Source organism: Symsagittifera roscoffensis, chromosome 3 (genome assembly GCF_963678635.1).
Source record: "Symsagittifera roscoffensis chromosome 3, txSymRosc1.1, whole genome shotgun sequence".
NCBI lineage: Eukaryota > Metazoa > Xenacoelomorpha > Acoela > Convolutidae > Symsagittifera > Symsagittifera roscoffensis.
The window spans coordinates 14139194-14211282 of NC_087064.1; the positions used below are offsets into that span (position 1 = coordinate 14139194).

Genomic DNA, 72089 nt, shown 5'->3' on the forward strand with positions numbered 1-72089 from the left:
ACAATTAAAATTCGTAGGTCAACAAAAGACCATTGATGTGGCAATTAGGCTGGCAAAAATTACGCATACAAATGAACATCCGACGATTTAAAATTTCCCGAACAAACAAAATTTCAATTGCATATATAATGAAAAAAAGCAAGTCCGGCCGAGACTCGAACCCCAGATATTAGGGTGCAAAAATGGCGTTAACCCTCGAAAATCAGGAAGCCAAAAATTAATCGAAAAATATTGATCGTCATTTCTGCAATGGTTAGAAGCTTAGAAAAGTGGATTAACTCTAGATCTTTTGAAAAAAGAACGGAAATTTAGCCGTCAACAATTGAGACGAACAAACAGAAACGAAGTAAACAGAAAAAAAAATGGAATTATTTTTTTTTTCGAAAAAATCTCAACTTTCAAAAATCAAAGAAAAAATTTAGACGACCTTAAGGCTCTTTGAATTTTTAGGACACTTTATGATTGACACTTTTTTGATAAAAATAACCTAATTTGAGAAAGGTGGACCAACAGGTAATCTCGCCGTGAAATGCGATAATTGAATTCCTCATTCGAAACTATAAGTCGATGACCTTTTTCGTGACTTTTACATTCTCGCTGTTCGATAGTGGAGTTTGCCTTCGTGTTAACAAAGAAATTGAACTGAACTTGAAAAGAAATCAAAAGTCAAACCGCAAAAAAGTAATTTGAGCAATAAATTTTAAGACTTTCCTGCTAAAAAAAAACGAAAAAAGAAAATAATAATAATCGCGACCTTTATAAGAGATTAGATTGAACTAATTCATCGATTTTTAAACAGGCATTTTATCACAATGACAAAAACTTCTGTTTCATAATAAAAAATAATAGTCTTACAGATTTGTAAGAAAAGTTGTTTACCGCGAGTTTACCACGAAAAAACCTGGTTCCTGATGAAAAAGAGTAAAAGCAACGAATTGAAAAAGGGGTGAGCTTTCAAGCCGTTGTAGTTGCTCATTAAAGATTTCTTTGAGAATTTCTTGAGAGCTAGTTTTAACTAATTATGAGCTATATTATTAAGGACTGCATATCGAATGCAGCGATAAAGAGCAAAGAGAACGCCTGGATAAATAATTGAATCCCGCTCCATGCTACAAATTACCTAGAACAGTTCAAAGACTATTAATGGAAATTCTAGAGCGAAGAACAAATTTATAGCGAAGGAACGAGTTTTTTGAGAAGGACTGATTTTTCTGATCAGCGCAGAATATTCTATTTCATATTGTAGAACACGGTGATATAAAAGCAGGTGAATGCACGTTGGTAGTAGTGAAGTGGAACCGGTTGATAAAAATAGACTTGAATAAAATGGTAACTGAATTAAATAGTTTTTGTGCAATTAACAGACGAGTCGGAAATTCGAAAGAACAATTCGCCTAACAGCATTAACGAAATGACACATTTTGATGATGATATCTAATTGTATTTAGAAAAAAATAAGGCAAAATAATTCCGGCACAGTAATGATTTAGTCATAACAAAAATCGATTAACAAAATTATTTTTTTATAATAAGCAAAATATCGATTCAAAGATACACCTTTCACGCCTCTGAACTTAATGCTGCGCTTACACGCAGCGATCCAATCTAAAATGGAAACAATTTCAGTGAAAATAATAAGTGGTATGAAAAAAAGATACGCTAGATGAAAAGATGAAAAAAGAGATATGATTAAGAAGAAGCTGCAGCGCAATGATCCCGCAGTGCAATGAATGGTGGCAGTGTGATGAGATAACACAACTGAGTTCAATTAGGAGTACGATTCTTACGTAGTAGACAAAACAGAATGCCACAAAACATAAACAGATGAATCGCTACCGTCTTCAAATCGATACCAATTGTTCTCTTTGATACAGGAAAAACAACTGAAGAAGACAAAAGAGGCCTACTCTTGTATCTTATAAACTACCATTTGTGTGATGTCTCAGGTGCGACGCTTATTTAAACTAATTTTATTCTAATTTGACAGAAATGCCAGTAACATCAAAAGAAAAGCTGGCAGCCGTTTTGAAGAAAAAAACTGATTCTCCCAATATTATCCTAATAAGCATTGATAAAATTGAGCTGTCTAACCAGCAAAGGATAAAACCAGCGCGTTAGTTTATAGTAAACACAGAAAACACTTCGAAAAAATTATGCGCATGATCAAAGAATGTAGCCGGCCGTGTCTGAGTCTTTGAAGAGTAAGAGATCTGCGATAGAGTCAGGGCGGATATGAAGGGAGGAAATGGAGATGACTTCTTCCATCTATCAAGAATTTTTCTTGAGGTGCCTTAAGGAGCGCGCGCCGCAAAAGAGCGTGTTACAATTCCTTTCGGAAGAGAAGTTTAGGACTCAATTGGGTTCTTTTTAGCATTCCAAGAGAGCTCGATACATCGTTTTGATCGAACTCCAAATAAACCCTAATTGAGAACATCACTGCTTTGTTCAGTGTTATCGAACAACCAGTTTGGTGACTTGCGTCAAAACTGTTAAAATAATTGAATAAAGTGAATAGACGGAGGGTAATTTGGCGAGACTGCGCCGGGTCATTCGACTGGGTAGGAGCTTACTTGGGGAGAATAGTGACTGATTGAGTATTTATAGTTTCGGGACGATTTCAGTGTAGTTCGGAACAAGTCATGCGTAAAAAACTTCGTGGATTTGGGTTTTGATTTCTTCACCGATGTACTCAAGGGGGTCAAATGGTCCTCAATGTGAATTCAGAAGGATGATTTTGTCTCTGAGAGGGTCAGCGATTTAATTATTTTTCTTTGCGAAGGGTTTTTTGCTTTTCCCTTGCACAGAACTGTTTCTTTAGGTTATCCCAGTTGGTTCCGGCATGGGCTTTCAGCTGCTTTCTTTTAGTTGCTTCGGTTTCACAATGAGTACTTCAGTGTATAAAGTGTAGTTCAGCGTAAACTTCAAGTACTTCACAAAGCTAAATAGAACTGTTCTGGTGTCTCTAAATCGATGAAAGGCTTGACTGCATGCACCATTACACTCATACCGAAAAACTCAACAAAAGCAAACTGCCAGATCCAATCAGCCTCTGCCTTAGCATCTACTTGGGCGGTAGACAACCCATACAGTTTTTGAAACCCATGTCTCTAAAGCAAGCAGTCCACAGCAGGGTCCCTCACCGCTCGGTTATCTCACTTAACCCATACAACTACAAAATCAGCAATCTCACTTTTCCGCCAGAAAACTTTTTATCGTGATTTCTTATGCTGCCATTTTCAAATTCAATGTCTACATTTTACTAAAGCTGCCAATTTCAATGTCTACAAGGCAAAACAACTTTTCTATCTCTCCACCTACCAAATATCCAGCAGCCTTTTACTATTCTGACTAAACGCATCCTAAGGTTATAATTCCGAGCATTCTTCTATACCTGGAAGACAAAACTAAATCCTAGGACCCATTCTTAGACCCATTCCTGAAGCACACACTGAAGTGCACATTGTACACTCTAAAATGCACGCTATCAAACCCAAGCAACTAAAAAAAGGCGCTGAAAAAAGGAGCCGAAAAAAACTGGACATTAGGTATATTCGACAGTCATAGTAAAATAAGCAAATTGAAAAAGTTTGTAAAAAGTTACTTGAAAAATGAAAAAAAAAAATTAATATATTTTTTTCAAGTTTTGCAGTATTTTGAATTTTTGAAAATTTCGATTCCAAAAAGGCGCTACAATACTCAAAAAAACTAACTTTACTCAAGTAAAACCAAGATTTTAAGTTTTAAATTAAGCTATTGTAAGCTTTTAAGCAGTTACAAGAAGACTGCTCGCTCGCTTTATTCGCTCGAAAGAAGACGAAAAATCAAAAATTTCAAACAGGTTATTCTCGACACTGAGAAATTTGTTTGTGTTCGAATCACGACTGCAAAGGCTTTAATATGATATAACACTCATCATCATCATCATCATTGATGACTCAATCCAGCCCAATGATTATTTGTGGTAGCTGATTTTGCGTGGAAACCGAAAAAAAAACTAAAACACACCCGAATATAAAGTTTCTCCCCATTATCAATAGTCGGAACAAAAAAGCTTTATTCGCTTATAAAAGAATGGAAAGATCTGTTCTCGATGACGCAGCCCTAGCGTGCTGATAGATAAGCTGCCACCACCTGGTCACTCCCAAGACTACATACTGTACAAAAATTGAACAAAAATTGTATAAATAAGGTTGAAAAATGAGCGTGAACAAATTTATGATATCTATCTCTTCAAAAATGCACCGACTTATGAGAAAACTCTTACCACTCATTAAGACTTAGAGTAGTGAAATTGAATAGATTTCACAAAATCAACACACACGGATGGTATTCACACAGTTCGCCCCTCACACGTTTCGCCCCTATTAAATCTAGCTGCACGTTTCGCCCCTCACACATTTCGCCTCTCACACATTTCGCCCCTCACACATTTCGCCCCCTCATAAATTACTGGTACATTTCGCGCCTAAAGTGTACATTAAGAAAGCGGCGTTAATTAACTGTGTAATAATTTAGGGGCAAAACGTGCGAGGACGAAATGTGTGAAAAAATTAGGGGCGAAATGTGCCACTAGATTTAAGAGGGGCGAAATGTGCGTGGGGCGAAACGTGGGACATTCCACACGGATTACGATGAACGGATGTATTGAATAAATTTGAAATCAAATCTACAAAACAAAGCTACCAAAATATGTTCATATCATGAATGATCTAGAATCAAGATCAATTTAGAAGAAACATATAAAAAGAACAATATGAAGCCTTATCCTAGCATTAAACAATATATTATCCACATTCACCAAGCCGAAAATACTTGGTTACACAACGTTTGCGCCGAAAAAAAAAGTTGTGTCCTAAAAACCTGAACATAAAAAAATTATGTCCAAATACTCAAACTTGGCCTCCCCTGCGTATAACTTCTTTTCAACCAACTGACGAACTATGCGGCTGCTAAGTCGATACAACATACACCAAAAAATGGTTTTAAATCAAAAAAGTCAAAAAGGGAAATTATAAAAATAGGAGTTTGTAATTGCACAATCACGATAAAATTTCGAAATGAACGGGTATTTGAAAATAAAGGACGCTCGAAATATGTCTGTTGGTCAACAAGTCTGTAAGAAATCGAACCAAAGTCAGGGCTGTAGCTCTCTATTTCACGAAGAGATGAGCCCCGGTATCAAAATTGTTCACGGGAAAAAGTCTAGAACACAATTGCAATACACTTACTCTCGCAAATGTAGAAATATAACTAGCAGAAAAAGTAATAAATATACACTGTCTTGACTTCTTCAACGAAATGGGCACGGCCAGCTGTAGAAAGGGTGACCTACTTCAGTAATTGAAAGCGAGTGTGGAAATTGCCAAAATTAGAGTTTGAACGAGAAGGCAGCAAGTTGCCGCAAAACAAGCTGTTTGGCAGAGGTTTCTGGTAAATCTTTCTTCGCAGCTACGCCCCAGGCTATTTTGAGGCCGTCAAATAAACAATTAAACAAAATAAGCGCAAAAATTTTGGCTTCAAATTGGCAATAACCTTCAAGGCAATTACACCTTATTTAGCTCCAGGGGTTGCCTTTAACTAGAAATTAAATATTTTGAAAATAACTCAATCAAGAAATTAATAGAATGCGGAAAACAAACCAACTAATGTTATTCTGTCAGCTAAAGGGCCCTTTCAATTTCAGAGTTTTGAAACTTTAAGAAAAGTTGGAATTCCTAGGGGGACGAAATGAATGGCATGCTGGTAGTAAATGAGTTCAACCTTGTTTTAACATAGAAGTGACTCGATATAATATCAGCTGTCATAAAAACACGAACGGCAAATGAACAGTTACTAGATCGGTATTTGAAGATCAAATAATTAGTTGGTACAAATAGTCTGCTGAACAATCAATCTGCAATCTTCAACCAAAGTTACTGCAGAATTCAGGTCACCACAAATGATAACACAATACTGCCGTATGTAGATACGGTAATATCCACCTAATTTCCGAATTCTGTCTTATGAGAGCCTGGATACTCCTTAATTTCTGGTTGCACACAAGGCATCAAGACAACTGGCAGATCCATTGTATCAACTAATATAACTCAAAAACGTCAATCAAATTTTGTTACAGAGCCACATCCTTATAATAATCGAATAAAGTCGCCAAGAAACTAAATCATATTATGGTCTTCTAAAATAGTTTAAATGTGCGCAATAATCTCGAATTACCATGTAATAACAACTAGTCCCCTAGAGAAAGGAACACAAAGTTTGTTCAGCTCATTAGGGCCCACTACTGAGCCACTTGGCCACGGCCGCTCCACTATTGCGCCCCTAATTAAGTCTTTAATGTCTTTTTGTGTTAACTTTTTATTATGATGTGCCTCGAACTAACTGTAGACTGAATTGCAATTCAACTAACGTCCTTCAGATTGACAGGAGACCCTTGGCCACATCCATACCCTCCCCTAGAAAGTATTGATTAACTTGAGCAGAGATTTACATGAAATCGATGAAAAAATTGAACTCGCTTCATAGAGCGGAGATGAAAAATTTGAAAATTAGCTTAACTTAGAGCAAAGATATCGGATGTAAGCACACAGAACAACAAGAGCTAAAAACCGGGAAAAAAATGAGCTCGTTTAGAAAGTGCTTGTAACAGGATGTGGACAATCACAACGTAACAGGATGTGGACAATCACAACCATATTTCAAAAAAACTTGCGTACCAGCAATAGGTGTATAATCAACCGCAATGATTATGATAATGACCAATAACTAACCCTAATTTCAACTAAAAGGAGAGCAATTAATTCAATATATTCAGACTGAATCAAAAAAGAAGCTTCAAAAATTACTTCAACAAATAACGAAATTGAAACAAAAACAAATCTTCGTCCACAGTGCTAGTCAAGATAGACTAAAAAAAACTTAGTCATCATCGCTATCCGAACTTGTTTCCTTCACGCGACACAGTAGCATTTTCTTTTCAGGTGATTCATTCCTATCGTCACATTCTTGTACTTCTTGAAGCCCCAGACTTTTGAGACCCTGCATCAACATCTGTTCTGATTCTTCAGCACCTGTCCCGTTAACTGACATCACCATATCATACATGGGCAACATATCTGCGTTAACTTTGATGTGTTTTAGATCTTCCCCTATCGCACGCAGAACTCTTTGGTCGGCATTGACGTGTAGCCAAGAGATACATGGACGCATGAACAGTTCATTAATAAGATACCAGGCCTCACCGCTATTACTGCCCATACATGTGTACACGTCCAAAATTATAGATAGCAATGCCTCGTGATTGACAGTCGAAGGAGATGGTAATAGAGTCGAGTCAGAGTAGTTGGAGTTCAGAAGAAGTTGAGAGACGTCCTAAAAGGTCTGCATAATACAAAAACTTACATTTTTTTTTACTTCGATGAGTTTATTTCTTGCATGTTTGAAACTCAGCTATTTTATTAGCGCTGAACAATTTACGATAGTCCGTATGTTTTTTTTCAGCTGACTATCGCTGGACCCGGAAGCAGTTTATTTGGCACATTGAACTTTTCGAAATCTAATCAAAATTGCTTAAAATGAAACAGTTGTTTTCTACTTCATCATTCACGTGTTAGGGAAACACAGTGCTAATTTAAAGATTTCAAGACTATTTGCCCCACTGCAAATGGCCCCATGCCAACTTTTCCACTAATAACTTGCCATACATGGTAAATTTTCCTATGCCAACATAACATTTTGTCCTATGGCGTTCTGCCCCATACTGAACACTTTTATTTGATTCTTTGATGATGAGATTGAGGACTATCAAATGCTAAAGTAGACTCGACTCGTTTTTGTATACGAAAGGACTAATCGAAAATAACTTGAGCTGACCCTAAAAACTCTTCATCTCTCAAAATGAGTTAACTCTCAAACTTTTTGTTTTTTGGCCCATCAAAAGATACGCCAGAACCACCAGATCAACTGCTCACAGAATTATACCAAAGTGAACCTAAGTTTAAGAAGGAATATTCAAAGAAGGATATTATCTTCTCAACTTTGTTGACGTACGAAAAAAAATTTTCGGTTGATTGCCAAAAAATTTCATTTTTACTTTATGAATACCATTTTTACAGAGGCGATTGTACGTATTTGAAATTTTTGAATTTGTTGTACTGATGCGTGATGAAATGCGTTATTTCCAAAATTGGACTTAGTCCAGAGCCCTAGTTGTTTCCCTACTAATATAAGTAGAAATGAAATGGTTTGAGATAATGGAATATTCTCAAAAACATAAGATTTATCTTACAAAAATATAAGGAATCACCATTCCTGCACGAAAATTTTTCGAAACTAGTTGCTTGGACTGAATTCTCGATTTCAGCTTCGGTAGGGTAGTTTTTAAGGAAAATCAAACGCATCCAAGAAAACGTCACCAAAAAATCATATTCGACTTTTTCGAAGGCCATAAGCCTTTAAAAAAAACAAATACGAAAGCCACAACTATTTTCCTCTCAAAACAAGGGCGACACCCTATTCTAACATAACCTTTTCTTTCGATGAAGGCCTTGATATCAGAATTTGCAGGATAGTTATCGAGAAGTCATAAGGTTTACAAAAAACTGTCAACAAATCCAGCCAAAAAAAAAGACTAGGTGAAAAAAAATTGTGCGTAGCCCCTTTTGCAAAAAGATTAATGCAACCTGTAATTTGAACCAAAGACACTCCGATTTGGGAAGAAACTTAATGAGAAAAATCAAAATGTTTCAAAGTACCGAGTACAATAATTTTTTTTGAAAAACAAAGAATTGGCAAAGAGAATGGTCAATATACAGGGGTGCTTCACAAAACCTGTTAATTCGATTGAATTCAACATTAGAGTGCAAAGGCAACCGCGTTACCTCTCAGCCAAGTGGTGAGGAACCTGTTCAGGTTCAATAATAAACCAAATTCAATTTCTTGTAAAAGTTGTTTACGCAAAAAAAGTCTAATTACCGATTACTAGAAACTTGTTCTCGCAAAAAAAAAATTTAGAACGTTTTACATCGATTTTTGGTCACCTATATCAATCTTAAACTTAGTTGTGCTACACAAGAGGCTCACTTTGATATACTTTGATCTGGTAGTTCTGGCTTAAATTTTGGTTGGCTAAAAAGTCAAGTGATCGTTTTGGGATGAAATTTTGTGCCCGAACTTAGCAAAAACATACTTTCACCATATTATTTGTATAAACTCTAAGCAAGATTTGCCTTCAACATTTTTTTTTCTAAAACTAAACACAATTTGAGAAAAATGCGAGTTTTCTTTGTTTTGTGCGGATAATTTAATACATAGCCGACTGACAATTGAAAAAGAGTGATCAACGCAAGGAAACAACAAAAAACTAACTTGTTTTTTTTCGCAAGAATCTCAACTTTCCAATTTGAAAGAAAAACAGATGGCCTTAAAACGCTTTGAATTTGTAGAACATTTTATGGTTGACAATTTTTTCATAAAATTAACTGAATTTGAGAAAAACTGGATAATTCGCTGGAAAATTTGATAATTAAACTCCACGTTCGAAAGTAGAAATCGATCACAATTTTTGTGACATTTACACACTTGTTGTTCAATAGTGGATTTTGCTTTCCTGTTAACCATGAAATTGGACTAAAATTGAAAAAAAATAACAAGCCAAACCGCGAAAAATCACAATTAAGCGTGAACAAATTGAAAGAATTTTTTGTCTTTTGTCAAGACCTACAAAAACCCTCAAGACCTACAAAAGTATTCACTGCGTTCATTACTCTTAATCAACACTGTATTAGGTATCGTTGGTTTCATTTATGCTGTTTGTTTAAAATCAAGGCCTTGAACTGAAATAGAAAACCAAGAACTTTGATAACGTTTGAGCTATTTTGTTTACCTGTATACATGCATTAGCAACTGTCAAACTTCTGCAAAGCGGATACAGTATCACCCTCTGAGCAAATGCCTCACAACACTGTGTCAAAGACGGTACTGAAGATAAACTTTCATTATGAGGCAGAAGACAAGAGATTGTGGGACTGAGACGGACAATGTTCCAGCAGGACTCCGAGTGTCTTTCGCCTCCGGAGACTCGCCTGTCGTAAGCCCAGCCGAGCAAAATTTCAAGCAGGGTAATATAGCACAGTTTAGACTGACTACCTTCCAACAACAGCTTCCTGAACGAATAGAAAAATCACTGCTTGAAATAACTTAATAACTCGCTATGATACTCAAAAGACAAAAAGAACTTACCTGAATCGGAAGTCCTTCAAAATGTCTTTGTGCTCTCTTGTCAGCTGAATTTTATCCAATTCAAGAGAAATTCCGAGACACTGCTTCTCCAAAGGGTCCTCGCCCAGCATATCAGCCGCGTTCCGCACTTCTTCTTAGCAATAAAATAATACCCAATTACTGAGGAGTAGCAAAAACATCCAAACCAACCAGTATTAAAAACCAGTAATTGTCGGCAAGAAAAAAACCTCGTCATATCGACCAAGAGATAACCCTTGACGATATGGAGATGAAAAATAACTGGCCCACCGAACCCGCAGCCCGTAATTTTGAATATCTTTCTTTTGATTGCGGGGAAAAAAAGACCACAGCTAATTACCATTTGTGGTGACATAAAATGGGGAAGACATGAAGAATGAGCGGCCAGGTGCCCGGCAAATAAGACGACAGCTGTTAAGATGACAACCGCTTTTGGCTGGACTTTAAGACGACGCCCCAAAAATTCTCCATCAGCATTTCTGAGAAATATAGGATCAATTAATATTGGGGTGGGGGTGGGAGCTTATGTTAACTTGGTCCGAAATATAGTTCACTTTAATACGAACTGTTAAATTTACATGTTTTAACTCTCATTTGTCGTCTTAATGCCAGGTTGTCTAAATGTCCTGTCGCCTTATTTACCTAGCACCGACCGGCCTAGTAGGTACGATACGTCGCTTTCAATGCGAAGACCGCGTATTTGAATCCCACTTCGGTCACTAGAGGAAGACCACAGTGTCATGCACTTCCTCAAGGTGGGACTGACTACGGCAAATTGGATGACATTGATTTTCTCGCGAAAGCACGGCTCGAGACAGTAAGGAGGAACTAGAGCCGATGGCAAATAAAAAAGAATTGATGTTCGGATCGGCAGATATCAATTTTTAAGTGGCTGCAACAAAAATTTATCAATCATAGTACCTATGGAATTGCACCACTAGCTTCAAAAACATTCTATTCGGTACTTAGTCTCTTAAATAGCTAGAATTTATGCCTTATTTGCCTAAGAGGACTTATGATAGTTTCTGACGTCTCTGAGCGAATTGATCACGAACTGGGAAAAATTGAGAAAATTGACAGGACCAAACAGCGATTTTTAGTGTCCACATCTCGAGGGAATCAGAAGGGCTGCAGCAGCAAGCAGTCTTGCCGGAACCACTGAAAGTGAAAGGGTGACCAAGTTAGCAGTCTCATTTTAGCGTTTGCATCACTGAACAATGGCCCTCTTGACGATACATGGTACTGTACTCTTTCATAATGGAACTTTAAGACTACTCCATTAGCATTTCAGAGAAATATAGGATCAAGTTAACATCCTCCAAAATTTGACAGAGTCAAAATTGGAGAACCCCATCAACTGAAGAACCCCCAAAGCTACTATTTGTTCCGACCATTGTGAGTTTTAGATTTTTTCTTTTTTCAATATTTTTTTTCACGCAAAATCAGGTGTCACAAATATTCATCAGAATGGCTGAGTGATATATCATATAAAGTCCCTTTTAGTCGTGATTCGAAAATCAATTTTAAAAACCATAAGTTGTCCCAGTGTCGAGACAGACCGATTTGAAAAATTTTAGTAAGGAAGTCAAAACTTTCAGTGGCTGAAATATTGTAAAATCGTTATAATCGTATTTTTAGATATTCACTAATGATTAATGAGCCTGATATCTGATTTGAAAAATTTCGTTTTCGGAGAAAAAAATCTGGATTGAGGAAATCTACATGACTATGCTTCTTACCGTCCAAAAAGCTTTTTCGGAGATGATTGGCATTATCTGCTATTCGGACATTTTCTATTTCTCGTCTCCTTAGAGTTCGATGCTCTGGTAGCAAAAGAGGAGACAATTCGAACACACCCGATGCCACTTCGTCTATTGAGTCAAGTTTCCCAGTGAGAGCTGGAAAAACATGAAGTTGTCTCTAATTAACGCACAAAACTTCCCGTAACTGACATAATAAAAAGATAATGCAAATTACCGTTAGAATTATCGATCATTTACTGTAAATTATTAGCGTGCTTCAATTTTCTTAATTCATTACAAAGGTGTTACGGCGCGATACGGTAGTAGCAACATCATAAAGATTCTCGAGTATATTGCGCAAACGATGAATCCATCTGGCCAGTTAGGGTTCTGTGCACTTTTCAACTTACTATTTCCGAATCCATATCCAGCCTGACACTTCAAAGACGCATCCGCGTTGTTTTGATCTTCATCAGATTCTGAAGACGTTTCATCTGAACTGATTGAATCTCCTTCTAGCTCAACGCACGCTTTCTCAAAGATCAAATCTTCTTTTTTGGACAGTCTGTTGCCTGCATTTTCCTTTTTCAAGCTGTTTGGTAAATTTTCTGGGCCAGCACCAGACGTATCCGGTACTTGTAGTTTGTATTCTGTTCCGGGAAATGTTTTAGCTAGAGAGAACGAGTACACGCCAAGGTCCACGTCATAGCTGGATAAGATTCAAATATTTTAGATGGTTCGCTTTTGGGAAATATCGAAATTTTAAAAGTTTTAAAACTTTTAGAGCGTTATTTACATCTCTCATTTTTGACTATCAGAATTTTGATCTGATCGTCAAAACTGATCCTTAGAAAAGTAAAACATAGCCAAAAGACAGTTGGAAAAGTGTCAATGAACGCAAGTAACCAGAAAAAAAAAATGAATTGTTTTTTTTGAAAAAAATGCATTTTCGAAATTAAAAAATGGATAGCTTAAAACACTTTGACACTTTTTTTAATGAAACCAATTTGAGAACACTAGATCAATTAAAAAAAATTCGCTGGGAAATCTGAAAATTAAATTCCACTTTCGAAACTAATGGATCACGTTTTACATGGCCATTACACTTTTGCTGTTCGACAGTGGAGTTTATCTTCCTTTTAACTAAGGAAAAGAACTGTACTTAGAAAAAAAGTGCAGTCAAACCGCGAAAAAAAATCAGTCTCAATAAATTTGAAGACTTTTCCTAAAAAAAAAATCAAAAAAAAAATTCATCGCCACCTATATAGGAGTCAGAAGTACGTTCATCTAGTACGGTTTGTTGACTTTATATTCACCATTTCATATTTGGAACGAACTTTGATGCACAATTTAATTTTGATGTATCATTTATCATGCCTCTTTCTTTTAAGATTTTATTAATTCCGGGATCCATCTCTACTACTTGTACCTAGACTTGGATCCAATCTGGTCGAAATCAGTCCCGAAGTCTAGCCTGAGAAAGTATGGCTGACAGTGGAATAGAAACACTCCACCTTCAGTATCCCAATCCGCTTCTGTGAAGTTCGAATAAGGGGCACGCACTTTCACACAAACAGAGGAACTACTCTGCGACAAGTCGTACTGCGGAATTATCATCTTGAAGGAGTTTTATTTCCGTTTTCAGAACAAACTCAGCTATTGCATCACGCAGCAAAACTTCTCAAATACTCAAACGCATACCAAATTCTGAAATATTAAATTCCACCATTTCACACAGGCGAAGTTGCACTTCGAATACACAAGCAAAAACATGACCGATAACGCTACTGGGGAAAAATGAAAGAGTAAAACTTAGAGTCTACAAAGTTTCTTAAGTGACGCACGCCAATTATGAGGCATTAGCAGTCAATTTGAAAAAAAAAAACATTTACCAACTAACATGCCTCAATTTATTGAGCGGATGCATTTTAAGTAGTATGCATGAACGTAGATGAACGAAAAAGTAGAATGAAAACATCTTAACCTGCCCAGGTTCGAATCCTCTTATTTTGTCTCCTTCCCTACCTTTACGCTACAGATCCATGATACCTTGAAGCTAAAGAGCTATTTGTAATATAATAATCTGTCTTAATATCCTTAATAATCTGTCTTAGAATTGGATGTACTTAATAGCTGGTTAATGATCAAAATGAACACTAATATTTGCGACTTAGGTTGGAAAAAAGGATAGTTCATACTATCACACAAGCTTTGCTTGTGAAAAAAGAGGAGAAAAACAGTTTGATATTCTTCATTTTTGGTTAAATTTGCATCTTTAAACTGAAACCTTTTAAGATTTGTTCATGGGTTACTACTGCAAAGGCTCAATTGAGTGTCTGCTGCCTCTAAACGCTTTTCAATATTCGAATTTCGAAGAATAAAATATAGCACTTTAACATGTCTTTCAATTTCAAAAACTTTTTTATCATTTGCAAGTTTTCTGCATGTTATCCACTTAGAGAAAACTGAATCAATCGGTAATTTATTTAATCCGCGAAGAATTCAGAAAGCTAAAGTTCATTTTTGAAACTAGAAGTTATTCACGTTAGAGAAAAATCTTTCTATAAATAGTCTTAACTTTTAACAAACTGAGAATTTTCTTCAACTGGCAAACCTAAGAATTTAAATCTACTTTGGAAACTACAAGTTGATCATGATTTTCGTGACATTTGCAATTCGCACTTTTGCTCTTCAATCGTGCAGTTTGCCTTCCTTTTAAGGGAGGAAATGAAGCGAACTTAAAAACAAATCAGAAATCAAACAGGGAAAATGAAATTTGAACTTTAACAAATTTTAGTTTTCAGTGGAAAACAAAACAAAACGGAAAATTTTGTCTACCTTTTGTAGGCCGACCAATTAATTTTCTGAGCGCTCCGCTGGTAAATTTGTGAAAAATACCATTTTTGGGCTTTTTTTTTACCAGAAGTGCGCTCCCTTCAAAATTAATATAAATTGGCGCCAAGGGCGCTTTTCAAAAATTTTAGGGTTAGTCGCCAAAAATGGATGTAATAAAATAATACCAAAGGGGGGAGGAGATCGAATCCCTGGCGAGGCGATCGAATCTCTGAGGTAGGGGGGGGGGGGGTGGGCGTCTGCCTCTTCCCCCTTAATTCGTCACTGGTTCAAGGCTAGCAGAATTAACCTGCAAGTAACCAGCCTGAAATCAAACTATTCAGATCAGTTTTTATCGAAAGGTCTTTGTTCAGTTAATTCTGAAGCTTCTTAGATATTTTCGAAATCCGAACATCGACCTAGGGCCTTTTATATTCTACGGCACTGAACCACCAGAACATTCGAGGTACAGCTTCAAAAGTTTGGAATCAAAAAATGAAAATACAGACGACTGACGTTTGAAAAAGTATAAAAACACAAAAAACCGGAAAAAAAATGATTGAAATCATTCACGCTTTTCGTCACATTTACAGTTTTACTGTTCGACAAAGAAGCTTCCTTCTTTTTAACAAAAGATGGGATCATGTTAACCAAAAACAATCGTGACATATATAACAAAATCAAGACAAGCGAAATTTCATTTCGATTTCTTTACACCCTTCGTTTTCTATAATGGGCCTTTCAAAACATGACTTCATACAGATTCTACCGTAAATTAGTTATCTTCAATACTGCTCCTATTGTAGCTTAGAAGGTTCAAAAACTAATTGAGACAATTATTATTAAATTCTGAAATATGACCAAAATTTTATTCTAAAAGGCAACTATAAGATTTTAAAGAATTGAAACAAATGTGAAGTCTGAAGTAACATTGAGGAAAATATCAAGATAATTGGAAAAAATTAAATGAAACTTTAAGGAATACAGCAGCATTTGTGGCATATCACCATTATTTTGCAGAAAAGTTATATAGATTATTTTGACATTTTTTCGCACCATAGCTTATTCGATTGCACAAATATCGACACTACTTCACTTGGCCAACTCTTTTTGTCATTCCTCAATTCTTATTGGCTCAGCTACTACTCACGTAGGCGCTTGTCATTTTGTCCATATATGGAAATAAAAACGCATCTCTTCAATCCGATTGGCTATTCTCGCTGGGATTTATTTCCCTAATTGGAATTCAGTGCATCTTCTGTGCTATGAGTTAAAACCTAACCCAGTTCCTCTCTGCGTATGTGTCTGTAGTCTGGCAACTGCGTATTGCTGGTCAAGTTTGCGGAACAGTTCGTCCTGCTTCTGTGCCAGTTTGCTCGCTTCTCCGGGGCCACTGGAGGTGCCGTTGTTGCCACTGGCCGAACCTCCTTCTGCTTTAGACGCACCATCACTCTCTCCTTCTTTGATTCCCATTAGTCTAAAATATTCATTTCAATTGAATGTATTTTGTAATCAGTATTAAAATCAGTTCGTATTAAATATCCAAACAATTATCGGTCTTGTTGGTATTTTAATTGCACGTATTTCGTAACCAGCATTAAAAAAACAGTTCGCATTAAATATCCAAACAATTATCGGTCTTGCTGACAAGTAGTCTAAATTCAAAAATAACTATCAAAAACTTAAGAAACCAGTCACTTTCACATTAAAGCAGACCCCATCAAATTATAAAACCCCTCGCCATAATTTCAAAATCACAGCGTGAAGGTCAAAGCATTATTGAGGAACTAGGCTGGGTGACGAAGATCCAGAAACCAGTTTTCCGAGAAAATTAATTTCCAAAAAACGGGTCTTCAAATTTCCATTCTTTGAAAGCGCTGTTAAGAACTGATAGGCCAGCTGGTTTAGAGGACCTCAATCGCAAAAAAAGTTACGCCTAGTGCGACAAAAGTTCCAATTTTTCAAACGATTTCTTATTATAGTTTTGGCTTAATGACCTTCGAAACTTCTGATTACTCGTGTCGTCCTGAAAAGAAGTCGCTTCCCAAATAGATGCTGTTTTAGAAGCTGACACTCCAGTGTCTTTGTCTTTGGTTTTATTTCCCCATAGCAGCTTGCGCTTCCGCTCCTGCTCAGCGAAGTGTTCAGGATTTATCGCAGATGCTTTGTAGTATTCTGGAACAGCTATCCCCGTCTCTCTTTTGACCTAAAACAAACACCAAAAATGAAGATGTTAAAATAAAAGCTAATATAAAAGGGCTCTCTGCTGTTTCGTTTTATATATTGCGGTTAACTGCAAATAAGTTAGGTTAAAAAACGAAAAAAAAATAATGATAAAACAAAAGCTCTTCTAGCAATCCAGTTATTTGGTAGAAATGAAATTCACGAAAAAAAAACTAATATCTGGGAAAAATTTTGGATTCAAAACTTAACTACCTTACGATTAGTCAAACTTTGGATCTAATATTGATTACGGTATCCAGATATATGGTTGTGTACGCTACAATTCCCTTTTAGTCATTGTTCATCTACAGAGGAAAAATTGTACTAATTTTCTCTTAAAAAATCAGGCAAGTGTTGCGGCTTCATTAGACAAAAAAAGAATTTTGACTGTTCATGAGCTATATGCTAGAGATTTATCAAAATTGCTAATTCGATCCTGAGCCAAATTGCATACGAGTGAGCATTCGAGAATATTATTTGAATTTAATGTAAAAAAAAAACTGCTATATGTATATATACTAAATGAACAACGAAAAGTCTCCTGAAATTACTTCTTGCCAAAATAAAATGCAAAAATTCTCAAGTCGAGGAGAAGGACCTAAGCTTCTCAATCTGCTGCAAGAACATAAATTGCTCTAATTAAAAATTCAGAACTTGAAGAAAGCAGTTTTTTTTAAATTGTACGTAATTGATGTGGATCTGAGATGACCTCATTACTTAAACTATCTACTCTTATACAAGCAAAAATATGACCAATAACGCTACTGGGAAAAACTGAATGAGTAAAACTTTGAGTCTACAAAGTTTCTTAAGTGACGCACGCCAATTATGACGCATTAGCAGTCAATTTAAAAAAAAAAGACATTTACCAACTAACATGCCTCAATTTATAGAGCGGATGCATTTTAACTAGTATACAAAAAAGTTGAATAAAAACATCCGACCCTACCCAGGTTTGAACCCTCTTATTTTGTTGCGGGTCTCCTTCCCTACCTCTAAGCTACAGATCCATGATACCTTGAAGCTAAAGTGCTATTTGTTATATAATAACCTGTGTTAATATCCTTAGCATTGGCTGTACTTAATAGCTGGTTATTGTTCAAAATGAACACTTTCAACATGAACACTAATAATTGCGACTTAGGTTGGAAAAAAAGAGTTCAAGCTATCACACAAGCTTTGCTTGTGAAAAAAAGAGAAAAACAGTTTGATATTCTTCATTTTTGGTTAAGTTTGCATCTTAAAAACTGAACCCTTCTGAGATTTTTTCATGGGTTACTACTGCAAAGACTCAATTGGGTGTCTGCTGTCTCAAAAGCATCTGCCCTCCTCTGAGGATGCCATGGAAGTTTTACAACATGGTACAATAAGAAAAGGCTGAAACCAAAGAAAGAACAAGCTCAAGGAATTTAAAAAAAAAACGGGTATGATGGCTTAAGACCAGCGAGTGCGCGTGCGTCCCAAATGCGTTCGTTGGCTCTGCTGTTAGGGGTAAGTGAACAAAAAATCCTGTGTAAAGCGTTTAACCACATATCTCTTTTTAATGAAAAACCTTCTGATCACGAATATTGCAGAAATCACGCAATGTTGTCGAACTGGTGTTTTTCAGGACCACTTAATTTCTTGAAACTCTTACGGCTCTTTCATCTTTACCCACCCCATCACCATCGATATTCATGATATCCCACTTTCAACATAGACAAAGCTGGGCGTCTCATCACTTGCGATATAACGCAAGCGTAGCATTGCAAGCTAGCGAATAGAAAATTAAGTCGAAAAAAATTTCTTAGAAAACTTCCAGGCTCCAAATTCACAAAAATAGCAGAAAAATACAACCATCAGAATTGAAAACGCTTTTAGTATTTACCGAAGAGCCATAGCAACAATAGGTAGTTAGATGCCCATAGAGACGAAAACAAAAAAGATGCTATAAAAAATTATTGTCTTCAAAAAAATGGAGCGATCAAGTTTAAAAAATTTGAACTGTTACACAAACTGACCTGAACTATTTTTTATAAAAATTAATCAATTTGTGCCCTTTAAAGGACACAAAATAAGCTGAAAAACCCAACAAAACATAAACACCAACTACTTTGCTTGAATAAATCTTTCAAGCAAAAAAAGGCACAAAAGAAATCATACAGAAATCATACAGTTTATAAATTTATTAACTAAACAAGTAAATCGACAATACTTGCAAATAGAAGGAAAATTGCTTGCAACAAACAAATTGGTGATGTGGAAACTAGACCGACAAAACATCAGCAGACAAAGAATCAATTTTTGCCACAAAACGTTTTTTTAATTTCATACATACTGAAAAAACAAGATCCGTAAGTGCAAAGACAACCGAGTTTCCACTGAATTAAAAGGAAAAGAACCTGAAAGTTGGGGTTCAAAAATAAAGCAAGTTCAAATTCTAACAGATTCTACTTACAAAATTCTACTTCCCTACTACAAGACACTTGCGTTCGGAAGTGTAAACACATATTTAGCAGTTGAACATAATTCAAATACATTGAGCACTTTCAAGCACATTGAGTCTTCATAAAGAACCTTGTAAAATGATTTTATGTTGAAACCCAGCCAAGAAAGTTGGAAAAGAGTCAATAAACTGAAGGAAACAAGAAAAATTATGTCCAATTTTTCTTGTTTCACTGCGTTTATTGACTCGTTTCCAACTTTGCTGGCTACGTTTCAACGTAGTACCATTTACAAGGTTCTTTAAGAAGACTCAATGTGCTTGAAAGTAAGTATTTGAATTATGTTCAACTGCTAAATATGTGTTTACACTTGCTAACGCAAGTATCTCAATTGAGAAGCAAAATTTTGTAAGTGTAAGAATTGAACTTGCTTCATTTTTTATCCTTAACTTCCAGGCTCTTTCTCACTTAGTTCAGTGGTAACGCGGTTGTCTTTGCACCTTACGGATCTTGTTTTTTGAGTATGATTTGAAATTAAAAAAACGTTTTCTGGCAAAAATTGAATACTCAATTTCAGAAATTATCAAAAGATATATGGATCAAAACATAAACCACATTATAGCTCTTTGAATTTCAACAATCTTTGATTAATAAATGAAACTTGAAAAAACGAAAACTTAGCCAACTGACATTTGGAAAAAAAATGAATGAACGCAAGTAAACATAATAAAAAATACTGCCGTGCTTCTTGCGAAAATCTCAACTCCGGAAATATAAAAAAAAACCTGTTTGATTTTCTAGAAAAACGTATGATCGAAAATTTCAAGATAAAATTTAAAGATAAAACAAAACTGGATCTATATGTACAGTTTTTTGCTGAGAAAAAAAATCTGGTTATTAAATTATATTTGCGAAATAGGAAGTCGAAAAAGTTTTTAATGATGCTTATACGCTGTTCGATAGTGGAGTTTTCCTTCCTTTTAACAAAGTAAATGAACTGAACTTAATAAGAAATCATAAGTCAAACCGTGAAAATTTTAATTTGAGCCTGGACAAATTTTAAGACTTTCATATAAAAAACATAATTTCATCACTACGAGTAAAATTCTCAGCTACGTTCATCGACTTTTAATTTTAAAAAATTTTTTCATGAACGGAACATATCAGAGAAAATTGGATCAATAGGTCATTTTGTTATTTAGCTGAGAAAACTGAAAATTAAAACCCACTTTCGGAATTAAAGTCGATCACATTTTTCGTGGCTTTTTGACTTTTTCTGTTCGATAGTGGAGTTTGCCCTACTTTTAACAAAAAAATGAACTGAACTTGAAGAAATCAAAAGTCAAATCACCATAATCAAATTTTTAGCGTGACAACAAATCATCACAACATATAAAAAGTCTTCACTAAGCTGATAGAAATGCTGTTTTGTCGTTAAGGGTGCGTATTCATAGGTTCCAAAATAAAAAACCAGTCCCATAGGTTCCAAAATAAAAAAGCAGTCGCATAAGGTCCAAATCTTTTCATTTGGTCAAAAGACTAAATTAGCCGAGTCTCGGTTTAAGGTCGCCGGTGGGCGCACTACGCGCGCGTCGCGGCGATAACCTTCTCTAAATTTCGTATACAGTCCTACCCTTTGGTGGCAAGCTCGCAACACGTTGGCGCGGCTGCGGCGGTCACTATTCTACAGCTTGAGTTTATGCTGGTTGAACAGTAAACAATCAATCCATAAATTTGTTGGCTCAAATTTCAACCAATCAGAATTCAACAAGATAAATTTTGGAACTTATGCGACTGATTTTTCATTTTGGAACCTATGATTATTGGAACCTATGGGAATTCACCGTCGTTAAGTTAGAGAAGCATGGTTGGTGGTCAAACTAATTGTGAATATAAATGTTTTATATTTATATTTTACAGTTTTCACTCACCCTATCTCTGTTCATATCATCCTTCTTCTGCTGTCTCTCTTTCCATTCCTCCCTCTCCCTCTCCCTATTTCTTCTCCCTCCGCCTCCACCACCCTTGCCACGCCCTCCTCTGCTGTAGTCCCTACCCGGTCTGAATCTGCCATAGGCTTCTGGGTTAACACAAAAACTGAACATAAGCGGAGAAAAAATTAATATTTAACGACTAAATACTAGAATTAGCACAAAAAAGTAGAAAATAATCATAATAATACAGAGGCGAAGCGGAGCTTCGCACCACGTTTAATACAACACAATCATGAAAGTATAATTCCAAAAAAAAGCATGCAAAATGTTTTAAAAAGTAGGTGAACCAAAATTTTATTTTTTGTCGATGAATGATACCTAGGGCCCAGCTACAGCAGGGGGTGCGACTTTGATGTTTTTTAAATTTGCTATACTGATGCTGGACATGCGTAGTTTCAAAAATTGGACTTTGCCCAAAACCTTAGTTGTTTCTCTACTAAAATAATTGAGCAGAGTGAAAACTTTTGGGGGTTTGGAATTTTCGCAAAGTCATAACTTCTCTTACAAAGGAATAACCACTTTTGCAGAAAAAATCGCGCAACTGCTTCTTTCGATTGAAATTTTTCTTAGATGTTGATAGGGTTGTTTTTAAGAAAAAAACTTCCAAAGAGCGGTGAAAGTTCCAAAACCTTCACTAGTTAGAGACCATATTTATTTCTAAAAATCTGGGTGTAGTAAATTATACACGTAAGCTTTCAACAATATGTTGTGTCGATTAAACCTATGATAGCAGATTTGGCAGGACAGTTATCGAGAAAAGTCCAAAAAACGGTCAATAAATCAGAAAGTTGACATTTCCGAGAAGCATAGCTTCGTTTTTTTTTAAATGGGCGTAGCCGATTATGCATAAGAAACTCATCCAAAGTAAAATTTCGATTGAATCCAAAAACCCAGGTTTGGCAGGGTAGTTTGAGAAAAGTCAAAAAATTCCAAAAGATGGCCAAAAAATCAAACTTTGACTTTTCCGATGGCCATAACTTTTAGGTCAAAAAAATTTTGGTGCAGTAGCATACTCAAAGGCGCTTAATACAACCAGTTCTTTGAGTTCTATCTCAGATATGGGAGGGTATTTTCCGGTGAAATTCATTCAAAAAACGCTCAAAAAATTGACTTTTCCGAGGAAGATAATTTTTTTGTAAAAAATTGTGAGAGGCCGCTAATGCATGGGGAGCTTCCCTCTACCCGTTATCTCAACTGAACCGATAACCTCATGTTTAGGAGGTTAGTTTAAGAGAAAAAATGGAAAAGACTAAAAAAATGGTCAAAAAGATCAAAAATTTGACTATTCCGAGGGACATAACTTTATGTCTAAAAAAGGTTAGGCGAAGCCACTAGTGAAGGGAAGATTTTCAAGTCCGTTCTATTTATTGAAATTAAACTTTCAGATTTGATAAGTTAGTTTATGAGAAAATTTAAAAGATAAAAAATCAAAATAATGGGTCAAACATTCCCCTACAGATTTCGAAGGCTGTAGTGTAGACTAAGGTGTGAAGCAAAAAGAAACCAGCGGAGTATAAAGGCACACAATAATGTGGGCGGTCTTTCTGTGGATACCCTTTTATGAAAATCGATAAAATTTTTCAAAGAGTCAATAAAAAACGAATCCCATGACTTTCATAATACCTGTATTTATCAAACAAGAATTCTAGGCAAACACGCTTATCAAGACTTTTGAAATTCAAATTAGTAACTGAACAAAACTTACGATGCGGAAACAAGGCCGACAATCTTTGAGCAGACACCAGTTGAGCCGAAAAAAAAACTTTCAAAAAAAACTGTTTAAAAAAAAACTTTCAAAAGTTTCAAGTCCCCATAAAACTACCCTACAGTAGCTAGTTATTAGGTACTTGTTACCTCTGTGCCAGGTTTGCCGGAGATTGAGCTTGACAGCACGTGAGTGGAGAGAGTGCACGTGAATGCAGTCTAGTAATTCACGTGATTTTGTTAAATTAGTTGTTAACCCGAAAAAAAACGGTCAAAAAGATTTTTAAAAAAATGACTATTCCAAGGGACATAACTTTACGTCTAAAAAAAGCTTAGGCGTAGCCGCTAGTGGAGGGAAGATTTTCAAGTTGAGCCGATAACGCTTGCTAATCGCTTGATAACGCTTGCTAAAGGAAAGTCTTGCTACAGAACCGTTCGAACAGTTAGCCTACCTTGATCACTGGACTCTGCCGATGAGCTTCTCCTCCTGTTGTTTCTACCTCTCTCCTCTTCTCTGTCTCTTCCCCCCGTTGACCTCCTATCGCCCCGACTACCACCTCCTCCTTCGCCACCTCTTCCATCACGCATGATCTCTCTGTCTCTTGAATGTCCCCTTCCTCTTCTGCTATTTTCCCCTCCCCTTGGGGGTGATCGACTCCAGCTGGACCCCCGATCTCTCCTCCCACCGCCTAATCATAAATTACTGTGACCATAGATTTTCTATCTTATGCAGAAAAATGCCAAATTGCTTATCTTCCGAACTTTTTTCAACAAATTGTATTAAAATCTATCTACGTTAACTTAGAACATCTATCTTCTTCAAATAATCTGTGTCGATAAGCCATTTGACCGTAGCTCAAAACAGCTCAAGAACTTGCTGAGAACAATAGTTGAAATTTGCCAGCAATTATATTGGAATTGTATTGTTAGGTATACGCAGTATAAAATTTTCAGTTGTTTTTGACGAAACGCTGTAATGCCCTGAATTACTAAATACCTGATAACAAATATGTTTATACCTGATGATCCGGGCATCTGCGGTCCATTTCCTCTCCGATGTTCCGGGGGCGGTGGACTCATCCTGCGTCCCTTAGGCGGTGGACCTCCTCTGTCTCTTCTGCTCTCGCCCATCAGAGGCGGCGGATGAGTCAAGGTCTTAACTGGAGCATTGGCCGTTGCTTCCAAGAAACTCTGGGCTATCTCTGCTGCAGTTTTGCTTATCTCTCCCTGTCTGTCTCCGCTGTTTCCTCTTTCGCCCAATAACGGTGGTGGAATTGAAATGTTTTCGTCTCTTTTCACTTTAGCTAGTCTTTCAGCCAATGCTTTTTGTGGATCTCTGAAAGCACAAGCGATCTCAAAGCTCAAAAACTTACCGACAATAACTCGTTCGATCAACTTATTCTTGATAGCGCCTCTAAATTTGACGCCGTTTAGGAATATAATTTACCCAGAAGTTTATCTGACTTCGTGAATATCCGGACTTTTTCAGAGAATCATAGGGAAAGTAACTCACTTGAGCACGAGGTCTTCTCTTTTGTCTATTCTGCCGTTTTGAGGCCTAGGGTTCCGCTCACGAGACCTGTCAACATCAATGAATTTACATTTCCACATAAATAATCAAATAATGTAATCACTTTTATCATCAAATAATATGATAATGTCATATAATAATAATAATAATAATAATAATAATAATAATCATAATAATTTAATAATCAAATTCTGAACAGCTGTTAGGATTCAATCGCTTATATGGAAGGTTACGTTTTTCCGCAACTTAATGACGCAAATTCAAATTTACTGAAGCCGAATATGGCACGCAAAACTTTTGAAATAAAGAGTGTATGATTATTCACAGTGGAATCCCAGAAAATCTGCATTAATTCCCCATAAGCAAGCACGAGAACAAGACGCTTTTAACCTGATATTATGATCTCTGTTGTCTGCAGACATCTCGCGCTCTCTGTGGCCTGATCTCGCGCCACTGGACGCATGATCCGGATGTCTGCTCGAATGTCTGTGACTCTTCTTGCCCCCATGTTTAGCTCTCTTTCGCCTCCTTCGGCGCTTCTCTTTGTGTCTCCTTTCTCTGTCTCTCTCGCTGTCTCTTCGATGGTGACCTTTTGACCTGTGTTTGTGCTTGTGTTTCCGCCTTTTTCTCGCCTCCTGTGCAGCAAACAGTACATTGAAGTTAAAGAATAAAATAGAGAAAATGGCAAGAACTAGCCAACGCAATGTTTTTTCTTCTAATTTGGAGCTTCATAATCACCAATGAAGCCAACAGACACATGCAATGTTGTGGGCGCAGTACAGTCAAGTGCTTAAAATGACAAAACTTAGTTAGATAATTTAGGCAATGGAAAGATGCAGTCGTTTTATATCAAGAATATGATGTGAAAATCAGCACCAACTAAAAATTATACATTCACAATCACTGAGGAAAATATACTGCAGAGAAAAAAAGATATTCGCTTAAGACCATCATAAGCTTAGAAATGTTTCATTCTGAAAAAGTGATCTTTTATCACAGAATTTTAGATGCTATCACGTACTTTTCAGAGCCAAAATACCCCTCCATTAAAATTGATTATAGCACTCGGATTCAAGTTCGAACTCCAAGAGGTTAAATAAATCTAACATCTTTAATGAAACATGGCTTTTCTATTTTTGGGGGGACCGGTTTTCAGCACAAAAAGTAAAATATAGGTATTTTAGCTGACTTTGAGTCACAATTGAATTGGGTGCTAGGTAAATAAGACGACAGCCCATTAAGACGACAAATAAGCGTTATTACATGTAAAATGAGCAGTCTGCATTTACGCAGTTTAAATTTCTCGGAAAAAATAGGGAGAATTGCGTGTCTTTAAGTCCAACCAAAAAGCGAATGTTGTCGTCTTAACAGCTGTCGTCTTATTGCCCTGATACCCATAAATTGACGCAGGGGACCGGTTTTTTTAGCAGACCGGTTTTTTAGCATAAAAAGTGAAATTTAAGTCTTTTTAGCAGACTTTGAGAGACAGCTTTGTGGAGGTAGCAAAAATTGACGCATAATTGACTGACTGAAGTCAAATGGCGCGTAATCTTGGGTTGAGCTTCCCTAATTAGACAATTATCTCACGGTTTGTCAACAAATTACTTAGCAAAACAGACTAGTTTAACGGCAAACACTGATTCACGCGCAGTATTTCTCTCGTCTCTCGTGCCGGATGTAAGCGCAGCGGAGCAAAAGTATTCTACTTGCCAATGCCGCATTGGAAGTTAGCGTTCGGACTGAGTTGTTTTGAGTCTGCATAATTGATTCACTGAAGTAAAAAAAAAATACGCGTAATCTGGGGTTGAGCTTCCCTTGTCAACAAAACTCTAAGCAAAACAGATTAGTTTAGCGGCAAACACTGACTCACGCTCACCATTGCTCTCGAGCCGATTATAAGCAAAGCTGAGCAAGCAATCGCTTCTTGCATTTGAAGCTAGCTTTTCCTTTCGAGCAGAGTGGAAGCACAGCTGAGCAAGTAGTCGCTTCTTGCCAATGCCGCGTTTGAAGTTAACTATGTTTTAAGCTTTAAAATTTTTAAGCTGCGGAAAAAAAATTCAAAACATTTTTGCACAAATCAAGACGGCGCTAAGTCGTTGAGCATTCCGACCATTTAGAAGACTGAAAAGAATTAGCAATTCAGAACGCTAAAATCAAAGGCGGCAATGGCAAGTCTTCTTGTGCGCTTGAATCAGATTTTGCGATTAATTTCGACATTTTTGTTGGTGGCGCTGCTGATGATGGAGGGAGGGAAAAATTCGAGAATTTAAGATGAAGGGACAAAAAACCGGGAATTTAAATTCGAGAATTTATTTTCAGCCAATCAGCATCGAGTAATCAAACATATCAAAGAAATTACGCAAATCGCAAAGAAGGTGAACAAATCCACGCCTTTCAAATCAATATTGATTGATTAGAAAATGAGAAGATACATGAACTTTCAAATATTGCAAAATCAAAGGCGGGTATTGGAAAAAAACCTGAAACCAATTTAGAAAAAAATGAACAGTCAACAGACAGTTGGAAAAGAGTCAATGAACGCAAAGAAAAAAAAACTTTCGAATTTCACGCAAGAAAATGTATATCAAAGCCCTTTGAATTTCAAGAGCAATTTATACTGGGCACTTGATTGATTAAATTAACCCAACTTGAAAAAATTGGATTAAAGAAAGGTGTTTATTCCGCTGGGAAATCTAAAAACTAAATTACACTTCCGAAACTAGAAAACGATCACGTTTTTTTTTGCTTTTATAATTATAGAGTGCATTTTGACTTCAAATGAAATTGAATTCAACTCAAAAAGTGCATATATACCTAAGGGTATTCATATGTGAATTTATAAGTATGAATGCACTTCTTTTTTTATAAGAGCATTTTGAGACGTTTCCTGAAAAAAATCATTTCGACCTATGCAAGAGTCTGAACTAAATCCATCGACTCTTAAAAAATAAAATAAAAAAGTTAATGAATATCTGCTCAAATTGAATAACGATGCTGCTGTGCTGCTATGAGTCATTTTCTGTTATTAATGACTTCGGTTTTGAGCAAAAGTCATTCAGGCAATAGGAACGCCAAAAGATTCTTATTGGTTAAAAATTTTCCATCATTTGACCCCTCGATCATGAGAATACACCCCATTTTTGTTTTTGAATTTAATTAAATTTTGTCGACTAACCATGAGATAACTGTTCTAATAAGGGAAGCTCAACCATACACTTAGTATCTTTTAACTTCTGTGAACCAATTATGCTGTAGTTGCATTACATTGGCCTAGAAAAGGACCCAGTTTTCTTTTTTTGAAGGTTTTTCTTAAAAAAGCTTGGTCCCCCATCAAGCCAAGCTCGTGAAACAGACTTGAACATAATCATAAATCACACATCAGATGAGAATCAGCTTAAGAGCTTTCCGAAAATTGCATTTTCTCTTCAGATTTCTTGTTCAATAAATAAGGCAATTAATTACAGAGTCGAAGCGGCACTTTGCAAACACAAACAGAAAAAAGCAACAAATGAGCTCATTCATGCAAATAAACAGAAAAGCGACCTATTAAAAATAAAACTTTCCACGCCGAGATCGGAACTCAATTGGCCGCTCCCTAGCGAAAGATTCGACCACTGCACTTAAATCCTATAGCTAATGCTTTCACGCATACTTTTTAAATAAATTCCTGGCACAATTGAATGCCCGTATAAAAAGCGGATACAACATATGCTAGTAATGGCATTGAAAAATTTGAACTGTACTTAGATACTGAGATTGAACACAAAGATACAACTTCAGTCGGAAAAAAATTCAACTAGTAACACAAGCTCTGCTGTTTTACAAGATAAGCAACATAAAGAAAACTTTGCAAATACCTACCAAAGATTCAAAAAACCTGAACAGCTCAGCTGAAAGAGGTTTTACTTACGAATAGGCACTGAGTACTTCAGCAACCACTTTGCTTCTGTCTTTTATCAACCTGTTCCTTACTAGAAGCAGCGTGCGTGGTTGATACAATGCAGTATCACCAACACCGTATTCTTATACCTTTTTGGGCAGAGTGGAATCCATAATACAATCGCTTTCCATCGATTTGTGAAGCTAAGAACGAGTGAGTTTATCATGCATCCGCCTGATAACAGACCAAAAAACGATTCTGCATTGCTGTTCTGTCAAGGAGAAAACTTTGTGCTGAGACGAAAGTTTTTTTTACATGGACAGCAGACCGCCTATTTTGTTCGACTTCCGGGCCACATGTTATTTCAGATTTAACGAAAAAATCTTAAATCCGGATTCAGTTCTAGCGCAGCCTGACCGATTTCGGCTGCAAAAGTGGTACCACCAGGGAGTCCCAGACGCAAAAAAAACGGCCTTGAATTCCAAAGAAAAAACTTCGCTCACCAAAATAATTCGGTGTGGAATGTGGGTAAATAAGAGAAAAGGACTATGCTTAGACAGGGTGATTCACTTGCAAAAATTTCTCGGAGTTCAATCGTTATAATACCAACAAAAATTAAAAGAATAAAACTGTTGAGAAAAAAGGACGACGTAATTCAAGCCGATCTCGCTATCCCAAACTTGATATACCATAAAGCAATGGTTCAGCAATTTTGATAAACAAATTAACCTTAAACACTGCAAATGCGGTAATACCAGAAGCGGTTGCATTGAGCTGAATAACCCTGCCAAGTTATAGTCTCTACTTGTGTAGGAAACAAAAAATATATTCCATCTTATAGCGCTATTTCATTTTTTAAAAGTCTTGATGATAGCCAATTTTAGAAAACTGCATGAATAGTCACTTCTTTTAGTCTCCTGGTACATCTAAAAAACCGAAAACCCTTTAAAGCTAGAATTCATTCATTCACATTTTCGCGCTAGCAGGCTGTTTGTTTTCGGAGAACGTTAGTTAATTGCCGTCTTTTTGGCAAATGAATTGGAAGAAACCAAAATCTAACAACAAAAACACACTACTCATCGAAGAAGTCTTTGGGCTGATATGAAAAACTTAACCAGAACTAAGTGTGTCAAAAGCAGCATTAGTCGCTAGAAAACGGCCAAATGCCTAATATAATATAAACAGTCTACGAGCTCCAAAATTTCCTTTTCAAAATCTGCCTTTGTCTTTCGGACAGAATTATCAAAAACACAAAGCGGAATCTGCACGTGGCAAGTAGAAACTAGAAAACCAGACGAGACGAAACCTCCATAAACCGAACTGAACGAACCTTATGTCGTTAAAAAGGCTACATCAACAACCTACGCTCTAGGGATAACGAGTCTCCTCGCATTTGCACCATGGTCGCTTGACAATGGGGAAATACTGGCCACCATTAAATACATATGTTGAAAAACTAGGTGAGCCAAAAGTTTCGTATAGCTCAATGAAGTATACCTAGGGCCCAGCTAAAACTGTATGTACGAGCGAGTTTGATATGAGAATTGAGAATGGACACGGTAATTTTCGATTAGAACAAAAAACCGTCAAATTTTCAAAACTTTGACTTGTTTGAAGGCCATACTTTTGTTCTGAACGCAAATGTCCGTAACAAGTTATACAGGTAATTTTCAAACAACCTGTTCCGTCGATTAAACCTATGATATCAGATTTGGCAAGGTAGTTATCGAGAGAAAAATCCAAAAAACGGTCAACAAATCAGAATGTTGTAATTTCCGAGAATCATAGCTTTGTTTTAAAAAATGGGCATAGCCGCTCATGCAGAAAAAATTCACCCAAACTGAAATTTCGATGGAACCCAAAAACGCACGTTTGATTGGGTATTTCTCAAGAAAAGTCAAGAAGTTTCAAAAATCGGTCAAAAAACTAAACTTTGACTTTTCCGAGGGCCATATTTTTTTGTGTAGAAAAATTGTGAGTGGCCGATAAGGCAAGAAAGCTTCCCACTACCCGTTATCTCCATTGAACCCACAACCTCGGGTTTGGGAGCTTAGTTTTCGAGAAAGATTCAAAAGGGTCAAAAAAACCAAAAAAAACTGACAATTCCGAGGGTCATAATTTTGTGTAAAAATTGAGGCAAGCCGCTTCTGAGCGGACAATGAAGTTTCAGATTTGGTAGGTTAGTTCTTGAGAATTTAACCTGCTAGTATTTAAATTTTTGTGAAATAGAGCATGTCATGCAGCTGACATGCTCAGTTTCATGATTATTCAAATTTGATTCTGACAGACTTTTTCGAAGGCGGTAGACAAAATGGTAAGGCAGAAAAAGACCAGGGGAGTATGAAGGCGCACAAGAATGTAGGTGCTCCTTCTATGGATACCCCTTCTTTGAAAAACGATAGAAGGGTTTTTGAGAAACATTTTTTGCAGAAGTGATAAAATATTCAAAAGCGTCTCAAAAAATCAAATAAAATAAAACATTTCAATACACTTTCATAATACTTGATTATATCAAACAGAAATTCTAGGCAAACATGACAAGCAAGACATTTGAAATTCAGTTTAGCAACAGAACAAAACTTACGAAGTGAAAATAAGGCCGACAATCTTAGAGCAGTTGAGCCGAAACAAAAAACTAATTTAAAAAAAAAAACATTAAAAAGTTTCAAGTTCTCTCTGAAATTACCCTGCTAGTACCCACCCAGTAGCTAAATTTAAATTTTTGTGAAATAGAGCATGTCATGCAGCTGACATGCTCAGTTTCATGATAATTCAAATTTGATTCTGACTTTGTTAAACTAATTGTTAACACAAAAAAAGTCTACATTCCGATTTGATACCGCTTGCTAATCGCAAGCGTTATCACTTCGTTCATTTAAACCTAATAAGAAGAGAGACTCTTTTTTATGACAGCAGGTTGAATATTTTTTTTCATATGTATAAGAATTTGTTCATTGAACAGAAATATGTAAATTGCAAAAAACCGAAAGAACTGTGGAACGAATTAAATAGAAAGAAGCAATGCATCAAGAAAGAAGCAGAACATTAAAGTTAGTGAGTCCAGTTAGTAACAATACAATCATGCAAATTAATGATGCTAGTGCAATGATAGATAAACTCACTAAAACTAAAAAGAAGGCCAGCAGATCTCAAAAGCATTGGTAGAATAATTTAGTAATTTAGGCTGTTTACCATCAAAGCGCCCCTTCAGTTACGAAAACTATAAAAACGTACATTCTGAAAATCTATTATTTTTATCAGCAGGCTAGGTGCAAGACAAGCTTGATGAGCAAATGGAGTCAAAAATAACTTTTAAATACTGCGTCCTAAATTCTCCTGTCGTATTGAAAGGTGAAAAATTATCGTGATAATTTGACGCAAAAGGGAAGGATTTTCTGCAGCAGTTTTGTGTCATGTATTGTGCAGGCCATATCTCAAACAAAGTATGTTTAACTGATACGACTACAGAGCAGATGTTATTTTAACAAGGAAACAAATATTCAAAAAATTAGAATGGAAACCATCAACGCCCAATTTCTCGCCAAGCTCCGTTTTCATTCACTATCATTTTCCATTGAATTTTTTTCATTAAATAAAATCTGTTCTGGAAAAGAGTTGGAACTAACATCAAGACAACTAAGAAAGAGATGCAAATGTTTTATGTTCGATCACTTGTACGTATTTCGGATTACAAATAGCTCAGGAGGAGTATAAACCGTGAAAACAAGTGTCAGAAGTCAAAACAAAACCTACCTTTTTACTCACCTTAAGATTGGCTGAAAACAACAGTTAAACGCGGCACATGGTGCCCGCCCAAAGTCTGAGAGTCCCATTTGTTGTCAACCTTTTTTAAGGCAGTTCATATTCTGTAACTCCCTCCTCCCCACATATTCCAAGTTCCTTTGCAAAGGGACTCTTTAGTCCGTAGTCCAAAAAAGGTTGCTTTCAATAAAGCCGATAAGGGTACGGTACTCTCCCGACGATTTGAACTGCTTTCATGGAGTGAAGCGGGCAAAAAGCTTGCTTCTGTTGAAGCAAACCAATCAGCCCAAAATAATGTGGGCCAAATAACAGCTGACGAAAACGCCCGAAGCTCAAGAGGAGCTTGCAAGTGTAACTCAGTTCAACTCTTAGAACCGAATCAAGAGGTTGTCTGCAGTCATTATGTCAAGTCATGAGAGCCATGACTCAGGACAGATCATCATGCCACTGAATCAGAACAATATTGGTACCTCGAAGAGACATTTAATACTCTCAAAAGAGCGCGCTTTTCAATTGTTCTGTCTATTTATGTTTCGCCAAGAAAAAAATTAACACGACCGAATTACACTACCATAGTCACATTTGAATATACGAAATTCAAAATATAAGATTTTGTTTTCACCTTCGAATGTGATCGACGTCGACTCCTGTGACGCCGTGACTTATGTCTCTTTTTTGCTTTATGACGTCTTTCTCGTTTTCTTCGCTCAACTGCTTTTTCGCCTTGGTCACTTTCAGATGACTCACTACTGCCCTCAGATGAACCGGAAGATCCACTGCTGCTATCTCTGTCCTCATCACTGCTACTGCCACTACTGCCGGAATCGGATTCAGAGTCGCTCGAATGTGAGCCAGTTAGTACTTCATTTACAGCTCCTCCTGGTGCGCATATTTCTTCGGTAGGTTTTATTGGCATTATTGGCTGAAACAAACCTTTTATTACACAATATTCAAAAACGAATAACGTATAAGCACCTGTGCTCAAACAACGAAGTTGCAAATTAATCACTTAAGACACTAGCGATCAAAATCAGTCACTTTTGTTACTAAAAACTAACATCATTTGGTTTTTCATCAGCGTTTTTGATCGATTCCATCTCAGTTGCGCATTCGGTATCTGAATTTGGACTTGGAGGAATCAAGGGAACTTCGCTTCCATACAATTCCATTCAGTCTGAAATGGAAACAAACAATGAAACCAACGCTTTAGTAAAAAAAAAACTAATTAAAATGGGTCCTTCCGTCATGCGACGTGAACGACACGTAACCTTTTTATATTTCGCGCACACTGAAACGGCGAAACAGAACAACAATAGTTGCAGTGAAAACAACTACGAGAAAACAACAACAGATTGAAACTGTGATTGGAATTTGTCAGGAACCATTCCGTGTTGTAACGATTTGTGCCAGTCGGTCATATTTGGAAGTTTGACCTTGAGAGAAGCAAAAAACACTTAATTTTGGAGTGAAATTTAATTTTTCAAAAACTCGAATGGAGCCTGTCATGCACGATTTTCTCGCGATAACTGAAAGTCAAAAAAGAGAAGTCAGAACAATCGAGTGACAATCGCGGGAAAGTTGCAAGATAAATCAGTAGGAAATTGCTATTCGCAATTTCCGTCACAGTAATAATCTAGAGTAGAGCTGTCCCATTCGAAACAGAAAGAAGCGTATTCCCACGAACTGGATTATTGTGACTTGACTGGAGTATTATTCTAAACTGGACTAGAGTGAACCTTTGGTGGAAAGGTGGACAACTTGAGTGTCCCAATGGTTCACGAGAAACTATAGTCTAGAGTACAAACTTGTTCTTGTTGTTAAAACTGACAAACACTAAACTCATTTTAGTTACATTATTTAATTCTCGAGTTAATTACCGACTGAAGTACTTCCCTTTCTTGAGCGTGCTACAATGTGAGTACTAACTTAAATTTCTAGAGTGTGTTTTATAATTGTTATGTTGAGGTAAGGCGAGTTTTAGGTTGATCCATCTGAAATGGATCAAAGTTCCACTGTCTAATAAAAAATAACTTAACGGATTGTTCCAACCCGGTTTTTAACGGCGTTCATGTATTTTGGGTATCTAGAGACCTAAGTATGAGGACGTTCTTAATTCTAGAGTGGGGGGATATTTTAGTAGTAGCCTTTAAGCTGTAACGGGTCGTAGTCTCATGTCACAAACGAACCGAATTGGCTCCGACTGATTTGAGGTAGAAAAACACAAGAGATAGTGTCCCTGACTCTTGAGCCAATAGTTACAGGGCCTATTTTTCTTAAGCCTCATGTGTGACTGCAGTAGACGAATGTTACATAGTGTTTTTATGGCGCTCCTGGGTGTTTACGACATCAAGACTACGGAGTCGAACCCACTTGAGACAGCTTCGGGCTGAATGCCCATTCTAGAGTACCGGCGGTGCGGTTCGACAGGAACGTGCAAACCTTCCGGTTGTACCGTGATAGCTTTTTAAGAAAACTCGAGAAAACTTCCTGGTACGCTCTCCGAACGAGGCTTAGCTAACCGAGTAAAGGGGGGCAACTAGGGGGACAAAAACACGAGCAAAAAGACAAAAAGCAAAACAAAAACAAAAAAAGACTAGAAAAAGGAAAAAAAACCATACAACGAAAAAAGACAGTGACTTTGACACCAGATTAGTTGGATCAAACCTTTATATTAATTAAATAGTATACCCATACTGTTTTACAAGCTCGATCGTTTCGATCAACCTAGTAATTTAACCCAGTAACCTTAATAAAGAGCCCGAGTGTGGGGCGTTGTCAAGGGTTTTCAGATAGCTTGGAACTTAGCTGAACCAATAGGAGACTTGACTGGAAGAGGTGACCAGCCGAGTGGGAAAGTGGTTCAGGAGCACTTGAGCTGAACCAATAGGAGACTTGACTGGAAGAGGTGACCAGCCGAGTGGGAAAGTGGTTCAGGAGTACTTGAGCTGAACCAATAGGAGACTGGACTGAAAGAGTTGACCAGTCGAGTGGGAAAGTAGCCAAGAAGGATTTGGCAGTTCTCGAGTTCTCAAGTTGGGCAGAACGGGTATCGTTAAAATTCACATTACATTATAGGAAATACGTGTAAAATTGGATAAGCGATATCCCCCGGTTTTGAGAAACGTTTTTACTTGAGCAGGCCTGGAGACAGGTCTACGGTTTTCTTTTGAGAGGTTTAGCACCCGGCGCTTAAGGTAATTTTAGGTTTAAGAAGGGGGGCTAAAAAGGGGGGAGGTTAGAAGGGGGGCTGGTTAAGTTAGAGGTTGGCGGTTGTAAATTGTAAAAAGGGGGGAAATTAGAGTAACTAATTAGTCGACATCGTTGATTTAGTTACATTAGTCATTTACACGCGTTGGTCATAGGAAGCGGATATCCAAAATTGGAATTAGGTTAAGGTAGGTACCCTGGTCGGATCGGTAGGGGGGAACGGACATAGACAGTTTTTGTGATACCCCATAAGATCGCTAGCAGGGGGGAAGGAAACGCGTGGCAATTAGGTACCAGACATTTTTTCGATAGAAGGTAGACATATGTCACCTTTGAATTTTAAGTGGGCTCATCTTTCCGTTTTTATTACTTTTTCTAGCTTGGATTTTTGTTGCATTTTGGTGAGGATTTGTGTTTAGTTTTTATACGAACAGGTGATCACAAGATACCTGCGCACAGGTTTTGGTCTCAAGTTGCTTGGAACATTGAAAGAGAGGTAATTAAAAGGAAATAAGAAAAAGGGGAGTCAGCATTTGGCTTTTAAGAGAGGGTTTTTGGGAAAATTTTACTAGAGCTTGAGTGGTGGTACAAGGTACAGTGAATCAAGAAGTCCCCATAACGAAGAAGAAAGAGGTCCCACCGCTCAGACACTTGTCAACAGTCTTGGGACAGTGCCAAAGAAGTCCTGGGACAGTGTTGGACCAGAACAAACTTGATACAGTCTTGGGACATTGGTCTTGGGACAGTGGTCTTGGGACAGTGGTCTTGGGACAGTGGTCTTGGGACAGTGGTCTTGGGACAGTGGTCTTGGGACAGTGGTCTTGGGACAGTGGTCTTGGGACAAGGGTCTTGGGACAGGGTCTTGGAACAGTGGTCTTGGGACAGTGGTCTTGGGACAAGGGTCTTGGGACAGGGTCTTGGGACAGTGGCCTTGGGACAGTGGTCTTGGGACAGTGGTCTTGGGACAAGGGTCTTGGGACAGGGTCTTGGGACAGTGGTCTTGGGACAGTGGTCTTGGGACAAGGGTCTTGGGACAGGGTCTTGGGACAAGGGTCTTGGGACAGTGGTCTTGGGACAGTGGTCTTGGGACAAGGGTCTTGGGACAGGGTCTTGGGACAAGGGTCTTGGGACAGTGGTCTTGGGACAGTAGTCTTGGGACACTAGCCTTGGGATAGTAGTCTTGGGACAGTAGTCTTGGGACACTAGCCTTGGGACAGTAGTCTTGGGACACTAGCCTTGGGACACTAGCCTTGGGACAGTAGTCTTGGGACACTAGCCTTGGGACAGTAGTCTTGGGACACTAGCCTTGGGACACTAGCCTTGGGACAGTAGTCTTGGGACACTAGCCTTGGGACAGTAGTCTTGGGACACTGGTCTTGGGACACTAGCCTTGGGACAGCAGTCATGGGACACTGGTCTTGGGACACTAGCCTTGGGACAGTAGCCTTGGGATAGTACTCTCAGGACAAGGGTCTTGGGACACTGACGAAGTACTGGGACAATACCGAACAGTCTTGGGACAGTAGAAAGAAGCCTGGGACGATACAAAGAAGAGTAGGGACGGTAACTGGAAGTCTTAGGACAGTATAAAAACTGAAGTAAAATTACAACAAGTTGTTTTAAGACAGAATTAAGACAGAACAAGACTAATTGGAACCCGGTACGGTTGGGACCACAAATAAAGAAAGTTACTCGAAGATTTTAGAGAACTGGAACAAGGTTTTTATCACGTTGTATATTTTCTTTTAAGAATTTGTTTCCACAAAATTTTTTTTATTCTTAGAATAGAATTGTGTATATAATAATATTGTAAATAAGAGCAATTGTAAATAGAAATAATGAGACGGAGTAGGGTACCGGTGCTTGAAAAAAGGTCAAGTGGATCAAACACGAAATATAACTCGTCGCTGCGTGGAACGACATCAAGGGGCCCAAGCAAAACAAAAAATAACTTTTCAGTTAGCATGGTCAGTACGAGGAGTGGCACCGAGAGCAAGACGCGAGAAGATGCGAGGGAAAAACAGGTGGAGCCTACAATCGAAATCGACCTAGAGACACCAGACCAGAGCGTAGATGAACTGGAGAAAAAGACGACGGAGTCAACTCCAATGCCCAATGCAGAAGAACCAAACCCGAAACCCATAGAGTTCTCACCAATAGACAATGTGGAAGATGCAATAGGCAACACCGAAGAAACGGTGAAAGAAGACTCTCAAGTAAAAAAGACATCTTTTACAAAAAGGTTGGCGATGATGGTCGGAATAAAAACGAAAGAAAACATGACTGAAGAACCAAAAGCTGAAAGAGCACGAACATTTGGGACAGTGAGCACGAAGACGACAGAAGCCAATCCAAGAGAGGAACAAAATAAAGCAGAAGCTACGGCCGAAGACAGACCGACGGCTGACCATGAAGAGGCTACTATTGAGCTAGTTGACTTGATGGCGAAACTGAATCAGATCGACAAAAAACTGAAGCACAGCGAAGAGGACAGAGAAGTGATAAGAAAAGAATTAAAATACAACAAACACGAGTATCTGGATAGTTATTTTAACCTGGCTAAGGCAGCAGATGAGAGACTCAAGGAGATGTCAGATAAGGTAGAAACCACCAATGAAGAACGAGATAAGAACATCAAAAAAGATATGCAACAGTTGAAAAACCGATATGATGATGTCAACAGCCAATTAGGTAGCCTGGAAAAGAGAATGGACACAATGAGCAAGAATCAGGCCGAAAGTTCATGTGCAATACAGACGAAATTGGATGCAATCTTGAGAAATTCTACCTCACAAGAAAGACCGGCAGCGGATCGCACGCAAGGCACCAGAGTTGACTTTGTGGAACCACAAAGGGGCAAACGGCAATCGACACCGTTGCCCTTAACCCGGGATACGGTGAGCATAGCACCAACAGCTGCTAAAACAATCATGAAGAATGGAACGTCAAGTACAACGACTTGCCCGGGGGACTCAACAGCTAGCAGCAACGCAGGTCCGGATGCTATGACATGGGCAAGCACTTGGGAGATGATGAACAGGACTCTAGAGGCCTTCGCCACGAGGAACACTGACTCGAGCGATAGGAGGGACGGAAAATCAAGAAAAACTTTCAAGAAGCCAAAGGAATTCAAAGACGACTCCGATGGATGCATCGACACTTGGGTGGAAGTGATGAGATTACACCTAGAGCAAGATAACTTAAATGATGAAAGACAAGCATGCACAGCCATACTCAGCAACATAGAAGGCACGGCATTAAAATGCGTGGTCGCAAAGAAAGAAGAAGAACGCGACACCGCGGACAAGATCTTCGAGATATTGCTGAATCGATTCGGGTCAGGCATGAAGGGTCACCAAGCGATGATGCGATTTGAAAAGAGAAGGCTGAGGGACGACGAGTCAATAGATCGGTTCCTAGATGGTCTCGAGAGCTTGAGAAGAAGGAGTGACCCAGAGGAGTCGACAAACAGAAGAAACTTTAGTATTGCCTCGAAGTTCATTGATGGGGTAAAAAGTGACGACTTAAGGACAATGTTAGCAACATACTACACATTGTCGAAAGACAGCGCACCAACCCCAGAAGAAATGAGACAGAAATCAAGGGAATACATGCTGATGAAGCCCAAGAAATACTCATATTCAGAAAACAGGAACACACAGGGGGGAGGCCAACCCCAGAGGTCATCATGGTACAAACCTAGAGATGATATGGACAAGCGCAGATCATGCGCGAACTGCGGGTCAGCGGACCACCACGTGGCTGACTGCACAAAATACAAACAAGGCATGAAGAGCCTAGGATACGCACCGGATGAGGAGGACATGAGCCAGATGGAGGAACACGAGTACTATAATGGCTTAATCATTAAGATAGGCGCTAGATGCTTCTTCTGTAACCAGGAGGGGCACTTCAGAATGGATTGTCCCTTGTTCTGGGAAGCGGTCAAGGACCAGAGTCACCCCAAACATAAGTTGGCATTAGCGGCGGTGCAGAATCAGCGGAACAGGCAAAACGAGTTTGAATCGAGGAACTTAGGACCACCAAGCACGGAATTGCCAACGAAGACAGTCAAAGCTGTAACACATGTTAATGGCGCGATAGAATCCGCGGCCGGGAATTCTCTAGAGATAAATTATGAGAAAGCCGCGACTGAGGCAATTGCCAAAGTGAAACAGGATCTGGCTGCGAAAGAAATAGAGCAACGATTAAAGCTGGAGATCGAAAGACAGAATTTTAACGAAGCATTAACCGGATCGAACCCGACACCAGAGGCTGTACCGGGCTCAACAAAAACCGGGAATTGTAACACTGTAAAAATGGTGACGGGAAAGCCATTCGGCATATCGAAAATTGGGGCGAGAATAATGTCGATAATCACAGTGGGCGGCCACGAGGTAACCAGAAACTTGAGCGAACCGAGCGACCAGACAATAATGCACATTGACGTGTACGCAGATTACTTGAGTGGTATAAGCCCACAAACGACTTCTAGAGCGCTGAGAGCACTACTCATGAGAGGGGGCAGCAAGTCGGTACGTGTTGATAACAGATATACTGAAGCTTATGGTCCACACGAGGTGATGCTAAATATAGATGGGATCAACATATATACCAAGACAATGATAACATGTGACGAAGACCTAATTGGGCAAATCTACGTAGGGAAAGAAGAGTTGAAAGTGAGATCGATTGGATACTGCGCCATGCTTGAAGAAGATGCAATGCACATCGGGACGGAGGCAGATGTGACAGGGCACGTGCTAGATATAAGTGGCAAAAAGACTCAGTTGCGTGGGTTACTTGATACGGGAGCAGTCTTGAGCGCCATACCAATCGAAACTTGGGAAAGGATGGGCTTTGACAAAGGTGACTTGATAGACTCGAGAATACGGCTGTCAGCTGCAAACAAAGGGGCCCTTCGGGTGCTGGGCAGGACGCCGATAATAGCCCTCAATTTGGGGGAACGTAACCTGTGGATGAGCTTTATCGTGGTAGAAAACCTAGATGAATCTGACCAATTCATTTTGGGCAGAGACTTCATCAGGAATTTCGACGTAACGATTGACCTAAATAACGCAATGTTCAGGATACGGAACCCGGATAGAAGGTACGCAATCAAACCGGTAAATTTAATAATGGCAAATGAAAACAAAGCACCGGTATTCTTGAGTAGGAGGGTGAGGCTAAAAGCTAATGAAGCGGCAATTGTAAGCTTGAGAATGAAAAATTACAATGAACTAAGTGACAACAAGCAAGTGTGTATAGTTCCAAATCCTAATAGTCAAAGTGCTGCTGTTTTAGGAAGATCATTCTCGATAACGAAGAGCGGCCTCTGCGTCAGTGTCTTGTTGAATACCCTTGATATACCGATCACGATACAGAGAGGGAGGAAACTGGGATATGCTTTACTGGTTAAAACTCGATATGAAACGATTGAGAACTCAAAACAAAATGAAGTTGTTGATTGTCCCAATCACAGGAACAAAATTTGTATCTTGAGACGAATGCAGAAAATAAAAGATTCTTCAGGTCTTATTAAATCACTTAAGTCAGAAACGGACGATGGGCTGTCGAGCTGTTCGAACTTTCCAGAGCGACCCACACTAGATGAAATGCAAACTGATAAACCGGTTCTGCCGGAGATTGAACATTTGAGGGGCAAACTGAAAGATGAACAGCTCGAAGCCATCAAGGACGTACTAGAGCGGAACGAGGAAGTTTTTTCGAGGCATAAGGCGGATATCGGGTGTTGTAATTTCGTTGAGCATGAAATAGAACTCGAGGAAAACGCGGTACCACACAGGGAGGGGGCGAGGCGCATGACCCCACACAAATCGGACGCGTGTAGAAAAGAGATCGAGACGTTACTAGAGTATGACATGATAGAACCATCCAAGTCACCGTGGGCGTGTGGAGTAGTGATGGCCAAAAAGAAAGGCGACCAGTTGAGGTTTTGTTGTGACTTTCGATACCTGAACTCCGTCACGGTGAAGGATGCCTATCCCATACCTAGGATTGATGAGAGCCTCTCGAAGTTAGGTGATGCAAAATTTTTTACGACTCTTGATTTAGGCTCGGCCTTTTGGCAAGTACCACTAAGGAAGCAGGACAGGGACAAGACAGGGTTTGCCTGCGAGTTGGGTCTGTTTCAATGGAAACGGATGCCGTTTGGACTTTGCAATGCCACAGCCACGTTTCAGCGGTTGATGGCACACGCGCTGATAGGCGTAACGAAGAAGTATGGCAACCTGGTAATGTGCTACGTGGATGACGTGGTAATAGCGACGCCAACACTGGAAGACCACATTGAGAGACTTGACGAAGTGTTTGCATGCATGAAGAGGTCGGGGCTAAAGTGTAAACCATCAAAGTGCGAGATACTCAAGGACTCAATAAAATACTTGGGCAGGATGGTAGACAAGCACGGCATTAGACCTGATACGGACGCCGTGGAAGCAGTCCTGACCTGGAAATCACCGAAGACAGAGCACCAGTTGATGAGCTTCCTGGGTTTCGCTAACTATTATAGAGAGTTCATCAAAGGCTATGCAGACAAGGTATACCCGATGCAACAATTAATGATACACAAGGGCAAGAAGTTCACGTGGAACAACGCAGCAGAAGAGTCATTCCAGAGAATAAAGAAAGAGCTATGTGAGGCACCAGTACTGGGTATGCCGACTGAGAAAGGGATGTACGTGCTGGACACGGATGCGTCGGTAGTCGCGATTTCTGGGATTCTCCACCAAGAACAAGAATGGAATGGGAAGACAGTCTTGAGACCAATAGCGTACGGGAGCAAAGTCCTGAGTGACACGGAAATGAAGTACGGAGCACCAAAAGCAGAGATGTTTGCGGTGGTTACCTTTGTCGAGAAATACAGGGCATACCTGGGCAGTGAGCCATTCAAGTTGCGAGTCGACAATCGAGCACTGAGCTGGCTGAAAACGTACTCAATGGACCAAAGTTACATTGGGAGGTGGATAAATCGCCTGGATGGATACAACATGATAATTGAGCATAGAACACGAGATAAACATCAGAATGCCGACAACTTGAGTAAGAAGACGGAGTTCTATGAGAGACAAGAGCAAAGAGAGGCAGACAGACCTGAAATCAAAGATGGCTTCTCTTTCATGGACAAGGAAACGTACGACAGTCTTCCACTCACGAGATGGCTGGACAAGTCAGGCAAACCGATAGAAGATCATCCTGAATTGCCTAAAGAGCTTCCAGAGAAGACCATCTTGAAGAAGAGCAAGAGAATTCCGATTGAGATTATACTCAAGTCGAAGATCGTGAAGGAGACGCTCAAGGCAAAAGGCTATGATCTTAACCAGGTGGAAGCAGGAACTGCACAGATAGATGATGACTTAATGAGGTTGCTCGAGAAACTATCAGATGATAAGCCCGTGATCCAAGAGAAGGGTAAAGAGGAACCGGAAGTCACTATACTTCGGAGAAAAGAGACAGTGAACGATACTAACTCATCAAGAGGAAGCGTCACTGACAGCAAAGATGTCGTGCGGTCACTAGTTGACAAAATCCCCGAAGACATTCTGGAGCAGACCAAGGTTAGGAAAAAGAAAGTGACGTTCAAAGAAGATACTGAACACCTGGGACTAGGTCAAGAGTCCGGGGAGTGTTCCAGGTTCACGGAAGAAGGAACCGGAGAAGGAAAATTGTCCGGGGAGCGTGAAGGATGGGATGAAGACTCGGATGAGAGCAGCGAAAGACAAGACAGTCTGTGCATGATATTGGCGGAAGAGAAGACAAGGCACCACGACAGGGAGTTACAGACGGATCCATCTTCAGGAACATACAACATGGACATACAGGAGATGCGAGGTGGTGAGGAACTTGAAAAAATTGCGGTTGCAAGGAAACCATTCAGGGAACTATCATGCAACTCAAACATCAGAACGAATCTGGTGCCAGAAGATGATATGAAAATCGTGAAAAGGATGATATGCGTGAAACTGAGTGATGACATCCACAACCCTGATGAGATGAATGGACAGATCATGGCGCTAAAGGAGCATGTCAAGACCTAATAAGAGGCTGTCAGACCTAATAAGAGCCCAGAAGAATGACAAAATGACAAGTAACCTCTCCAAATGGATCCAGTCGGGGGTCAAGGAGAAGGGGGAACTTGAGGAAGACAGCTACAAGATCTTGAGCCAGTTCTACAAAGAAAAGAAAGACTTACTTTATCACACAGCTGATGGGGTGGTAGCGTGCAAGAGGAGAGATGAGGAAAAGATATTACACAAACACAACCTCATCATACTACCCCAATTGTACCAGACGGAGGTGCTTTTCAGATCACACGACCAGATGGGCCACCAGGGGATAGACAAAGTACAACAAAGGATACTTCACAGGTTTGATTGGCCAGGAATGAGAAAAGCTTGCGAGAGATGGGTGAATGCCTGCCTGGCATGTCTCCAGGTAAAAGACCCAAGGAAGATGAAGTTTCCCCTCAAGTCCGTTGAGAGCTCAGAGTTCAATGAAGTGGTGCAGATAGACCATCAAAAAATCTGCATGACAGAGTCGGGATATAACTAGATACTGGTTATAATAGATCACTTCACAAAGTTGGCGGAAGCGGTTCCGTGTCAGACAGCCTCGGCCGAAGAGACATGTGATCATCTGATAACGCATTGGATATCGCGGTATGGTTGTCCAATGACTTTCCAGTCGGACAACGGCAAAGCTTTTGTGGGGGACTTGACAAAAGAATTGATGAAGAGATCGCACATTGCTCAAGCACACTCGACGACCTATCATCCACAGACCAATGGGTTGGTAGAGAAACAGAACAGGACACTGGTCAACATGTTAAGGGTGTACTGCTCAAGATACATGACGGACTGGGACAAATATCTGCCACAGGTAGTAGGAGCCTACAACAGTACACAGCACTCAACGACGGGCATCAGTCCTTTCATGATGTTGACGGGCAGGGAGAGAGCAATGCCTCTGACATTCTTTTACCCGGAATACGAAGGAAAAAGGACGTCACCTCAGGCATACGTGAAAGAAGCGATCAAAAGACAACAGGAGTTGAACGAGCTATGCAGGAGGAACACGGCGCAAGCGCAAATGAGGCAACGCAGGAAATATGACGAAAAAATATTACGAGCAAAGCCATACGAAGTGGGCCAATACGTGTGGGTCTTCCAAAATGTCATACCGCCCAAGGGAACAAAGAAATTACTCAAGAAGTGGAGGGGACCATTCATGATAACGGAGGTTCATCAACAAGGACGGTTCTATCGCTTGAGTACTGGGCGAGCGGCACATTATGAAAATCTGAAGCCTCACGTCCCGTCCCCAGAGGATTGGTGCATACCGAAGGACATGGAGGGTCTTGAGTACCTGGTGGTAGAGCCAGCGTGTGAAGTGAATGAAAAAGGCACCAGAGAGAAAAATGATGGTAATGAGAACTTGAGTTTGGACGACAACGAAAATATAGGAGGGGAGTCTGATGCAGGATCATTTGTAGAAGAAGACTGGAACGACCCGGAGCAAGATGAGGTGCCAAAGTGGATGGAGCCGGATCGACCGATACCACCGGAAACCAGGACTGGCAATCGTAAACGCACCGGCATGAGGTACAACAGGTACGGGGATGACTTCTTGATCGATAAGATACAGCCAGACAAATTGGGCGAGGAACTACTGAGCGCAGGCGAACTGGAAGCCGGAGAGGAATGGCAGGTCATTGACGATGGTGGACACTATCCGCAGGAAGACCACTCGACGCCGGAATTAGAGGCGGATCTCGAGCAGAGTGAGATAGAGAGGAGGGAGAACACGAACTTGAGGATACTAGAGTGGATGCGCGATGTCAAAGACGAGAGCCACGAAGGACAAAGCATTCAACAAGTCGATGTATCAGCGGCAAATTACATGAAGACAGAGGACCCTCTTTTCGGATGGACGGCAACAGACAGGCCACTGGACATTCCTCAGGACAATTCAGACCCGACAACATCGACGGGGACGTCGATAAATATTTTTGTCCGGGGAGTGGGGGTAGGACTTACCCACACCGAAAATTTGATGATAAAGAAGCTCAAGGAAGTGAGAGAAACAAGCGAACTGGAACTGGAAGAAGAAGAGCCGGAGCCTACCATAGGTCGGAATTTCAAAACGAAATTTGAAATACCCAATGAGTACTGCATCACGGCGGACATGAGTTTCAAATCAAGATTGGAAGCTGACTTCAGAAGAGAGTACCAGAACGTGGAGTTTCTGTTCAGACAGAGACCAGGACTAGGAGGGATGGCAGCGCTTCCACCATCAGTAGCACAAGTCCCGGGCAAATATCTGTGCTTCCTAGTGACGAGGGTCAATGACAGGAACACAATTGATCCCGAACACGTGATGTTGGCACTAACAAGACTACGAGACTTCATGATTGAAAGAGGTATAACGGAGGTCTCAATGCCGGTGTATGACCCAAACAGGGGCAAACTGAGCTCGAGGGAATTGTACGCTATCCTACATGTAGTCTTTGCGGAAACTGAGATAATGGTGTATCTGCACAAAAATACTACTTGAGCATCGCCTGAGTTGGGGACACGGGGGTCTCGAGTTGGGTGTGAGGGAGGAGTCTTGAGTTAGGTACTGGGGTGCGGCACAAGTAAAGGGATCTTAAGACGTGATTGGCATGACAATTAAATTTTAAAAAGAATTAACGGTGCTAAAACATAAAATGAATCTGCATGCTTTTAAGGAAATTCCAATTGAATCGTTTTAAATAGAATTAAAATGATAAGATTTTAACCATACTGGTAAAAGGGGAAGGGGGGGGGGGTTTCTAGGTTAGGAGCATGACATGTTAGGTCTTAATGTGGTTTCTGTTTTCAGATCAAGTTTGAAAAACAAAGTTGAAAATCCAACTACACTCAAGCGAGAGACAGAAAGAGAAATCTTGATTGAACTCGCGATAATCGACACCTACAGCAAATGTTTGCAAGGGAACATTTCTAGAGAATTCTTGAGTTGGGTAATACTTGAGTCGGTAAGGTAATTCTTGAGCTGGTTAACATATACCTGTATACATCCCGAAGTCACAAAGAATGGCAGACAGATTCTGGAAATCCATGCCCGCGGCCCTGAAGAAGCCTACTCTTGATGAGCTGTACAGACGCCTGAGGGACCTGGACTATACCCAGATAGACGAGAGAATGGCGGTAATGCTGAATGCCATCCTCCAGTTGGAAGACCAGGGTGAATGCAGGGAGTCTGCGACGGAGGCTGTCTTGATGATCGGCTACACCACCGAGGGTATATCAAACCAAGAACAGACCAGATGGTTGTCTTGGAATGTGGATGGAGGAGTAAGGGGCTTTGACTTGGCAAGGAATCCTGGCCTGAGTAACAACACTGAATATGGCGCAGGGGAATTCCCACTACCAGCTAGGCCAACAGCAAGACCTACAGGCCAGGGCTCGAGTAGGGTGCCGTCGATGACGCGAGCGCAACAGACGACCGAGGCATATCCGGATCTTGGTGTTCTAAACAAAGAGCTCGAGAAGGCGCAGAAGGAAAGGAACAAGGCGAACCTCGATCGGGATCAGGCAAAGCTGGATCGGGAGAAGGTTCAGCTGGAGAGAGACCAGGCGGTCAACGAGCGCGATCAGACTCTGAGGTTGCTTGAGATGCTAAAAGCTGAACATCAGCAAGAACTAAGGGTGCGGGAGAACGCCGCGAATCGTGATCAACTGAAGTCGGATTTGGAGAGAATAGAGCAACGACAACGCGAGCTTGATGCACAGAAGGGAGCCAGACCAAAGGAGCGAGTGGTTACCAGCTCGAGGCCAGAGTCACGCATGGAGGTGGATGAAGCCCCCAGGGCAAGAGGACGGTTCAACCTTGACCGCGAGGCCCGAGAACACATGAGTGAAGGGTTGGAAGTCTGGATACCGAATGACGCAACGCCTTCCTTGCGTAGCCTAGAGACGCAACCCGTACGCCCACTGATGGATGTGGTACTGCCGGGATATACCCCAACCTCGACCTCGAGTGACAGTCAGGTGAGCGGCGGCTCATCGCGTCTGAAAGAGCTGGGCGAGAAATTACGGCAGAAGAGTCGTGAAAGTTCGGCAAGACCGGATTTTCCCCCAACTAGGAGGGAACAGCCGGTCAGGAGCGTCGTGATCTCGAGTTATAAGAAAAATACAGAGAAGAGGTACCACAGGCACAATCGGCTGGATTGGAGTGCAGAACAGAAAGCCAGGAGGAACTGCTTTCATGATGCAGCCTGGGTGGAGTATCTTGCGCCACCCCGTGTGCCAGAAGGTGCAGTTCACCTAATCGTAGGGGACAGCCTGGTGCGGGTGTTGACCCGGATCCAATCGCATTGGCAGACAGGAATCTTGAGTTTCGCTGGAGCTGCCACGCCACAGATGTTGGCAACACTCGACATGCTAGGGATGAATAAAGTATACACGGTGACCCTGATGATCGGGACTAACGATGTATCAAGGGGAGAAGCGAGGAAAATAACGAGGCTGCACGACAAGATGAGCTGCCTTCTTGAGGAGCTGAGGATCCAGATGGACCCCATACTGTTGACGGTATGTACTGTCCCCTACAATATGATGTTTGATCAGCACGCCTTGGAGATGAATGAGAAGGTGCGGAACCTAAACAAGGTGATCCGAGATATCCACCGGAAGAGTGTGCTCCCTGTCAGACTGTTGGACGTGGCGGAGCGCATGGAGAAAAAGGGATTCCCTGAAGACACCTCCAATGATGGAATCCACTTCGATAGGCCAAGGGGAGCGGAGTGGCTGAACGACGTCTTCCAAGAACACATAAACACGCTAGAGGCGGATCTGCTAGAGACAGCCCAATTCACATTAGGACCACCCCCGAACCCACCATTCCTTGCCTCAAGGGCCTTGTCTGGTCGCTTGGGAACGAGAGTTGACACTAGAGACAGTTCGAGGAGCAACCAGACCAGATTGCAGAGTGTCACGCCAATGGAGTCTGAGGAGGTGACGTCATCAACACCTCCAGGCTCGGCGATATCCTCAGTGGCAGTGGCAGAGAACAAGCGGGAAAAGAGATCTATGGAGACCGCTCGCTTGAGATATCCTGAGAAGGTGAAAGAACTGGACCTAGAGGGTTTGGAATGCAGGCGAGAATTGGCGGAGACCCTGGGGATTGAACGAGTGTCGCACGAGGATTTAAACAGACATCATTGCGTGGACTGGTTGAAAGCTCATGAGGCACACTTCTCGAGAACGAAATTGATGGAGACCGCAGATCTGACCGGAATTCCATCAAAAGCGATCATGGGACCCATTAACTACAGACCTCTCAAGCTGTTGGGGAGTCCTGGACTCATAGTAGAACCCCCCAAACACCGAACAAGCACCGCCAGGATCAGGTTGGCGACCCCGGCACAGTTGAAAGTGGTGGACAAGCTACTCAATCCGGGGGGAATGGAATTGCCAGTTGCCGCTTACGAAGGCTCGAAGTTGGCGGAAGATCCCAGGTACGGGAAGCCCTGTGGCAGCACCCAGCTGGCCAAAACCCTGGCAGTTTATGATAGAGCAGATCCAGCTGCTGCGAGAGTAGTCATTGTGGCGGGATCGGACTTCGAAGGAACGTCTCCCAAGTTGTTCTGGCCGGAGACTCTGATATACTCTTTGCCAGGAGCTGAATTAAACCAGATGTTAACTCTGGTGGTGGCAATAAAGTCGGAGATGCCCTGTGAGCCTGAGCTGCTGTTGTTTGCAGGAATGAATGATCACCTGCACGCGATGGGACTTCTTGAGCAGCTGAAGGGCAATGAAATTCCGACATCGAGGAAGATATGGGAAGCCATTCAGGCGTTGTTTGCAGCGATGAATGAAGTGCAAGAGAATGTTATCTCGAGATTTGGATCCAAGACGAAGGTGGTGTTCACCACATCCCCTGGATACGCGAACATGCCACCCGCCCTACAATTCGTGTACGCGGTCTTGATCCTAATAGCAGAAGGGAATAAATGGCGGATTCTAATGGCAGCCCCCAACCGGGAGTTGGAGCCATCGAACCTGAGGCTTCGCAAGTCAGAATTGGCGGCGGCATGGGCGGACATATCTCATGCACTGAGGGGCTTTTATGGACTAGCCGACATCCTGATCGTGTTAGACGAGGTGCTCTTGCTAGAGATATCGAACTTTGCCAGGCAACTTAAGTTCAGCCCAGTCATCGGGGACGATCACCCGGCGATAAGCCAATTGACGGCCAGCTTGTGGTTTCGGAGCATGGATGTGAAGATCACAAATTCCACCAGCAAGTCTAGAGGTCCTAGTAACGAGAGAAGAAATGTGGCCGAGACGGAAAAGCAATTAGAATCGATGAAATAACGCTTGACGCAAGAGAATGGCTGGTGGTCATTTTTGACACCAAGGCTGGAGAACGCCACGAATAAGACGAGGGAGGAAGCACCACCCCTCGTGAAACAAGTCTGGAGTTTTCTGGAGAAACAACTGGAGCTGGCCGAAGTAAGAGACATGACGGTGGCTAGATTTGTCTCGGCCGCCAATGAAGTGACGATTGGAGGGTTCTGGAGAGAGCACGCCAAGGGTGAGCTGAGGACTAGGAGGGATCATGAGATTCTCAAGTTCTTGAGTCCTTGCTGGGGAAAAGGAATTCATGGCAGGAATGTTCGGCACCACGGCGACTATCTTTGGAGCCTTCGTGCAGGAGATACTGGGCATGCCCATCAGCCTGCTCTTGGCTTTGTACCTGGTCTACCCCAGATACTTGTTCAACATGGGCCCAGCATACATGTTTAGTCGAGGAGTAGAGACACTTCGAGTTGATGGGTATCTGGCTCTATTACTCTTGACCCATGGGGAATTGGTGTCGTTTCATCGATTGATGGAATATGGAGAGCCTCTGTCTATGGGGAGAGTCCATTCGAGCATTGAAACCTACTCCTACAAGTGTGCCGCAGGGTTGAAGACGTTGTTAGTGCAATACCTCATGATGCAGAATCGGCATATGACAGGTGAAGATGAGAATCCAACCTCGAAAGAAGAATGGAAGAAGATGAATAGGGGGATGCCTCTGTTGACGGACCTATGCCTGGCAATGAGGTCGGACCCTATGGGGATAATCCGGGGTCTAGAGGAGGTGGTGACCTGCATTTATGGTCCAGCAGTGACGTACGCATTCCCAGATCCCCTGGTGACAACGTATCGTCACTCTGTGACGCACTTGAGTCTTATCAGCATACTGGATGGGACGGCGCTCAATTGGTGTCAGCAGGAGGTGCTCAGAGCGCGAATGAGCAACACGGTACTCTTTAGAAAAGTGAAAGATGCCGAGCTGATAGTGTACAACTTCAGGGGGCAAATGCAATGTAGAATGGGAGGCAAGCGAGAGGGCCCCATCGAAACGTATCCCAAGTTTTGGAACTTGAACCCATTGACGGCAGACGGACGAGAGATCTTGAGGATTCCTGCTTGGAAGGAATGCTTTGCGCTGGTCAAGAGGGAGCTGGAGGCCATAATGGAGAAAGAGATCCTCCCAGCCACCATGCCTGAGTTCCCGATAGTCAGGAGGATGACCTTGGGAATGAACAGCCCCTTGATATTTCCCTCCATAATGGCGAGGATGACGACGGAGGAAATGCAGAAGTATTTCACTGATGGCTGGGACCCCCTGTTCATCGGCTACACGGCGGCGGTCTACTTCCATACTAGCGAGGCGAAGGTAAATTCGTGGACGACGCAAACGAAAAAGATGAGAGGTTCGCAGCCCCCCGGATATGAGGTGCGAAAGGCCTTGAGAGCTCTTGAGCAGGAGGGACTTGAGAACATGCTGCCCATTTGGGATGATGGCAGGATGATCATGATGGAGGGGCACGTCGCATTGGTGGACGACATGAAATTTGCAACGAGAAAGTACAGGGCACCCTATGGCTTAGAACAGGTGGAAATGAGACAGGAGGGAAAAGAACTAGATGCAGCAGGTCAACTGCACGTAGCCCTGACGGAATACAAGAAATTGGACCCTACGACACCATCACCACTGTCAGTGGACACGCCTGGAGACAAAAGGAGTGGACCCGTTGAGGACCGGTTTAAAAGAATTCTCGAGAGAAGGAGACATGAGTCAGAAGAAGAGAGTATGGATGAAACTCTCAGTGAAGCCGGTGAAGACATGGAAGTGGGGAATACGCCTGAACCAGGGCCATCAGGGGAGGAGCTCACCACTCAAGAGCTGTTGAAAGACTTGAGCGAGGAGAATTGGGCAGATACTGCCACCCCACCTCTGAATCCGTCCCCCCGGAAGAATCTGGAATTGCCATTGGCAAATGAGACCTTCAATATGGGGATGATACTCTTGAGCTCGGAGGAAAGGGAAAAGAACACTTTCGAAGGGAACAGGGACATGTTCCTGGGGTCCCTGAAGGACGATGCTTGGCAGGAGTTCTTGGAAGAATTCAATCAAGAAGTGGGCAGGGAGACGACGCTGGACAAATTCAAGGAGGAACTGTGGGACACAGTCGTAAGATTTGGAGAACCGCTTCTGATAGGAACGGGCCTGGATGAGAAGGCGAGAAAAGAGCTGCTGAGCAAGCTGGTAGAGCTGAGGAATTCACGATCGAAGACTAGAGAAGAAAAATGTGAGGACAGCTCTACTCTGAAACAAAAAACTGTAGATAAAATAGTTGATGATATAAAAAGGGATAAGGTTGGGACTAGTAATATGATTAAAAGTACTAATATCCTTAAGGCTCGAGCAGGGGGGAGGCAAGAGTTGGAAGGATTGGGGGTAGACAGAGAGGTCGAATCAGTGATGATAGCCACAACACCCTCAAGCAGAGATGTGAAGACTCGCAAGAGGAAGAGAGAAGTGGAGGGATTGGGTAGTCCTTCAGTGGATGCTGTTTCGGAAGGAAACTTGAGAGAGACGGCGCCCATGGTTTTGGCTCGATGCAGGACGGCGGCATACAAGAGCAGCTCGGAGCTCAGAAGACCACTTGAAGTAGAAAGGGAAATAGAGGCTACCACCAGTTCGACATCGGAGGAAGACTTCAAGCCTCAGAAGATAAACGTAAAGAGAGGTTCAACGAACGGACAGACATGGGAACCGGATGTCGGCAAAGAATGGATCTCGAAGGCACACCAGGCCACGGGCAAGCAAGTGACGAGTGATCCATTGGAGAGGAACAAGACGAGGAACACCTCCCGGACGTGGTGGGTGGCCCTCGAGACATTGAAGGAAATGGAGGACTGCTTGAAGAAGTTGGACAGTGGAGTAGCTCGCAAGCGACGCAATTGGGCCACCCAGCAAAAGGCCGAGGTTAATAAAATAGAAATGGCGAATCAGCTGAAGAGGTCCTGGCAGAACTTGTTGAAGGATCATTTTGAAGAAGCAATGAGGACATTCTCATCAGCACCACCATTAATGGCGAATCCCTTCGTTAGGACTGCAGGACAATTAATGTTCACCTGGAGTCTGGTGGGAATAGAGTTGGAGACATTGACCTCGTATGACAGGCTGAAGTTGGGAAGCAAAAAGCTAGATGTGTATCAAGCATTGATGCAACACGTGGCCAGGGACAATTCAGGCTTGAGCCTGGCTAGGAGGAAGGATTCCACATGTTTTTTGAGATGGATAATGTCAATGATGTCTGATAGTACCATCTTGGCATGCCACCAGAGAGCAAGCGGAGGTAAAACCATGGAAAAAAGAGTCTCAACGATCATCTTGAACGTGTATCAGAGTACAGGAATAGAAAAGGAAGATGGTTTCAGACTATCCCTAGAGAACCACAGGAAGCTAGACGAGGTACGGAGGTTTTATAAAAAGAAGTTCGAAGAAGAGCATGACGTTCACCGTAGCCTGGCCTCGTCAGAGCAGTACTCGAGACTCAGCGAGAAGGGGGAATACCAATACGTGTCGGGAGTGATGGGAATAGCCTACAATCCCTTCTTAGACTCAGAAACTGGAGGCGCTCACAGGAACCACGAGGTGGCGGAGCTACTGAAGTTTTGGACAGAAAGAATAATGGAAATAGAAACGGTAGAGAAAGAGGGGCCGAGCCTGGGCCTGATTCTTGAGAAAACACCAGAGGTGGTAAGCATACCGCGTTCGAACAAGAGAGTTGAAGTGAACATGGGCGATGGAAATGGCTTGTTAATCACGAACTTGGGAGTGGTATGGAAGCTATTAAGACCCTCCTGGTGTCCACATCCCCACGCGAGTCTGATCGAGGAAACCACCGAGCGAGTGAGGTTAGCACCAACGGAAGATGAAGATCTGGCAAAGTTGAGTGTGTTGCACAAGCTAATCTCACCTCAGACGCAGGAATCAGGCGAAAAGACGAGCAAGCTCGGGTCAGCAAAGAAGATGGAGCCGGGTAGCTGTCTGGATTCGACGTGTGGGAACGGAGAGCACACCTGCGATGGACGGTCATGTGTCAGGATACTGTCCTTTCAAAAAGAAGACCTGGTCACTTGGTTTGAAGACATCACGGAAAGGAGAAAAGTGAAGTGCAAATAGTAGCGGAGTGTTACGCGAGAACTACGGTGAACATAGCAACAGCTCTCGGATTCTTCTCGAGAATGTGTAGTCTGCAGTCACTGGAAAGACTAGAGTCTGAACACCATTTAGTGACGGCGTTGAGCGTAGAATCATGGCCTGGGGTGTTGCAGGTGACTCAAAAACACATCCGGAGCTGGAAGGTTGGTCTCGAGGCGGAAATGGGGTTTCCCATGAGCGAAGCTTATGGCCTGCCATTGAACGCAAAATCCTTGATAGGGTCAATGATGGCCAACTTGTGCGGAAGCCACTACCCACTGCACATAGCGATGGTGGAAGCATCCAGCCAGAGAGTACTGGTGGACAAGGCCTTCTCAGTGCCCAAGTGCGTGAGGTTGGCTCGGATATCGCATCACTCGCACAAGTTGTTGAGAAAAATCAGAGGGACAGTACCAAAAGAATTGAGAGATGACTTGAGTGAAATCTTGGGAGAAGAACTTTTGAAGTTGGAGAGTGAGAACACAAGCGATCACGAGAGACAAAACGTGATCGGAAAACCTAGGGGAGGTGCTCCAAACATGGAAGATAATGACACGATGCATGAGAAAATGATAGAGCTTGAGCCTCTCTTGGAAGCCTCGGGGGAGCGTAACCTCAGGAGCATTGAGATCACCCATGGAGAATGCCCATGCCACTGTTTGGCACAAACGGTGTGGTATCCAGATCACAAGAACCTTGGCCTGGTGTGGGATATGGAAGAAATTCGGTCGATCAGACTACCGGATCACCGGCAGAAGGTGACGCTCTTAGTAGTGAGTACGATGTTGGCTCTGAGATGGATAGAAGAGAATATAACGAAGTATCGGGAAGCGACGACGCCAACGGCTGAGTCAATATATGCGATAGACTACAGCAGGAGACTCGAGTTGTTTGAGACTGCGTGCAAAGTATTCGCCATACCGACGGAAGTCAGACACATATGGAGCCGTTTGAGGTACTTTCCATGGTTTCGGGCGACACCGACGTCTTGGTTGTACATGACAACGAAAGATCACATGAGAAAGCATCAAAAGGAGTATCGACAGTTCCAGGCCGAGATTGGGCCAAAAGCTTTCAAGAGACCCCTGTTGACCCACCGAAATGCGATCACGACAGGATGGAAGAGAGTGGGTAAGATGTCTAGAGACAATACCAAAGCGAGGGAATTGATACTAGAGGAGGACCTTGCGAAGAACGTGAGCTTGAGCCTGCACAACTCCTTTTGTTTGAACCGGGAATCTAGGGTGAAGGCACTACCCAACCAGGCAAAGAGGTTGCAGGAGCAAAGAGAATGGATGCGATCCTATGAACAGCTGAAGGCTTGGTAGGAAATCGTGATTAGCTCCGATGATGAAGAAGAACTGTTGAGACAGTTTGCCGTATCAAGTACTTCAGGGTGTGGCACCTCCAAGGCGAAGAGTGCAAGATGAGTGGATGGTTCGAATGGATCTTGAGTCTTGAGAGGGAAGGGGGGCTTGAGTGTGGATCCGGATGAAACCTGGGTTCACAGAAAAAGAAATTTTAACGAATCAAATATTGTTATTAATATACTATATTTACTATATAAATCAAAATGCTGCATGACAATTTCCTGATTGAATGGGACAAAAGAAATTTTAAATGATTGGCTTAAAAAGCAAGAATTCAAGGGTGCAGGTGTGTGCAGATTTTGATTGCTGTTTAGCGATAGTGTGAAAATTTTACATGGCCGTGAATTTTGGGGTGTAGATAAACTTAAGTCTGCTGCGAACTTCTGTAAATGACCACTGGCACTGTACCTTGAGCAACACTTGATTTTCTGGGACTCCTTGGCAGACGACAGCACGCGATGAGGACATCGATTTCGAGTCCGGGGAGTCAGTCGGTCATATTTGGAAGTTTGACCTTGAGAGAAGCAAAAAACACTTAATTTTGGGGTGAAATTTAATTTTTCAAAAATTCGAATGGAGCCTGTCATGCACGATTTTCTCGCGATAACTGAAAGTCAAAAAAGAGAAGTCAGAACAATCGAGTGACAATCGCGGGAAAGTTGCAAGATAAATCAGTAGGAAATTGCTATTCGCAATTTCCGTCACAGTAATAATCTAGAGTAGAGCTGTCCCATTCGAAACAGAAAGAAGCGTATTCCCACGAACTGGATTATTGTGACTTGACTGGAGTATTATTCTAAACTGGACTAGAGTGAACCTTCGGTGGAAAGGTGGACAGCTTGAGTGTCCCAATGGTTCACGAGAAACTATAGTCTAGAGTACAAACTTGTTCTTGTTGTTAAAACTGACAAACATTAAACTCATTTTAGTTACATTATTTAATTCTCGAGTTAATTACCGACTGAAGTACTTCCCTTTCTTGAGCGTGCTACAATGTGAGTACTAATTTAAATTTCTAGAGTGTGTTTTATAATTGTTATGTTGAGGTAAGGAGAGTTTTAGGTTGATCCATCTGAAATGGATCAAAGTTCCACTGTCTAATAAAAAATAACTTAACGGATTGTTCCAACCCGGTTTTTAACGGCGTTCATGTATTTTGGGTATCTAGAGACCTAAGTATGAGGACGTTTTTAATTCTAGGGGATATTTTAGTAGTAGCCTTTAAGCTGTAACGGGTCGTAGTCTCATGTCACAAACGAACCGAATTGGCTCCGACTGATTTGAGGTAGAAAAACACAAGAGATAGTGTCCCTGACTCTTGAGCCAATAGTTATAGGGCCTATTTTTCTTAAGCCTCATGTGTGACTGCAGTAGACGAATGTAAAAATTGTGCCGCTACCATCGTTACAACGCGAATCCCGAGAAAAAGGAAGGGTGTTGGGACGGCGTTTCCAGCCTTCCTGAAAGAAATAAGGACGTTATTTCCCCGTATTCCAGAATCCGGAGGGTTCTCGGGCCCAAGACTCGAACTGTTTTTTATAAACTTTTAGCTTCCTGGTCATGTCCTGAGATGAATTTAATTAACATCCCGATTAATTTTCAGAGGATGAGAAGCTAGGAGTGAGGGAAAAGGTTGATCCAACTTCGATGGAGATGATGAGTTTTATCTACTGAACAAAAACAATAATAATAAAATAAATAGTAGTAGCCCTGTTTTGAGGAGTGACCTCGTGGTCTGGGGATACTGAAACCCAGCCATGAGCTCACTATTTTTGCATATAATTAAGTTAATTTGAGTGTTTTGACCGAAACCGAAAACAAGGACGTTTTTGTCGACCCGATTGTAACATTCGCCCGGAAGATACATATCGACGGAAAATAAAACTAAGTCCTAAGACGACTGGCTAACGTCTAAACAGAGCTTTATATGCTTTTCACCGTCTCTACCAAGCCAGTACTTTTCGGTGGTCTTTTCTAACATCGGGTCGACAAAAAAACGTTACTGCTTTCGGCTTCGGTCAAAACACTCAAATCAACTTAATTACATGCAGAAATAGTGAGCTCATGGCTGGGTCTCAGTATCCCCAGACCACGAGGTCACTCCTAAAAACAGGGCTACTACTATTTATTATTTTACTATTGTTTTAGTTCAGTAGATAAAAATCATCATCTCCATCGAAGATGGATCAACCCTTTCCCCCAACTCCTAGCTTCTCATCCTTATCAAAATGAATCCAGTTGTTAATTAAATTCAATTCAGGACATGACAAGAAGCTAAAAGTTTATACAAAAGAATAAAAGTTTCAGTTCCGAAACCCTTCCGGATTCTTGAATCCACTGAATCAAGCTCGTTAATCTTGACTTCTTCGTAATCCGGAAGGCTATCTTCCACCCTTCACCGTTGTCTGCAACGGCCTTGCAACTATTGTAGCGACACAATAGTTGCAACTCGGAACGTTCTTCTGTTTTTCTCTGTTGTTTTTCTATCACAATCTTCGTTGATTTCGTCAGTGCGACTATCGTTCTTCTGTTGCTTTTTAGCTTTTTCTGCCAAAATGGCCGTTCCTTCGGGCCGTGCCCCAACATTCGCCCAAATACTACACAGCGACGGAGCGTAGAAAAAGTACCTATTAACGACTGGCAGGCGTCAGTTACCTTAATCCTACTCGCTTTTCACCGTCTCGACCTTGCCAGTTGATTTTCTGGTCTGTCTAGGGCAAAGTAAAAAGTTACCATTTTTAGGCCATCAGTCAAACGACTTTTGATCAGCTTTCGTTTACATGCGAACACAACCACATAGCTGAGTCTCGGATCCTCAGACTACGTGATTGTCATTAAAAACACGGCTCGAACAACCTATTTTAATATGTTTTTGTGTGACAGTTCTATATTAAATCCATTGGAGATGGATTGACCCTTTCCTCTTTCTAGCTACTCATATTCTAAAATATCAAGTTACACCGATGTTAATTTAAAGTTTCACGACATCCAAGTAGCTATACAGTCAGTTTTATACAGTCCCTTCACATAAACAGTCTCTGGGGGACCAAGCCTCCGCTCCCGTGATATTCCAGCGATAACGCTCTTATCTCTCCTAATTTGCGTCCCGGGAGGGTTCCGTGGAATACTCCTTCCCCACTGAAGCTTCCTTGTCCACTAGTATCCGCTGACAAGTGTCTTATCGTGCGTTGTTGCCACGATAAGAGGCTTCGTATTTTCCGTCTCTTGTACGACTGTTTTTCACAATATTTGTCGTTGTTCTGATTTTCTCAGCTTTTTTTGTCAAAATGGCCGTTTTTCGTATTTCTGAGAAATATCAACTTGAAAATCGAAATTTTAAAAATAAATATTCCAGAGTATTCTGACCCTCCTTTCAAGCACTTTTTTGCTGTTAAGGCCTTTTCTCTCTGATTCGTGCTTCGTCGGAAGGTTGCGCTGTGCCATCTGGCAGAATGGCACATACTCCCCGGACAGTCTCCATCTATGTCCCTATTGATCGCATAACACCGGGTTATCGTCAAGTAGTTATCCAGTTTTCTGTAATCAATCTTACAAATCGCATAAGAAAATGAAATTTATCTACCCCATCTCAACTCACTACGTGTTCACAAATGGCATCGTACCACATCTCACTGCCTTTCAACATTTTCACAAAATCTGCACCATGAGGAGTGTCCCAGATAAAATTTCTTTTCTGACTACTTACGTCGTCTTGCCATAAAACTTCTTTTCGCTCTTTGTGATTAAAAAGTGGGACGTGGCACGGCCACGCACCCGTTAAAATTAACTTAACGTCACTCACCAAGTATAATCAGTTATTTATGCGGTCCTTTCAATATTAAAACTAAGAAACTCTGTGGCTAGGAAAGTTATTGAGTTACCCACCCTTCTCGAGCGAGTTTACTCAATCTTACCATGTCGCCACACAGTGAAATTGTGTCTTACACAGGTTAAAAACTTCAATCGTGTTTAAATAGGTAAATATACTCACCTATGTTCTATATATACATACATAAATAGTCATAACTAAAATTTCTTTTTCAACAATTTAACAATTGTAACAATTTTCAAAGTTTGGTTTGACCAAACTAAATCAAAACAAAAAGTTTCACAAGTTCAATAATCAAAACTTGGTTGATTGGTTTAAGTTTTGGCACACAAAGACAATCAAGTTTTTTCTCCTTCTCTTCTCTTCTTTGTTCATCTTCATTCCATCACTTCTCCATCTTGATCCTGCAAAAGCTGTTGTGAAGACACAGGCTCACGTTTCGTTCTAGGTCAGCTCTTAAGACCTCTTTTTTCTCATCTTCAGTTACACAAGGCGCTCCAGCTACTCGCTTCACCGCCGTGGTGACCGCGTTTCTATGCGTCAGGAATGCTCTCTTATAGGCTCCTGAACCTATATCTAGCTGGAAAGATTGATGGGCTTCCGTGTTCCTCGACATGTGACGCTTCGCGCGTTCATACATCCATGATGTCATCAGTGCACGGAACCAAGGCATCAATCTTTGCCTTGACCATATCCTTTCAATGGCTTTAGGTATTCTCAGAACCTTGCAGGTGGTTCTGAAAAGATCCAATTCATGACTCATCTTCACGTTGCTCAGCTGTTCAGGAGTCGGCACGGCCGTCTCCTGTTCACTTGTGTCCGCGTTAGCCTCCAGCCATCTCACTGCCAGCATGGCACTAACCACCACGATTGACACCTGTTGATTCTGATCGGGCAACCCCGTAGAGTATAACTCCTCCACGTCCCATACTAGCATCAGATTCCCGCGTTTGGGGTACCACAACGTCTGCGCCAAGCAGTGGCAAGGATACTCCCCATGGGTTCTCACTATGTTCCTTCGGGTCCGATACCCTGAGGCTCCCAGCAACGGTTCCACCTCCATCAGAATTCTGTGTAAGTCGTCTTTCTCTTCTATGGTGGGGAATTCAGTGGGTAACGCTCCACTCGCTTTCTGCTTCTGGAACTCACTCACATTGCCTTCGTTTAATCTCAGAAACTCTTCACCCACTACGTCTTGCAACTCGCCTTCAGATCTCTTCGGGACTGCCCGAAAGATCTTCGCCAATAAATCATATGACCTCTCCGACATTCTGGCCAACCTTACGCACTTTGGCACAGAGAAAAGTTGGTCAATCAACACCTGCTGTGTCCTTGCATCCATCACCACAATGTGTGTAGGATATCTACTACTGCAATATGGTGCGGAGTTTGAACCCACCAGATATTTTGAACCAGTCGGTTTATGATAGGCCTCACTATCTTTCAGATTCATCTCGTTCTCCAGAGCTTCTCTCCAGCCTCCGATCTTCTGCTCCGTTTGCAATGCTCCAGGGAATACTTCCACGCTGAGGGACGTCACTAGCTCATGGGCACGCTCCAGGCGCTCAAGCGATTCAATCGAACTCGTCATGCTACAAAATCCCAAGGCTGTGATCAAATTTATATCCGTCACCCCATGACAGTCCGCGACCAACTCCATGCCACTCTTATCCGACATGCTCAATCTTCCGTACAATCGTGTCAGTTGCCGATGCTGCTCGCTCAGCGTAACTAGGCAGTGTCCCAGGTTACAAACATGTCCTTCCATCCCACTATGTTGAGCCAAGCATGTGCCTTGCTTCAACCAATTGCTCGATGGACCTTCCTCGGACAGCTCCGTGGATGGGTTGCTCTTCCGCTTCGTCAGCATCATGGCCAGCAGATGATGTATCATGGCCAGATCATGCAAACTCGCGTCATCATCTAGGTCTAACGTGATCTCCGCCGTCATGTCCCAGATTAAACCGGCGTTAGGACGAGGACACCAAGAAGGCTTCATGAGTTCCCACATCGTCACTAGACTGGTTTTCAAGGGACCGTCCCAAGAACCACAATCAAAACTCACTTGCCCCTTTAGCTCGGGAACCGAGGGTTCGACTACTCGTTCTTTCAAGATAATTCCCAGCTTGGGTTGTTCCACCATCAGCATTCCAGTTTCTTTAATACGTTCAACCCAGAAATTGAGTACTATGACTTGCTCATAGTCGAAGTACGCTTCCCTGGCTTCCTCATTCACGAAGGGATTGTACGCCATCCCCGGTATGCCAGACACATATTGGAACGACTTCAGTTTCCCTAGTGTTGCAAACTCTTTTTGTCCCTTGACTGCTTCGATCAACTCCCGGCTCACTTTCAATTCTTTGTTGGAATATCTTCTCACCTCTTCCAACTTGCGATAGCTCTCCATGTCATTCGACTCCTTGTTTGGTACAGTCAACGGCATGTCCTGATATAGTTCCAGGAGTGCCCTAAGGAAGTCCCTTTCGCAATCAACTCCCTTTTGCCGAATGATCTTTATACATTCTCCCAAAACAGGAGTGGGGATACGATCCACCACGAACCTGACAAAGCAAAGGGCATCCTTACGCTTAGCCCATGCTATCACAGAATCGTCTTTAGAAATCAACGCTCGCAGAGCTTCCATCAACTCCAGCTCCTGTTCCCGTGATTTCGAATCATTACTGGCTTCATACTCCACCTTCTTGATGCCCATCAGGCACCAAGCCAACCGTACTTGCAGATCAGTTCTCATGCAAGGATGAGCCAGGTATGCTGCCACCGTAGCAGGTGCATGCATCGACTCGTCGAAGTATCTCTGGAGGGCCGCCCTCCAGGAGATTCCTAGTAGCTTTTCCAATCCAATTTCGTTCGCTTCAGAGGACATTACCGTGCCGTAATCTTTTCGATTTAAGTTTGAATTCTCCGTGAGCTCTTTCAGATATTCCTGCATGGCTCGCTTCTCGCTCCAAGCCATCAGGTGCCCTCTCGCGGAGTTTCTCGCTTTCAACATCTCCACATAACCTCCTGCTGGATCTCCCATGTGGACTGATTCCGGCACAGTGACTCGACTGTACTCGACCACATCGAGTTGTCCTTCCAGCTTCAACTTGGCTATGTTGGTCCGCGAGGGCCTGTAATCTTCAAGTCCTCCAGATCCACATTGACTGATGATCTCCATTTCTAATTTAGTGTCTGCCAGGGTTCGTGCTGTTTTCTTTGATCTTACGGCAGTCGTGGTCAGACCTGCCAAGAGCATAGGGGGTATCAGATTCTCTTTTTCTTCCCCTGTCAGCGTTGCACTATCTCCTTGCCCGCTCTCGCCTGAACGACCTGCGCTCGTTAGAGAGGTCACCACTGCGCTGGCTCTCGACTTCACCACTCTCGGGTTCATGGCTCGACTTCCTGTTTTCCCTTTTAGTCGCTTCAGCCCCTTCCTGGCTCGTCTGACAGGTAATTTCTTTGCAACCTGCTGATCATCGGCACTGTCTTCTGTTACTGACTCGGTCAGAACATCCGACTCCATGGAGTTCACTATTTTCTCCAAGACATCACGCATGATGGGTTGGTTCAATCCCACCTTCATTATGGACTGCGTCCCATATCGTCGTATCACGTCCCATGATCTTTCCATGAAATTCACTCGGCCCCAGGTTGCCCCTGTCTTGCCTTCTAACTCACTTTGATATCTCTCCCATTCCTCTTCCGGCAGCGTGCTCAGGAAGGATACCCTCATTTATTCTTCGATTTTTCTCCTCCTTGGTGACTCATGGAGCAATTTCTGCGGATCCCTGCTTCGGCATTCTCTCGCCTGGCTTATTGGGTCTATCGGGGATAAGTCGGCCGACGCCTCCTTTGTAGGGGACATGAAAGACGATGGCGTCATTAGCAACAGACTCCCATCGACTTCCCCATCGTCGTCTTCACTAAACCGGTATTCTAACAAGTCTCTCTCCAACGCTCCCAGATCCGTCTCACCCGGTTTTCCCGTCTTTCCCTCGATGTCGTCGTCATCGTCCTGATCCATTAATTCATCATCACCTGCATCAGGTTTCGGCCTGGGTCCTGAAGGTCCTTGTCGTGAGTCTATGCCCGAGTCCGGCCGAGCCGGTACGGTCATGTCTCCTGCATGATAAAACAACTCATCATTCACCAGGAACTCTACAGACTCCTCGCCATGTGGTGCCAGGTCCTCTATTGTTATATATGAGCCTCCTCTGCTCTCCTTTGCCACTTCCATCATCACTACTTTCACTTCTCCTGACCACTTCAGTCTTGACCAATCATCTGTGGGAGAATACACTTCGTTCCACATTTCGGCTGAGACCTCTGGTCTCCTAGAGGGTAGCGCCTTGATCCTTTTTCCTACTCCAAGCATCAGGAAATGAGAAGTCAAACGTGTGCACGGCTGCAACATTCAGGCCGATGAAGCGCGGCTCCATCCCTTCACTCCACTTCAACGTTCTCTTCTCTGCGTCGCAAGCTGCTCCGATGCGAGGGGCAATGATGGGAGATGTGACTCCCAATAACATCCTCCTTATCGGTGGATATCGAGGGCATTGGTCCGGCAGCGGCCTGGACCCGGAAAGCCACGCTTGCTGGTTCTCTTTAGCGTGTGCATAGGCTTCTGGTAAGAGTGGCACTCCCATAGCCGCTCCCGTATCCTTCACTACTGGTCTTAAGTTCCAAAGCTTCGGGTTGAACTGGATGTGAGAAAGTTCCTCACGGCCCATTCGGCACTTGAAGTGGTTGTTGAAATCCATCAACATCCAACCTGGCTCCGCTATTGTTCCGAACAGCCTATCGTCACTGGCCAGCCCTCTCAACTCCCTCTGTTCTACCCAGTTCAGCACGGAACAGTCCACGACTGAGACTAGGTTGACGTATAACACCGAATTCCTGTATGCCTTGACTTGCACGTCCGGGAACACGAAAGACATCCCGGTCCATACACCACCGTGACGAATTCCCGCAGTCCGTGAATCAGAGCCAACGGATCGATCCGCATCATGACTGCCAAATCTGTCAGCAAGGACATGCCACAATATTGCTTGCACTCACTCGCATCATTCGCCACCTTATCTTCTCCCGTGACGCTTCTATTCTGTTGTAAGAGATATTGGAGCAGGAGAGTCTTTCATCTTCTTGAGCGAGGCAGTTTCCAACTGTGCATTGAACTCACGACTGGGTCCCTGTAGTTGTTCAGGGTAACGTAACAGCACAAGCAAATCACCCAGTCGACCGTAGGTCATGGCAATCAGGGTCAGGATTCCATCCAATCTCAAATCTGCCAACGCTTGGGTGAAGAGATTCGCCGGCCCCTTCACGAAATTTTCGTGACCAAATGTCACGTATAAGGCTAATACCAGGCCAATCGATAATTTCCTGATGTCTCTGACAAAACTCGCGATCAAGTTTCGGGATGCCCTAGGATAGCACGTCGACAGGAAGGATGACGTCCATCCCACTCCCATTCCACCCAAGATAGCATCCGATCGTTCGTACTGTGCTCTCGTGGCTAGCACGTCAGCTTGGAACTTGTCCAGTGACATCGTGTTTACGTCCTGCATCAACTTCAACATCATGCCCCCAGTTAACTCCCGGGCATCAAACAAGTTTTTCAGATACACGTGTATCTCTTTTATCACTGCCGGCGCATGCTCGAACGCGTCCTCACCCAAGGTGCACAGCCTTGGTGACAAGTACAACCATACGTTATTGTGCGGCTTCGTGCGCAAAGCCATTGCCATGAGATCTTCTTCTGCTGATGTCATGTTCTTCCTGACTATCCTGCCCTGCTCATTCTCGGCATGATCCATCTGTCTGAACCAGAGATCATCAGCCACCTGTTGTACTAACAGATGATCGTCATCCACCCCTGGTCTTAACTTCAGCAATCTGGCAAAGTTGGACAGCTCCAACCCCAGAACCTCATCTAGCACCAACCGAGTTGTGCTACAATCTCTGAGCTCCTGTATGGCATTGGAAATATCAGCCCAGACGGCGGGAAGCTCAGATCGGGACGGGTAGTAATTGTCTGGGTCTACTACTCTGTTCGGGGCAGGAATTATCACGTTGAACCTCTGCTATCGTCGTGACCATTGTGTATACAAACTGAAGGGGTTCTGGCAATGCAGCGTACCCTGGGGACAATACAAAGATCACCTTCACCCCATTTTGGGTGAAGCGTTGTTTTGCTGCTGCTTCTACCTCGGCCATCGCCGAGAGCAGTGTCATTATCGCCTCCCCTATGACCTCGTTGCTCGGGATCGACCCATCCGTCAGACGTGACAATAAGCCCCTGCTTTGCAGATGATCATTTGAGCCTGCAACCACTATCACCTGCGGCTCCATGCTGACCACCCTTCGTACACTTATCATCATGCCGATTGCCTGCCCCCAGTCCAATTTAGGTGCCGTCAAGAAAATCACGTCGGGCCAAAAGAGAGACCGGGGCGTATAGAGATAATCGGAACTGGCTACGATCAAATACTTTGCAGCTTTCATCTCTAAGGGATCGTAAGCTGCGAACAGGCCATCGCCTATTGGGGCCTTCAATTTCCCATATCTCTGGTCATCTCCATCTACCGTGGTCGTTCGGGGGTAGTCCCTTGAATACCCGCCAGGCGTCTGACCGGGTGGTTTAGCGAACTGCCTGTACATCTTATGATGCTTGTTATTGGGCTTGTTCACTGCCTGAAACTTGCCCCTTCGAGCAGGTGGCGTCAATTCCCAGGCTCTCTGTCGGACGTCCGTAAGGGATCGCGTGTTCAAGGGTCCAAAGGTGTTGTCCTGAGGCAATCCATTCAAGTCTGCATGTCGGAGCGTAGTCGTAGAGCTGAACTGCTCCTGCTCTGCTAGCAGCCAATCCACGCCTGGTATCCGATACAATCGCGACACCGTGGGACTTTCTCCGCCAATCATTCTCATCGCGTCCTCCCGACACGTCAGGGTATTCATGTTCAATTTCGTGGACATGTCTGTCTTATACTGTCCCCAATGACTCGGGTCTGATCGGTTCCAAAGCAGCAGGCTGCCTGGTTCAACTCCCTCCGCAGGCACGGCGCTCGTAGACGGTCCTGCTGCTGGAGCAGGGTTTGCCGTGGCGGGCGGATCGTTCCTCCTAGACACGGTCTGGGAGTTATTTCTGTTCTGAACCACTGATCTGCCGAGTCGGCTTTCAAGCGGTTGTGTTCTGGGAGGAGGAGCAGTCCCTAGCCTCTCTCTCACGTTTGAGCTCGGAGCGGTGGGTGCGGCTACAGCCGTCTCCATTGCCAAGGGCCCTAGGCGGTTGACGAGGGATTCGGGCACGCTTGCCCTTATTCTACTTCCTCCAGTCGTTGAGCTGGTCCGAGCCAGAGAACTGGTCGCCCTCGACTCCTGCTCCATTTCCCTCAATTGCGTCTGAAATACATCATTCATCCAGTGTCTCCCTCGTTGGGTGTTGAAATGTATCCCATCTCTGGTAAGCGCAATATGATCAATCATGCGCAGCGTGTTTTCGAGATCCAGAAGTCGCAACTCGCCAGGGTTGTTTTTCACCAGGTTACGGACCATTTCGTTCCACCGTGTCACGTTGCCATTCATGAAATCTGCCACTGTGGTGCCCACCAGCGGGTTTTGTGGTATCGTGCACAGCACCACAAACCTGGGCCTATACTTCTCTTTCAGTTCATTCAGGAGGCATACCAGCAGAGGCTCCCACTTGCACTCGGGAGTCACTGGGGCTCTCGAGACGTCGTTAGTTCCTAGCATTATCACCAGCTTATCCAGGTGATCCTCGCTTTGGAATTCCATCATCTTGATGACCTGAGCCACTGAAGCTCCTCCAAAGGACAAAGTGGTCGTCTGACCATAGACGAAGATCTCATTCAGATCCCTCACCAAACTGTCTCCTATGATCAGGTGGCGACTCCCTGGGGGAATCACCTGATCGCTCGTAGCGGGGTTCCAGCTCATGTCACTCAGGCAGGCTCGAGGATGCTCCGCAGCTACTTGCTTGAACTGGTGCCGTGTCATCAGATTCTTCCTAATATCTACCACGCGGGACTTTTGATAGGTTCTGCCATGCGCAGTCCCCGAGGGCACTATCGTGTGGGGTGCTCGCTCCGAGCTATTAGATGACTGATCACGACGCTGGGAAGGAACGATCCTACCCAATGTCCGTCCAGTGGTTCGGCTGATCTCATCCATCTTTGCTCTGGCCACTTGGTTGAACGATTCTTGGAACTGAGGAGCGAGGTAAGTGTCAGAAGGGTCTGGTATCGTGAACCTTTGACTAGAAGCAGACAGTCGTGTCTGCTGAGGAGCCTCGGGCTCTCTCGATGCACGTAAATCCAGAACCTCGGGCCCTCTCGATACACACAGCTCCTGGGCTGTTGTCCCGGGGCGTGTGTCGTTGGATCCCTCCGAGGATCTCATGCTCGCCAGAACTTCCGGTGACACTTGGCTCACCTTCGCCATATACAGCTCCTTCAGGTGCTTTATTTCATCCTCCTTATAAGTCACCTGTAGATCTTCGTATTTTTTCTTCCATTCGTCTCTTTCTCGAGCTATTGCCCTATACTCCTGGAGTTTGGCACACAGCTCGCTCTGATCTTTCTCCTTCTTTTCCAGCGTCTCGATCGTCTCCGACGTCTGGATCTCTATTTCACTCACCCTCACTTTCTTCGAAGGAGGAGCAGCTGTAGGGGAGTCGACCGAATGTGACGGGCCGGGCCCATCACGTTGTCTCTTCGCTATAATGAGTGGCTGCGCCGGTTGGACTGGTAAGGGCATCTCACCTAGCCGGTGGTCCCTCTGTTCACCTAGTCCTGGCTCACGAGCCAGGTCGTGGCCAGACATTTCTCCACGCCTCCATCTCATCAGTCGATTTCGGCCTCTCTCTGCGGTCCCGGACTCAACGAAGGCCAACATCAACACGACTTCCGTAAGGCGATTCCCTCGACCCTCTCGTCCTAATGCATTGAGGAGCGCGACCACAAACATCGCCAGCCCCGGGTCTTCTCGTGTGAAATCACAATCAATCAGCCGCTGATAGATCTCGTCTAGAGTCGCTCCTAGACTCGCTGAGAGGAACTCCATGAGTTCGTTCGTATCACCCATTTCTTATCGTGTTGTTTCTTGCTGTCGTGTAGTGTCTTCCTGTCTCGTTTCGATTCAATGGATTCAATAAACAGTTTTTGATCAATCAAGATCTAAAAAACAAGTCGCGACTTGAAACCATCATTTTTGGATACAACATCATTCAACTCTTTAAAACTCTCCATTGAAATTCTCTTCTTAATTCTGATTTAAAAATTTAGCACCAAGGTGGATCAGCCACCTTTATCTTTGTCAGAGTAGCACGAATGAGCGCTGTCACCTTGATGACCTGGAGTACCCCAGGTCTTTTATGACACAAAACATAAAACATATCATAACAATAACATAACAAATAAACACATAAACATCACACACCTATGCCATCACATAAAAACATGTTCCCTAAAACTGTACCTAAAACCTAACCTAATCTAAAACTTGACCCTAATTCTTATCGAGTAACTTAATAAAAACCACTTATCGCCGAGCGCAATTCTTAGCATATGCTCAGATAGTATTTTTTATGTAAGTAAACTTCTATGTCAGTCTCTGAAAATATCACATGTACAAGTGCGTACAACTCTCTCGGATGTAGCTTTCCCCTATTAGGATCGTATACTGGCAACGAGAGAGAGGTCACTCCTCTCTCAACCAAAAAATCCCTAAGTCGAGTCAAGGCCAATACCAAGCTCTTTGGATCTACGTGTTGCCTATCAGTGGCCTTGGTAACCAGGAAACACAAATATTTCCCTGGTATCTGTGATGCAACAGAGGGCAGCGCTATCATCCCTCCCACACCAGGCCTCTGTTTACATAAAAACTCGATATTCTTACATTCTCTTTTGAAGTCAGCCGCTAGTGCTGTTTTGAAGCTTACGTCCGCGGTTATCGCTATGGCGCACGTGCGTTCCGTGAGTATGAAATCGCTGTCCGTTATGACGATATTGTTCGAATAATGGTTCGGTAGATCAAAATACGATTCAAAGATTCGTCCAAAAGGTGGTTTCTTAGCATTCTCGCCCTCTGTCTCTAGTTCTCCGGTTTCTCTTGCCGATTTCAATTTTTTTATTATCAGATTTTCGGTGTGGGTGAGTCCTACCCCCACTCCCCGGACAAAAATATCCATCGACGTCCCCGTCGATCGCCCAAATTCTAGGAGATCGAGGTTGGATTGTGGAACACGTAGAGGACCATCTGGGGCGACCCAGTTGGACTCGGTATTGTCATGACTGATGTATTTAATGCCGCCTTTATCGCCGTCCTGAATCGTCAGGATCGTCTCTTTTGGATCTGTCGCCAGATCATGGAGCCATTCGAGTACGCGCAAGTTCGTTAGTTCTTGCTCATGAGTCTGTTCCGCTTCTGGTTCGAACTCTACTTCCGGTTCTGATCGATCGTCGATCCAATCTTGATCCATATCATTCACCAAGTCGATTTCTTCTAGCATCGCCACTTCGTCCAGTCCCACTAGCGAGTCCATGACATCACTTACAACTATCCTGTCTACGACGAAATCCTCGCCGTACGGATTGTATTTCTTCTCGTTTTTTCCTCTCCTGCTCTGGCGTGTTTCCATAGTGAGAGGAAAGTCAGGCTGTATTCCTTTGTCAATTTCGGTTTGTTCCGGGCAGTCCCAGTCTTCTTCGGCATAAGGTAGAGTTTCATCGTCCACCTCTACTCGCTCGGTCAACTCGAGATCCAGTGGTAGATCGCAATCGTCCACCACCTCATTCCCGTCGTTCTTGTCGCGAGTACCCCTTTCATTCACTTCACAAGCAGGATCCACTATCAAATAGTCTCCCTCTTGCATGTCCACTGGGATGCACCAATCCTCTGACGAGGCATTGTGTGGTTTGATGTTTTCATAATGAGCTGCTCTTCCAGTGCTCAATCGATAAAAACGACCTCCTTGGTGCACTTCTGTTATCTGAAATGGACCACGCCATTTTTAAAATAATTTCTTGGTTCCTTTTGGTGGAACCACTTCCCGGAACACCCAAACGTAGTCGCCAACTGAGTAGGCTTTCGCATCAGCTGTCCTTTTATCAAACCTCCTTTTTAGTCTAATTTGCGCCTGTTGCGTATTCCTTCTGCATAAGTCATTGAGGTCCTGCTGTCTTCTAATAACATCCCGCACGTACGTCTGCGGTGCTGTCCTCTTCCCCTCATATTCAGGGTAGAAAAAAGTCAACGGGAGCGCTTTTTCATGACCCGTTAACATCATGTGCGGACTTATTCCCGTGGTGGAATGCTCCGTGCTGTTGTAAGCACCCATCACTTGCGGCAAGTGCTTGTCCCAGTCATCCATGTAACGCGAGCAGTAGACTCTCAGCATGGATACCAGTGTGCGGTTTTGCCTCTCGACTAGGCCATTCGTTTGCGGGTGATAAGTGGTCGAGTGGGCCTGCGCTACCTGCGACCTTTTCATCAACTCCTTCGTGAGATCACCCACGAATGCTTTGCCATTGTCCGATTGGAACGTGATGGGGCAGCCATGCCTCGCTATCCACACACTTATCAAATGATCACATGTTTCTTCCGCCGATGCTGTCATGCAGGGTGCTGCTTCCGCATACTTCGTAAAATGGTCGATCATTACCAGCACCTGATTATAGCCCGTTGCTGTCATGCAGATTTTCTGATGATCAATTTGCACCACTTCGTTGAAACCTGACGACTCTATTGACTGTAGGGGGAACCTTAGTTTCCGGGGATCCTTCGCCTGCTGACATGACAGGCATGCGGCGATCCACTTCTCACAAGCCTTTTTCAATCCCAGCCATTCGAATCGTTTCTGTATCCTGTTATACACTTTGTCCACGCCTTGATGGCCCATCTGATCATGTGAGCGAAAGAGCAATTCGGTCTGGTACAACTGTGGTAACACTATTGAATTGTATTTATAGAGGACCTTGTCCTCCTCTTTTCGCTTGCAGGCAACGATTCCGTCCTTATTCAGGTACAACAAGTCGTTTCGCTTCAGGTAGAATTGCTTCAAGGTCTTGTAGCTGTCTTCTTCCAAGTCTCCCTTGTCAGGTGCTCCATTCTCGATCCATCTCTTCAGACTGCTCGTCATTCTATCATTTCGTTGAGCCCTTAGGAGATCCGACAGCCTGTAACTGGCTTTCAAATACGTCTTTACCACGTTCATTTGCCCACTCATTATCTCCGGAGCATGAGCATCGTCCATCAACTTGACACACCATATCTTTTTCAAAGGCGTCGCTTCCTGCACAGATGGTTCCAGATTGGTACGGACGACCGTACCATGTGGCAGCAATTTGGTTGGGCGTTTCGAAACTGCTATCAGCTCGAGCTCGTCTGCGGCATTATCTATCACAGTGCCCTCTTCATCTGAGGTGTATCTGTCCCTGTCTGGATCCTGATGCGTTTCTCGGTCCAGCCCACGCTGCTTCCAGTCTACCAATAAGGAGTGGATTGCGATCTCTGACATATCGGAATTGGAAGTTGTTTCAGATGTGTTGTCCCAGGACTGGGGCCTCGAGTCAACACTTGATTCGACTGATTCCCCAACATCATATTCCAAGTTGTCTGAGATGTTTCTCGACTCCCCGGACAAAACTCTGTCCATCGGTCGCTTCGAACCCGACTCCCCGGACAAAATTCTGCCCCTAGGTGGTCTCGTCAACCTCTCCCCGGACGAGTCGTCCTGCACGGGCTCAAAGGTGTCTGACTCCTCAGACGAGT

At 42.5% G+C, this 72089-nt stretch overlaps 2 protein-coding genes across 3 annotated transcripts; both read right to left on the bottom strand.

Moving 5' to 3' along the window:
* Positions 1-6825: 6825 nt before the first annotated feature.
* LOC134842491 (protein SHQ1 homolog) lies at positions 6826-13699 on the bottom strand. Of its 2 annotated transcripts, none has more exons than XM_063858857.1 (6): positions 13426-13699; positions 12407-12705; positions 11994-12152; positions 10237-10366; positions 9881-10160; positions 6826-7368 (listed from the first exon to the last, which is right to left on the bottom strand). In XM_063858857.1, exons 1-6 carry the CDS (start codon positions 13611-13613, stop codon positions 6916-6918), a joined length of 1509 nt encoding a protein of 502 aa, XP_063714927.1. In that variant the 5' UTR covers positions 13614-13699; the 3' UTR covers positions 6826-6915. The 2 variants fall into 2 exon arrangements, with proteins under 2 accessions (XP_063714927.1, XP_063714926.1); XM_063858856.1 differs by having other exon boundaries at positions 10237-10369.
* Positions 13700-15684: 1985 nt separating this feature from the next.
* Positions 15685-33515, bottom strand: LOC134842942 (arginine/serine-rich coiled-coil protein 2-like). The gene is made up of 9 exons (XM_063859473.1): positions 33404-33515; positions 32968-33267; positions 25094-25338; positions 24686-24751; positions 24192-24508; positions 23625-23861; positions 21406-21554; positions 16826-17034; positions 15685-16305 (listed from the first exon to the last, which is right to left on the bottom strand). Exons 1-9 carry the CDS (start codon positions 33512-33514, stop codon positions 16092-16094), a joined length of 1848 nt encoding a protein of 615 aa, XP_063715543.1. The 5' UTR covers position 33515; the 3' UTR covers positions 15685-16091.
* Between the last annotated feature and the right edge of the window lie 38574 nt (positions 33516-72089).

Bases quoted from the DNA above. Each gene is read 5' to 3' on its own strand.
- LOC134842491 (XM_063858856.1), bottom strand. From the start codon at position 13,613: ATGATAATTCCGCAGTACGACTTGTCGCAGAGTAGTTCCTCTGTTTGT. The intron at 12,153-12,406 runs GTAAGTTGAAAA...ATGTTTTTCCAG, and splicing joins TGGATATGGATTCGGAAATA to CTCTCACTGGGAAACTTGAC. The intron at 7,369-9,880 runs GTAAACAAAATA...CAGACCTTTTAG, and splicing joins TTGCTAATGCATGTATACAG to GACGTCTCTCAACTTCTTCT.
- LOC134842942 (XM_063859473.1), bottom strand. From the start codon at position 33,514: ATGGAATTGTATGGAAGCGAAGTTCCCTTGATTCCTCCAAGTCCAAAT. The intron at 25,339-32,967 runs GTGAAAACAAAA...TTTGCTGCACAG, and splicing joins GACGTCGATCACATTCGAAG to GAGGCGAGAAAAAGGCGGAA. The intron at 24,509-24,685 runs GTGAGTTACTTT...TTGTGCTTTCAG, and splicing joins AGAGAAGACCTCGTGCTCAA to AGATCCACAAAAAGCATTGG.